General features: G+C 38.6%; 2 protein-coding genes across 2 annotated transcripts; both read left to right on the top strand.

The window, feature by feature from the left end:
• The first annotated feature begins 5,834 nt into the window (after nucleotides 1-5,834).
• serpin-16 (serine protease inhibitor 16) lies at nucleotides 5,835-12,267 on the top strand. Its single transcript, NM_001146236.1, has 8 exons — nucleotides 5,835-5,983; nucleotides 8,587-8,730; nucleotides 8,888-9,088; nucleotides 9,300-9,398; nucleotides 10,248-10,397; nucleotides 10,502-10,714; nucleotides 11,220-11,349; nucleotides 12,057-12,267. Exons 1-8 carry the CDS (start codon nucleotides 5,852-5,854, stop codon nucleotides 12,164-12,166), a joined length of 1,179 nt encoding a protein of 392 aa, NP_001139708.1. The 5' UTR covers nucleotides 5,835-5,851; the 3' UTR covers nucleotides 12,167-12,267.
• Nucleotides 12,268-12,909: 642 nt separating this feature from the next.
• On the top strand, nucleotides 12,910-18,978 carry LOC119629588 (uncharacterized). Its single transcript, XM_038015885.2, has 2 exons — nucleotides 12,910-17,050; nucleotides 18,689-18,978. Exons 1-2 carry the CDS (start codon nucleotides 13,571-13,573, stop codon nucleotides 18,923-18,925), a joined length of 3,717 nt encoding a protein of 1,238 aa, XP_037871813.2. The 5' UTR covers nucleotides 12,910-13,570; the 3' UTR covers nucleotides 18,926-18,978.
• Nucleotides 18,979-72,089: the final 53,111 nt, after the last annotated feature.

The following is a 72,089-nucleotide window of genomic DNA, read 5'->3' on the forward strand; positions in this document are numbered from 1 at the left end:
AGTGTTAGAGCTGAAGGCGTCTAATGCAAAGGGTATTGGATCTGATGGATCCGTAAGGACGTATCTAGGGCGTCGAGGGTGACTGGCTCCTGCGTGATCAGGATTTGGGGAGAAGTCAGCGGTGGCAACGATAAAATGATTATCATGACGCATAGCCTTATCGAAGTACCGTTCCGACGCTGACAATGTATTTCCGGATCGACTTAAAGCCCAGGTGATCGTGTAGGTCAACGTTCCTCACGAACCATGGAGCTCAGACGGCTAACCTGCAAAAGCGGGATTGTAGGGTTTAGAGGGTGTCTATGTGTGTTCGGGCCGCGTGAGCGAGCACCACACCCGCGTAAGTCATATCGGGCCTTATAAAGTTTTGTAAAGTGTCACCTTCTTCCGAACGGACATTTTACTCCGCTCACAGATCATAGGATAAAGTCGGCCGAGAATAAATGCGGCGCGGTCACTGATTTAATGTGCGGTGGGAATGTCATCGATGCATCCAGGGTAACACCTAGGTACTTGACCTTCCTGGCCCAGGGAATGAGTTGGCCGAAGAGGGTGATCGGGGTTTGAGATTCCTCCTTTTAATCCGCGAAGAAATCCGTATGGAGTTTCCCCTTTGAAATAGCACCGCAGTACTTTTCGCTGGTGCAAAATAATCTTATCATAAATCTAAAATCCTATTGTTGTTTTAGTTTGCTGTTAGAACTGATGTACTTATTATTACGATTTCAGATAAAACGATTGGATAGTCAATTTTGTTTTATTTTCTCCCCTTTTCACCTCAGAATACTTACAAATGCCGTCTTTAATTACTTCTGGATTTTTCTGTCGTGCATTAGGCGTGCGATTTTTCTCGGACAAGTCCGTAGCTATCACGAAAAAAGCTTAAAAAAAAAGCTATAATAAAATCAATGAATAGATGATAGAACGATGCAATTGATACATTCTCCATGATCGTGTTAGCGTGGGCTTTAACTTAATAAAATAAACAGGCAAAACAATTAAAAAAAACGTGTGGCACCCGGGAACTGCCGCGGTAAAGCTATTGCATAGCATTTTTTATCAACTTATGCAATTATAATTAGACAATGATAATTTAATATTAAAACAATAATAAAACAAGATCACGCTATATTAAACATTAATAAAAGCAAAACCTTAACTGTCCCCTTCACACTCATAAGCTAGATCGCGCGAGTGAGAGATGGGCAGACTTTTCATGATGCGCATGCAGTGTGACGTCACGCAACGCGCTTATTCACAAACACTACACAAGCGCAACGTGTGAACGTGTTGAGCGCGTGCTACATGGTAGGCGGAGTGAGGGGTGTAAGGATTTTTTCGTGACGGAATTTCATGATTCCGCTCTCAAGCCGCACTCAAGGCCCGCGATAAAAGCTATGCAATAGCTTAAAAATTAAATGGTACATAATCATATAAGACTCTAAATTTTTTTTAGAAGTTGTTTACTCCACTCAAATAGCCGAAGAGGTTTTGTTATATTTTTTCCAAATTTTAAACTTTAAATGGTTCTCTTGTACCTAGTCCACATAAATTCTGTTACAAATTAAAATGCATTTTTAATGAAGTAATGTAATATTATTATTAATTATTAAAATTTATACCTACATATCTACTAAAGTCTAAGCAAAAAATTAAAAATATTCTATTCAAAATGGCCACTTTTGGATTTTATACAAGCCTTTAATCTGTTTGGGCACGAATCTAAGGATGTACGCACTGTTTCCAAGGGAAAATTCGTCACTGCTTTTTTCAGAGACTCAATGTCGCCGTGTCGCTTAGAGCAGACCTGTCTTCTAAAACTGACCATAATTTGAAGTCTGAAGGGTTGAGGTCTGGGCTAGATGAGGACCAGACTTCAGCTTTTTTAAAGTCCGGAAAATTGATTCCAAGCCAGGCTTGGGTAGTTACAGAGTTATGCTGGAAAGTCCACAGTATATTTTAAAAAAGTGTATTGTTGAGATGCTTAACAACATGATCCATAATTGTATCTTGATACACTTTGGCTGAAGTTTTCACTCATTTTTCATAAAAATGTAGTTTTGTGACTCCTTGATAAGACACGCCCCACCAAACCATCACTGACGCAGGCTGATGACCACGTTGTAACTTTCCGACCACTTGAGCAGCTTCTTTAGAGCTGTGAGTGTACATTTTATCAATTTGCTTATTGTTGTGTTCTTCAATCGCGAAAATGTTTTCATCGGTAAATATGATATTTCTGTGCCTTTCACCTGCGTATCGTGACAGAAGGCGTTTTGATCGATCCACTCTCTTTAATTGTAAAGACTGATTTAGGGCATGTCCTGTATATCGACGATAACCACCAAGTTTTAGGTCTTGTTTTATAATAAGCGACAGAGTCCTAGCAGAAATCTTCATGTCTCGCGATAAGATTTTTTTCTCCCTAATGGGGTTTCGTTGAATTTGCTTTAACAGCCTTAGCAGCCTTTGTAGTTCAAACATCACGCGGCCGCCCCGATCTTTTCTGGTCTTCGATAGACGAAGTGTTGTTGTATCTGTTGATAGTACGATATACGAACATACGGCTGATACCAAGCTTTTGTAGTGTCTGGAATATGACTGACGGCTCCATACCCACTTTGTACAAGGCGATCACTGCAATACTATTTTCTTTAACACCCCATTTCATATTGTAATTTGATAATGAACACGTAAAAATATGTGAAATAGCGCAAAATCGAAAGATTTTTTTAAAATAATATACGTGTAAACCAAATTGTCTTTCATCTCTCGCAATATAAAATCAACAAGAACTATAAATTGTAACGTTTGTTACAAACATTTTATTAGGCAAATTGAACAGACCTAAAATATCGAGGACTCGAAAACTAGTGAAGATGACCCATCCTTCAAAAAAGATAGTAGGAAATATTTGGAAAGTATTCGTATTTTCAGTATTGCCACTCCGTACCATGATAAAGCATTAAGTGTGTCGAATGAAGCAGTCTCAGAAATACAATGAATCGGGCGACATTCAATAAGAACAGCAGCTAATGTGACACAGCTTGTTTGCTTAATTTGTCTGGCCAATGTAGTTAAATTCTTTTTGTGTTTTTAATTGATTACTTCCGCCTAGCTTTTCCTATTTTAACAGGTGTCAATAATTGATCTAGGTTTTTCCTCGTATGGTCAGAATGTATAGACAGACAGTTAATATATTTTTAAGTTCCAGATTAGTCGTTAGCACTTTACTTCTGCCTTTCGTTTTGGTCATTGGAGTAAATTTGTTCGATTCCACTTTATGCACCGACAATTGCGATGAAGTTTTTCATAAATTTTATAATGCAAGCACTATCCTCTGTTGAATCACCTCAAAATCAAGTATACTTTTATAACGTTTGAAAGAAAAAAAATCGAAAGCCTAGTTTCACAGTCAAACGGAATCCAAATTATGTTTAAGTTATAAGAAAAAACTGTCTAACTATTTCAGTTTCAACCAATTCGTATCCCGTTTTAAGCATAATTTATAAAAACAATAATAATAGAAATTCATAATAAGTCATAATTCTAATGCAAGTTGCAAGGCTTAATACAATTATTATACCTTTTTTTGGACAAAATCTTCAAGTATTTAAATCGCATTTAATTGTGTAATACTATTTTTTTAGTACTTTAGTAATTTGGAAACCAACTTCGTGTATGGTGTGTAAGGATGTTCATTTTATGGGTCGAATTATTATATAGGTACTATTCAAAGGCAGTTGAATCTTGTTTTTTTTATGATTGAAGGATTACTGGTGGCCCAGAGGCCATTCCAGTTTTACCAGGACAGGTGGGCGAGCAAAGGCTCAGCCAGGAGTGGTGGGATTTGCTAACAGCTACCCGAGCGCCTCCGAAGGAGACCTAACAACTCAAGAGCAGCTGCTTCGCGAATGAATCTACTACCGGATCGGAATTGCGACCCGCTGAGAAGATCCGGCGAGAAACTCAGCGATTTGATTCATGGGTTAGGTTGCACGGCAAACTCTTTATCGAGTTCGACGAGTACGGTTACCGGGGTCCCTAAGCCTGCTCCTAGTGTTAGAGCTGAAGGCGTCTAATGCCTTAACTTTGCTTTAACTACCTGGGTTTCAACATCAGTGACAATGGCTCGTGCGAGAAAAAAGTGCACCGGAGAATTGGCATGGCCAAGAGTCCCATGACTCAGCTCGAAAAAATCTGGAGAGATCGCAACATTTCCGTAATACCAAATACCAAAAGCAAACTAGTACGGACTCTGGTCTTCTCGATTTTTTCATATGGCATTGAGACTTGGTCACTGAAATCTGCAGACCACAAACGCATTGACGCCTTTGAGATGCGGTGCTGAAGAAAGATGCTCCGTATCCCGTGGACAGCATTTTAGACTAACGTATCAATTTTGCAAGAACTCAAAATCATCGGAGTGTCTTCGCAGAGTTCTTGAATATTTCGGCCACATTGCACGGAAGGATGGTAGGAATCTCGAGAGGCTCATCGTGACTGGTAAGGTGGATGGGAAAAGCCTTCGGACGCGCAGCCCAATAAGTTGGTCCACCAGATCCACACCGCTCTTGATTCGACATTTCACAACGCCCTCCACACCACCAGAGATAAGAATAAATGGAGAAAGGTCTTGTGTGCGAAGGCTATACATAAGAGTGGTCACGACCTTCAGCAGTGAGGAATACGATGCAAGAAGGGACTCGAGAGATGTTTCTCGCTTACCACTTTGTTTCGTGAGGAAATTCGATGCGCTGTGTAAACTATTTGTTACTTTATCTTGTTTGACATCTTGTTTATGTTTTCGATATTCGTTTTATTGATCTTTTTGTCATTTGTAATTAAATCATGTGGTGAGCGATACTCATCTCTCAAGTGCAAAGGGTTAATAATTGTTCATGCATTCCTCTCACTTTGACAAAACTTGCCTGCTCCTGGATTGCTGGATTACTGTGGATATTTACTGTAAGCTATTGAGGACATAATGATGAAGAATCTCGATAATTTCTGGCCAGCCTTGGTTTAAGCGCTTGTCACCGCTGCTCCTGCACGACAACACTCGATTTCATATGGCACAACAGATGGTCTCTAAGCTACAAGTGCTAGAGTTTGAAGTTTTGCGTCATCTGTCGTAATCACAAGACCTTGCGGCGATAGACTTCTATTTTTTCGAAAGCTTAGACCACTTGACAAGGCTTCAATACTTGAGGGCCAGCACAAAATGCTCTTGAAGAGTTTATTGTCTCTCGTACATCTGACTTCATCAAGAAGATCATTGAAAAATTGCCACTGCGCTGGAAAGGTGCATCGATACCATTCATGGGTATAATATGTTTTCACACATTCATGAATTCATAGAAAAAAATGACATTCACTTTCTGCCTACTAAAGGGCAATTTAGTAGGAAAAATCTAATATGGCGTAACTTAGGTCATTTATATTTTATTTCATCTCAGAGAAGTATCTATAGAACAGACTTTGAATGATATAATAATGATAAAATAATGGTACTGAAATGAAAATGCAATAACATTGAGCTATACTTATATAATTAAATGGTTACTGATTTTGGTAGAATAATAAAAAAAAAAAAAGATGAATTATAATAAGAATAAATTTGTACTGAAAATTATGAAAAAATAAAAATTAATTGATCATTTTCAAATTAAAAAAATAAAATTGATATTTACATAAGCAGTATGCAGTTGCAGTATGTACTTTAAAAAAAATGTACTTATTCTCTATTTTATCAGGTGATAAATTCAACTTGGCCTGTATTATTGGATCGTATATAAAAGCTCTGAATCGGTTAGCCAACATTAATTGTTGCAGCAGATTGTTCGTGATCATGTGGGCTCTAAGCTTGGCCGTGGCTGTCGCAGCCAACTTGTTCGCTTCCACTCTATGCACCCAGAACTACACTGAAGCTCGGCTTAGATTTTGTGAAGCCAACACTCGCCTGTGTGGAATAGGAATCGACGTAAGTGTAGCTTTGTTTTTTTAAATTTAGATATTGGTTGTTGAATGTGATTTCTGTACCACGATCTCCGTGCTAAATCCCGAATTGGTGATTTTGTTCTTGTCTCGTTGTATGCTAGTACATAGCATACAACTATGCTATGTAGATTATTTTTAATAACTTAGGTGGGTGGACGAGTTCATGGCTCACCTGGTGTTAAGTGGCTACCGGAGCCCATAGACATCTACAACGTAAATGCCGAAATAGGTAGGGTGGTGGTAGCTACACGTGCCTAAGATGTCCTACCACCAGTAACTTGTAGAATAATTATTATTAACAATCAAAGAGAAAAACCTCCTGTCACTCAACAACCCACGTCCGATCCTCGCATAAGACAGACAAAACTCATAAAAAGGCAAAGGGGGAGAGTGAAGCGCTTAGTGTGGAGCACATCTCTCTAATCACCCTCCCTCTCGGGATGCTGGTCCGGCGGTCGTCCGCGCCAGACCCTCGGTCGGCAGGCCGCCTAGATGGCACCGGTTAGAGTGAGTTATCCTACGGAATACCCCGCTGGGTCAGAACCAGCGTGGGTCGAAGATAGCCGGCTTTTCATCAAACGGATGCTCTTGCGTAAAAGGCGTGCAGAGCAGCTTGCAAGTCGTCTTCTCAGGCCCCTTCGCCGGTCCCCATATCGACGTGTGAGGGAGACCCGAAATACTCAGAGAGCTAGGGCTTGAGCGACATCTGCCTCCCTGGCTCCCGCTCGACGCCAGCGGGCTTGTGCGTCTCTCACGCGCTCTGCCGCCTCCGCCATCTGCGAGATGGTGCACTCGCAGAAGTTGAGCACTGCCTTCCACGACTCACGATGTCACAACACTCGGCAATGACAAGTCGTCCCCTATTTTTGCGACAAGGTCACGTCGCCGCAACCACAATGGTGGACTCTGCTGTTGGCTAGGCTCAAATCCGGTGCAGGAGCTCAACGAAACAACCATGCACAGTGAGCACCTGCGTGAGCCGGAAAGTGAGGCGTCTTCTGTCACGATTTACCCAATCCAATGCGATAGCCACGGATAGCCCTGAGCGCGATGTTTCATTGCGGCCTTTGCAGCAGCTTCGCTACCTCCACGGCCAAAGACTGGACCCACACAGGCGCTCCGTATAAGACCATTGATTGCACTACCCTTGTATTGAAACGGCGCGTCACTTGGTAAGGCTCCCCGACGTTGGGAAGAAGCCGGCTTAACGCGCCGGCCACCCCCAACAAACGAGGGACCAGGTTCTGAAAGTGAGCACGGAAGGTCCAACGACTGTCCAGAATTAGGCCGGCCGAGGTACTTCAACTCCACCCCAATCTCGATACGAACGCCTCCAACCACGATATGGGCATCGACAGGTGGCACTCTCCGGGGTCTGTGGAACCACATGGCCTCGGATTTACTGAATGCCACGTCGAGGTCCAATCTCCTGATTTTGCCAACGACATGCGCCATCCCAGCTATGGCAAGACGAGCAGGCTCAGCAATGCCCCCCGGTACAAGACCCCACCGTGTTCGGTACACGTGACTGATCTGTCCTCCAAGTAGGAACCCACCAGCCCGCGAAGGTAAGGGGGCACTCTGTGTCTTTCCAGCGCCCCCCCCCCCCAATCGCGGATCAGGGCAAGGTGTTAAGCGCATTGGCGATATCGAGTGGCACCGCCAAGGTCACCCCACCCCCGGAGATGGCCCGAACGCGAAGGATCGCGTCTACCGTTGACCACACTCTCGGAAGCCATACTGCTCCGCCGACAGATTGGGTCTCACCCCGACCAGACGCTGAATGATGCGGGCCGCCAGAATGAGTTCCAGCAGCTTGCCCACTTCATCCAGCAACACGATGGGACGGTACCGGCGCCCGGTGGATACCGCCGCCGGGCGCCTCTCCTTTCTCAACAGCACGAGTCTGCCCGTCCTCCACGATGAAGGAAACCGTCCCGATTCGAGGCAGGAGTTATAAAGAGTCGGTCCGCTAGGGCACCAAGAGCCAAGGCCCAAACACGTGCACGGATGCCGTCCGGGCCGGGCGCAGTGTCCTTAGCGCACATTTTGCGCACGGCCACACAGAGCTCTACCCCCGTTATGTGGGGCACCTCAGCAGGGGCATCGCCGACGTATTCTGGCTGCGCGCCTATAGCGGGAGTGATAAATCCCTCCCACTCCTGCAGGAACGCTCCATGATCGGGGGGGGAACATGGGCGCATTTTATTGCGCACCGTATGATAGGGGCGCCCCCACGGATTCTCATCCAGCATCTCTAGGAGACCCTCCTTGCGCGTTCTGACGCCGCTTTATGGCCCGGCTGGCCCCAGCAGAAACACAGACCGCTGCGGTTAACCGAGCTGGTGCACCTAGCGAGGCCATGCCCGGTGCTAAGGCAACGGAGACACCGCCAGGCACGTGGTTCTTAGAGACGCACCTTCCACTATACAGCCCACGCGCAGTCTTCCCGGATCCCCCGTCGAGATTTATTCACATAACATATTTTAATTAATATCTTAATACCAATCCCAATCTATGCAAACTAATAACTATTTCTTCTATCGGTAATTGTGAACTGTTTCATCAAATTGAAATTTTTTGTAGCAATGGTTCCAATATGAACCCGAAAGGAATCAGGTCTCCAGAGCGCTTCCACTATTGTTCATGTTGAGTGAACTCTCCTTAAACAGCAAAGAGGATACTACAGCGGAACTGTACAAAAACCTTAATTTGCGATCGGAAGATGAGGTAAGTATTATCTTCAAATTTATGCTAACGACATGCGCTTTGTAATGAAATTCACTTTTCACGTAGTCTTTTGGATTTGATATACCTTTTTTCATGTTATACATTAATATGTATGTATGAAATAGTCTTTTATTTTGTCTTCGTTTAATCATTACAGGTTGTAGGCGTCAACCAGATTGCCTACGAAAAGACAAATAAAAAGAACGAGGTTTACCAATCGACTCTGATATTGAACGCCTACACTGACATCGATTCTCCGTTCTCTGAAACCTTCATACAAAATTTCGCTAAAGTTTTCAATGGAACCGTTAAAAATATTGACTATTGTAATGATGCCGTCGCAACTATCAGGGATTCGGTAAGCGTTTTTCACTGTTGCTTTGTGTCGTCATCAGAAATTGAGATAAATATCAATATATGTCACGTCGCGGCTTGTAATATTTTTAGTCTTAACTTATTGAACTTAAGTCAATTCACTTCGGCACAAACGTAAAGGCCATGGTTTTATGGAAGCCTTGACTTAATATCTTATTGATTTTCTAGTAAATTATGTGTTCGATAATTTGCAGCTACAAAGCGACAGTGGAAACGACATAGAAATTGCTCTGAAAGACGGCGACATCGATAAGGAAACCGGTATAATTCTCACAGCTTACACTAACATTTATGTGAGTATTTTCATAATTAATTTCGTTTATTTCGATTAAAAAATACATAAAATATTTTATTTAGTACATGTAAAATATATCAACGAATTTATTAACAGACAACACATTTCACTTTTCTTCCCTTCACCTCTCTATAAACAGAAGCGTACTGCAGGCACTATCATTACCGTAAACTATATTATCACATTGATAAAAAAAATAGTTTAAAAAAACTAACAAAATACGCTTTTATAGAAAATCCAACTAAAAAATAAAAAATAATTTTTAATAAATTTGAATTAAAAATAGTGTAAGAAAAAAATATTTTATTGTAAAAAAAAGCGTGGGGTGCATGGTACAAGTAGTTATAAGTTTTTTTATAAACAGATATGAGTAGAAGGGTTATTTTGATAATATCCTGAAAAGCACCCCACGCTTTTTTACAATAAAATCATTTTTTCTTACACTATTTTTAATTCAAATTTATTAAAAATTATTTTCTACTTTTTAATTGGATTTTCTATAAAGGCGTATTTTGTTAGTTTTTTTCAACTATTATTATTTTATTTTTTGAATTTCAATTTTTTTTTAAATATTGAATTGTCAGCGATCCTTAATAAGTATACCAAATTTCGAGTTAATCAGACGTTTTCAAAGGGGTCAAAATCATGTTCAAAGATTAAAAATATAGAATCCTAGTCTTTTAATCTTATTCACCATAGTATAGTAGTACCATTGACATATAGTACATATAATATATATCGATTAGTAGTACCTTATTAATCTTAGCTCACGCTGTGTTATAGAAAATAAACATTGAATAGATACTCAATGCCAATGCCACTTCGATAAAGTTCTGTTCCTTTATAGTTACCATGGGGTCAAGCTAGCGACTCATACCGCCCGTACAAGCAGATCGACATTTCATTCACAGCACTAGACGGAACACAAAGTAATAAACAAGCATGGTACTCGGAGGGTGCGGGAAAATACGCGGAAATCGAAAATCTTGGCATCAAGGTACACACTGATCTGTTTAAATTAAGTTCATGTTCAACTTATATTTCACAAATTGTATGTTTTCGTCGAATTGTACTCTGTTTTTCTCTCTTTTCATTTACCAGATCTTCCAGTTTTATTTGAGAGGTGGTATTTCGGTCGTCTTGGGGACTTCATTAAATGACAACGAGGATCTTAGCGTCGCTTTTAACAAACTCCGCGATCCCGCGACGCTGCCGTATATCTTGACTCAAACCGAGTCTAAATACTTGAAGCTCGCAGTTCCGATCGAATTGACATTGAGAGATTCACGTGATTATGTACCTGAAGTTAAAAGGGTCTGTAAAAGTTATTTACTTATATATAATTTTAACAAAAAAGATTTATTTACACAATATCACTAGGTTCTTTCAATTGTGAAACTGCGGCTATACTATACAAATTGAGACCTATACCATATTATGTCTGTCAGGTGGGTGGCGTTTTTCACATTGGGGTCTCAATAGATCACGGAAACTATTTAACTTCATGTCACATGTCTATGGAATAAATAAAAAATACCCATATGTACACGTCCGATGCATGCGGCGTCAACGCCCCTCTTTCCTTTGCCCCTCAAGGGGCAAATGAACTTCGGCAAATGCTCACACGCACTAATGACAGATACCTTGATATTGACAACTGCAGTAGAGCCACACAGTCGATATACTACTTTACCCCCATCTGTGAATTAGTGTCCATGGCTCACCGAATGTGGTTTATGTAATGCCACTGTTTTTTTTTAATCAAAAGCACAAACATTTCTACTTTAATTCCTAATTTGTGCTAACCGTAAATTTGCAGGCCGGACTCTTGACAGAGCTTTTTGAGAAAAACTTCGACGGCTTCGATACGGTCTATGACAATAAATCAGGATATATATCACATATGCTGAGCCATATGCGTATTGACTTCGAACAGCCCACAGAAGAGCGTAAGTGAATTTACAATGATACAGCCTCCCGAATGGTAATACAAAGTTTTCAGAGCATAAAGGAAGAACTTCGGTATACTCGGTATCAGGCAGAGATGGATAACAATCTATCTAGGTATTTACTTACTGGAAGGAATTTCGTGAAGGACTCTTACCATGTTGGGATGTTATCATTGTCTGTTTCTGCTGCAAGCCACTCATTTGTTCCGGTTAGTCCTTACACAATACGGTTGAGACATCGACCTCATGTCTCAAGGTGGATAACGGGATTCAGATAATATAATGTATGAGCTCTAGTAACTCTTCCAGCATCTACTATTTCAAATTACCCATTAAAGAATTAAATAAAAATTTCAGAAAAAAAGAATCGGTATAGCCCGCATATTTCAAACAGCATATATATATACATACATATATTCATATGTTTTAGAAACAGCACAAACAGTACTGCATAGTCGGTTAGCAATAACAATAAAAACATTTTTTTGCAACTTTAATTGAGTTTAAAATATTCGCCCATTTGCACTGAACTATCTAAGCGTCTTAGCATGATGCTTAAACGAATTAAATTTATTTTGAACACATACGCAATTATAGGGAATATCAGCCTGTGTGATACATATTATGTATGTATGTAACTTTTGGTTGGAAAGCTTGTAAGTTTAAAAAAATTATGATTTAAATACGATTTATTAATTTCATAACAGAAGCTGAAAGCGTGGTTGCCGAGCCAGACTTCATCTTCAACAAGCCCTATTTCTTCTTGATTCTCAACAAATACAATGCACCAGGTTTCGTTGGCCTTATCACGCACTGAGTTTTAAAAAAGTTATCAAGATTCAGGACGAAATTCAACGTTTACATTCCAAAATGTTTTGATTGTTGTTTAATAAAATAAATAAAAAAATCTGATCATTACTTACGATACATTTTAATTTAACACGTTCCCTTTGCTTAACCGTCGATTAAAAACTGGTAAACACATATAACCAACATACCTATTTTTTAAATCAGTTTAAGTATTGGTATTAGGATAAGGATTGGTGTCACTGATTTTGGCAATAATTAGGCGCCCAACAATACTAGACGATTGAACGCCAATTATTCATCATCAACATTTGCACGGCCTCTGTAAGATAGCTTATAAAAACATATGACATTAGCTTTGAATAATAAAGTTAATAAGGATTCATGTCTACGCAGAACGTGTATATGAATATTACTAAAAGTATTAGTATGGAGTTGAGCCTCGAATGAAATACATTTGAATCTTTATACCCAGAAACAGTCTGGATTACGATGAAACTAGTTTTTGCTTGTAAGCAATAATGGTCTCTGTATAACCAGTCATTTTATACAGCTTACTTTTTCCAAAAAACGAAATCATCAAAGGTCTTAAAACATTTAAAGGTTTATTTAATCTTTCTGCCTCGCGTTTGACGCATCTACAAGATAAGTTAACTATGACTCAACGACTCAATTCTAGACAATAAATGCACATGCAGCTCTGGATAATCATCATTTACATTGTGCCTTATGTTCGAGATCGTACTCGTATTACTGATGGACAAGTAGAGGACGATGATATGCAAATTTGCAGTAATGCGATTGGTCGTCCATATTGTTCCCCTTACCCCCCAATCCTCGATTCGTGTAACACACACCATTTTTATTCATGTAAAAGGTTTTGAACAATAAACACCTAACATTATAACAGTAGAAAAAATACGCCACAGACAAAACCGTTTTATTTCTCGAAAACCAAAAGTTCACCAAGCCTCTCAACCAGCAAATAAAATCGCAAGCCGCACCATTTTTTGGACCATCGAGCCAAATTCAAGATTCAGCGACCATTGGAATCATTGCAAGTGGCGGTAGTTATTTGCTGGAAGACGAAGACGCGCTGCTTTGGATGAATTTTGGACTACGGCCTACACAAAGGACAACTGGAGGCCAAGCGCACATCGGTATCGAAGTATTATTGGCTTTCATCGAATATCATACGCAATCCGGTGGGGTCAATCATTCCTTCATTCCATCACCTCCTGTTCTCTTTGTGCAATACTGTGTCTAAACTGATTTCAGTACGATTGCCGCATAGAAGTTTCGAGTTTTCGCAGTTTACCGTCAATCACGAAGCTGGTGACGTTGCTAGCACCAGTGTCGTGGTTTTAGACTGCCTGACTAACTGTAAGTACATCTCTTTTCATTTACCACCAATATGCCAAATGATTCCGTTAAATCTCGTGATAAATCCCCCAACCTGCTAAGTGCAGAAAGTAATGATCTAGTTCGCGCCCTTGTTAAAAAACGTGGCATAATTAAATGCAGACTGACTAAATTTACAAACCATGTAACATCGCTGGAGAATAGTGACGAACGTGTCTTTAATAATGAAATTCGTATAGATTTAAAGTTGAGAATTCAAGGTGCCGCTACTTTGTTTTCTGAATTTAACGACATTCAAACAAAGATTGAAGAAAATGTTTCTGAAAGTGAATTAGCGGGTCAGTGTGATCAACGAGAACTTTTTGAGAACAGCTACTATAGCACATTAGCTCACGCAGAATCTATACTAAATAATGATGAGGTCATGAGCTGTTCCAAGTCTTGTCACAATTCTAATCGCGAAGCACCAGTAAAACTACCCACTATTTCCATGCCTACTTTCGACGGTGCCTATGAGCACTGGCTTGAGTTCAGAGATACATTTACGTCGCTTGTTCATAATTGTAAAGATATTTCCAGCATACAAAAATTTCACTACTTAAAATCTTGTCTAAAGGGTAATGCAGAACTAGTGATTCATTCTATCGAATTTTCTTCTGATAATTATGAGGTTGCATGGGATTTGATATTAAATAGGTATAACAATTGTAGGCTGTTAGTGCACAACCACGTAAAGGCTTTGTTTACTCTTCCCACACTAGCCAAAGAATCTCCTATTTTAATTAGAAATTTAATCGACACTATTTCAAAGAATTTACGCGCACTAAAAATACTTGGTGAACCCACAGACAGTTGGGATACACTGATCAATTATATTATCGTGTCAAAATTAGATAGGATCACTGAACGCGAATGGGAGACCCACAAGTGCACTTTATTCTCGAACGAAAGTAATTCTAAAAATACGATAAAGTTGGATGAATTAATTCGGTTTCTCAAACATCGCGCGGACATGTTGGAAACATTGAAGCTTTCACATAGTAAAGATACGACAGCAACAATCATTGAAAACAGAAAACAACATAAATATAACTATACAACACACTGCAATGTTTCCAGCAGCCCGAATAAGTCGTACGATCGTCAATTACGCGGTAAAGCACTGTGTGTTAAATGCAACGCGAATCATCCACTTTATTCTTGCAATAAGTTTATAGAAAGCGATTTAGAATCAAAGTTAAAACTTATACGGGTACATAATTTATGTAAGAATTGTTTACGTTCGGGACACACATTAAATAACTGCAGATTTGGGCCGTGTAGAAAATGCGACAAAAAACATAACTCGCTAATTCATAATGATAACTCTGCTAGTGATATATCGTTCCATGCTACAACGAGTACTGAAGGAGATAAAATAACCGATGATGTGCGAGCGCCTCGTGTGCCCGCGCCCGCGACCCCCGCTGCCTGCACTGACTCGCTTCGTATCCAGGTAAACAAATCACACATGCAAACACAATGCAATGAATCTGTAAGTGTGCAGTCTATTTTGTTATCCACGGCTGTTGTCGAAGTAGCCGATGTACATGGTACCTATCATAAAGCGCGAGCACTACTCGACAGCGGAAGCCAACGGTGCTTTATTTCAAAATCATTATGCCAATTATTAAATACGCGATTAATACAGTCCACAAACGAAGTACGAGGCGTAGGTGATACGGTCATACATTCTACTCAAGCTTGTAACATCGTTGTTAAGTCTTGCATAGATAATACGTTCACTACGCGCATTCATTGTTACGTGCTATCGAAAATCACAGCCTCGGTGCCCATCGTATGTCAATTAGGCGCGCAGTTCTGTATTCCAGACAACATACGGTTGGCCGATCCTGATTTTTTAGGTTCTAAACCCATTGACATCTTAATAGGCGCAGACATGTTTTGGGATCTCTTAGGAGAAGGAAAGATTCGACTACCTAATGGTCCGTACTTACAAAATACTAGCTTAGGTTGGATTATTTCTGGTCCAATTAACAATAATTACACGCAAAAAAATACGCAAATACATTGCAATTTAACTAACGCCTTAGATACGCAACTTCGATTGTTCTGGGAGATCGAGGAATTACCTAAGATCAGAGACGCGCAGACTGAGGAAGAACGTGCATGCGAGGAACACTTCATTCGCACTACTACACGCAACAGCGAAGGGAGGTTTTGTGTACGTATTCCGCTCAATCAGTCACCTGAAGTCTTGGGTGATTCGTATACGCAAGCAGAGCGTCGGTTTTTAGCGTTAGAAAAACGACTGCAGCGCTCACCTGAGTATAAACGTTTATATTCCAATTTTATGCAGGAATATCAGAGTTTGGGTCACATGACGCAGGTAAATTCCTATGAATCCCCGTGTTATTTTATGCCACATCACGGTGTGTTCCGTGAGCTCAGCACCACCACCAAGCTGCGAGTGGTGTTTGATGCTAGCGCACCATCCAGCTCCGGTAAGTCACTTAATGACTTGCAGTTGGTCGGTCCTCCTATACAGGGCGATCTTGTTTCAATTCTTCTCCGTTTTAGACAGCACAAGTACGTTGCATGCGCCGACGTGGAGAAGATGTATAGGCAATGTTTAGTAGACGAGGACCAACGCAGTTTGCAAATGATTTTGTGGCGTGACGAACCGTCGAATGCATTAAGGACATTTAAATTAAATACGGTGACATACGGAACCTCCTCCGCGCCTTTCTTAAGCGTTAGATGTTTAAAGCAATTAGCGGTCGAATCCTCTGACCCTGACGTCACGCGAGTCATACAAGAAGATTTTTATGTCGATGATTATATAACCGGGCTGGACAATAAAGATAAATTAATACAATTATGTGATAGAACACAAAAGACACTTCAGGGTGGCTGTTTTCCACTGCGGAAGTGGATATTTAATTTTGCGCACGATGATAACAGCCAATCACCCAATCAGTCAAAACTATTAACCCCAGTTGAAAATAATACACCTTCTAAAATCTTGGGCTTAGAATGGCGTAATCTAAGTGACGAATTTTATTTTAATAATATGCAAATTAATGTTAGTATGGAACCCATCACAAAACGGTCTATTTTATCTAACGTTTCTCAAATTTTCGACCCTCTAGGCTTACTAAGTCCCGTTATAATTGTTGCGAAGGTGCTTTTACAACAATTGTGGCTACTTAAAATCGGCTGGGACGACACAGTTCCCGATCATATAGCGCGAGTATGGAACCGGTTTGTTAATTCACTACAAGCGCTCGACACAATCCGTATACCTCGCCACGTTATAGGTGTGCAACGTATGTATATTGAACTGCATGTTTTTAGTGACGCGTCTCAGACAGCGTATGGCGCGTGCATTTATATTCGCACAGTTAGTATTGACTCGACTGTATCGGTGAGATTATTAATTTCAAAAACAAAGGTCGCGCCGCTGAAAACATTAAGTATACCGCGTCTCGAACTTTGTGGAGCTTTATTGGGGGCTAGATTATATAACAAGGTGCGTAATTCATTGCATTGGAAGTTTAATAACGTTGTTTTCTGGACGGATTCGAGTATAGTGTTAGGCTGGTTACAGATGCCGCCTTATCGACTCAAGGCGTTTGTACAAAATAGGACTGCGGAAATTCATGAATTAACGCAAAACTTCCCTTGGCGTCACGTAAACGGCGAAAATAATCCTGCTGATCTTGCATCACGCGGTGTTAGCTTAGAAGATCTTTCTTCTTCTGTCTCATGGTGGGAGGGACCGGAATTTCTTAAAACTCATACCTTTTCTATAGAGAATCACAAAGATGCCGTTTCATTCAAACATAGTGAGCTACCTGAAGTCAAATCAGTCGTTACAACTGCTGAAGTTTGCAATTCCTGTGAATCATCAGTGTTCCCCTTTCACAGATTTTCACAATTCAAACGTATGCGCCGCACGATGGCATTTATATTACGGTTCATACATAATAGTCGGTTTAAATATAACAAGCGCACATGTCATCTCAGTGTGGATGAATTAGATTATGCTGAAAAAACATTAGTTCGATTATCTCAAATGGAATATTATCCGTCTGAATATGCACTGTTGTCTGGTAGCGGCCTGGTTAAGGGTAAAGGTTATTTGTCAAAATTAAATTTATTTTTAGACGATCAGAAAATAATGCGCGTAGGCGGTCGTTTAGTTAATTCTGATGAATTTACCTATGACAAAAAACATCCGATTTTGATTTCGAGCAAACACTATTTTGCTCTTCTACTATTTCGGCATGAGCATATTCAGCTTCTTCACGCGGCTCCGCAAGCGTTACTCTTCCATGTCCGCGAAACCTGGTGGCCTATAGGGGGTAGGAATTTAGCTCGCCAAGTAGTACACGGCTGTGTTACGTGTACGCGTATTAGAGGTACGACCCTTACCCCGATGATGGGCAACCTACCCAAAGAACGAATTACTCCTAGTTTACCGTTTGTTCGATGTGGAGTAGATTATGCTGGCCCAATACTCATACTGAACCGCAAAGGTAGGGGCGCAAAACCTGTAAAGGGTTATATTTGTTTATTTATTTGTTTCGTGACACGCGCAATTCACTTGGAGTTGGTAAGTGACCTCTCGAGTGAAGCTTACTTATTAACTTTAAAACGGTTTATCTCACGACGCGGTAAGCCTTCAGAAATATTTTCTGATAACGGTCGCAATTTTGTAGGTCTTATGAATGACTTTACCAACTTCTTACGCAGATGTAGTGGAGAGATTTTAGAATATGCCACTAGTCAAAGAATAAAATTTCGTTTTATTCCACCTTATTCCCCGCATTTTGGTGGTTTATGGGAAGCAGGTGTAAAATCATGCAAGTATCATCTTACTCGCATTGTAGGAAACGCGCACCTGACATTCGAAGAGTATAGCACAGTATTAGCGCAAATAGAAGCTGTTTTAAACTCTCGACCTTTGTCCCCTCTTTCCTCTGATCCACAGGATTTTTCACCGCTTACTCCAAGCCATTTCCTGATTGGTCGACCACTTACTGCTCCAGTCTGCGATGACGTACGCGATGTACCAATTAACCGTCTACAGCGATACCAGAGGTTGGAACTACTTCGTCAACAGTTTTGGAATCGATGGACTAAAGAATATATTTCTGAGCTGCAGGTGCGAGCGAAGTGGACCGTGAATAAAGATGAGTTGAAGCCCAATTCGTTAGTGGTGATAAAGGACAACAATCTTCCTCCGCTGAAGTGGCGCTTGGGACGTGTGGTTCGCACAATACCAGGTTCAGACGGCATTTCCCGAGTGGCTGACATACGGACGGCAGCGGGTGTGGTGAGACGCACCTTTTCGAAAATTTGTCCTCTCTTCCAAGATGTGGATGAAACGCAAGAACATTGAAAGCCACTGCTTCCAAGGCCGGGGGCATGTTCGAGATCGTACTCGTATTACTGATGGACAAGTAGAGGACGATGATATGCAATTGCATATCATCGTCCTCTACTTGTCCATCAGTAATACGAGTACGATCTCGAACACCTTATGTTTCGTATACCATCGCACACACAGGTTGAGATCACTAATTTCCGTTTCTTACCTGACAAATATACAAGTTGAGTCATCAGTTAAGTTCTTTTGTTATGAAATATAATATCATATTATTTTATTTTATACATTTTTTGTTATTGGGTGGCGCATTTACAAGGTGGGTGGCGCATTTACATTGTAGATGTCTATGGGCTCCAGTAACCACTTAACACCAGGTGGCCTGTGAGCTCGTCCACCGTTCTAGGCAAAAAAAAAAAATTATAAGATACATAAGATATGGAACATTCTAAAAGCTGTTAAGCAATAATAATAGACTTAATTGCGTTTTCTGTACAATATTAAGATATAAATAATTCAATTAGTACATTATATCATATTTATACAAATTTATTATATTAGATATTTTCAATCTTTTTATTTTCTATTTTTCTTTATAAAGCACTACTTTTTGGTTAAATAGAAAGCTTAACAACTACTTGAGGTTTTTTTATTTCATTTAAAAATACAATACTAACTATGATTTTCTACCAAATCAATTGTAATTTTATTATAGAACTAGGTTTATATCCGCAGTAATGCCTGTGTAAACTTAATAATCCATGGACGATGCCCCGTTTTCCTAAGTGGGAAATTCTTTCCCAGGCTTCAAACTATTTCCATACCGAATTATATCCGAATCGCTTCAATGATTTGAAAGTAAAAGCGTAACAGTGAAACGTACAGACGCGTCAAATTATATTATTTGTATTTGTAATGAAATGTAAATAAAGAATTAAAACAATCGTTGAATAAAAATTTTTTTTTTACAAATTCATGTAAAAAATAAATTCCACTCGCCTTAGAACTAAAAATTGTCATGGAATGCTAACAAGATGTAGCTTTGAAATTTATCTCAAAAAGTATTTATGTACGCACCTAGTTAAATTAACTTTTTTTTTTTTTGTTGCCTGGCTATGTGGACGAGCTCACAGCCCACCTAGTGTTAAGTGGTTACTGGAACCCATAGACATCTACAACGTAAATGCGCCACACACCTTGAGATATAAGTTCTAAGGTCTCAGTATAGTTACAACGGCTGCCCCACCCTTCAAACCAAAACGCATTACTGCTTCACGGCAGAAATAGGTGGGGTGGTGGTAACCACCCGTGCGGACTCACAAGAGGTCCTACCACCAGTAATAAATCTTTTAACAGAATGGTACATTATTTACATTGTTTGAAATCAAAGTGTGAATAATATAAGTAAAGCTGCAAGCTTAACTTAAGCCGCAATCTTAAGTCTAAGCAGAATTCACACTTAAAACATACAAAACAAGTTTTAACTGGGCCACAAACCGCAACCTAATCCAATTTCACAAATGAAATTAATGTATATAATGTAATAAATTAAAATATATCAGTCCGCGATTTACGAAAATCTTTACTAATTATGTTTTCCTTTCCCTATTTAAGTCATTAAAATGATTGTTTGTTCAACATAACATTTTTTTTATTGTTTAGATGGGTGGGCGAGCTCACAGCCCATCTGGTGTTAAGTGGTCACGACTGGAGCCCATAGACATCAACAATGTAAATGCGCCACCCACCTTGAGATATAAGTTCTAAGGTCTCAGTATAGTTACAACGGCTACGCCACCCTTCAAGCCGAAACGCATTACTGCTTCACGGCAGAAATAGGCGGGGTGGTGGTACCTTCCCGTGCGGATACACAAAACCTCTTACCACCAGTAATTACGCAAATTTTAATTTTGCTGGTTTGATTTTTATTACATGGTGTTATTCCTTCACCATGAAAAGCAATGCTATCTATTAGTAAATTTATGTGCATAATATTTTTTATTTAGTTACGATAAAACACGACGTCATTGTTCCTCTAAAATTCTTTATGCCTTTTATTTCTAAGTGTTGCTGCTAGAACATGAGTCTTTACGGTCAATGATACAAAATCTAATATTGAGTAGTTTAGCGTTCTAGTCAAATTGCAGCACCCTTAAATTAGAGTTTCACAATTGAAAGAGTGTGTGAAGAAGTGCTCTGAGGAATTGTTCGAGATGATACCGGCATCTTGTTTTTACCATCGCACCGCCCGCCACCGGAGTAGAGTTCATCCATACTACCTGGATCCACTACGGTCATCCACAGTGCGTTTCCAGAGCTTTTTTGCCACGTACCATCCGGCTATGGAATGAGCTCCCCTCCACGGTGTTTCCCGAGCGCTACGACATGTCCTTCTTCAAACGAGGCTTGTGGAGATTATTAAGCGGTAGGCAGCGGCTTGACTCTGCCCCTGGCACTGCTGAAGTCCATGGGCGACGGTAACCACTCACCATCAGGTGGGCCGTATGCTTGTCTGTCTACAAGGGCAATAAAAAATAAATAAAAAATAAATGCTTTTATGGTGTGTACGTTGTAAACGCAGGATCATAGTTTGCCAGGAGACAAATGATGAATCGATCTGATAGACATTACAAAATACGTCTACACCCTTCAAGTCGCAACGCACAACCGCTTCCTGAAAATAAATAAAGTCTCGAAATGTAACAGGTGATGTGAATTAAACGGAGATGTCTATTTACATTAATTAAGAGCATCCGGCTCATGCGGGCTTACGGTATTCACGGTAAGGACACGATATTTGCTACACAGTTTGTTGTTTAGCCTTTTTTTTTGTCAGGAGGAAATCACCGGACTTCCGCCCTCCACTGGGGATGGAGGCCGGGGCATGTCGGAGTTGAACCGACTAAAACTTCCTGTCGCTCAACAACCAGCATCCAAACCTTGCATGAGACAAATCTTATGAAAAAGAAAAAGGGGAAAAGTGAAGCGTTTAGTGCGGACCACATCTCTCCCATCACCCTCCCCCTCGGGACGCCGGACTGGCGGTCGTCGGCGCCACGGCCACCAGCCCTCTCGGTCGGCAGGCTAACCGAAGCCCGCCTAGATTCTTGTTTAGGCTAACGAGTTTTGCTCTTGTTAGTTCGAAAAGCTGGAGGAGGCCTATACTCGGAGTGGGGTTCCAATAACGGAACAAGTTTAATATTTGTAATTTTTAAGAAAAATCTTTTTGTGAGGTAGCTGGAAATAAAAAGGGTTTATTATTTATTTATCTATTTATTAGCTCGAAAAATAACGTGCTTGTGTTTACACAGCACAAGCTAACAAAACCGTTCTAACATTCGGATGTTAATGTGAAAGATAATTAGAATTCAATTCAATTCATTTCGGTTTGAAAGGTGGGGCAGCCGTTGTAACTATACTGAGACCTTAGACCTTATATCTCAAGGTGGGTGGCGCATTAACGTTGTAGATGTCTAAGGGCTCCGGTAACCACTTAACTTAAACGTAACCTTAATAAAATTAAAATAAAAATATATTTAAGAAAATCGTCGCTCATCTTACTTCCGCTGAGAATATAGTCATCTTGCAAAGTATTGATATCGATTTCCCACACGTTTTCAGACATAACTCAACGGGGCGAACACGATATTCAAGAGGTGTGTGAAGTAATCGAATATGACTTATTACGAATGAAAATGTTTATTCACGAATAAATATAAATGATAGTACCTTCCAAGAATAACAAGAATATATTTTATATATTTCACTATAGCAAACGATAGACGTTACATATGTTTATATTTTATTAGCTATGAAAGATTTTAGTGCCGAAAACGCTTGAGGGGGCGTTACACAAAATAAGCCGAATTCGATTATACATCACGTAGGTGCGTGTTGAATATTCGCTTTCACCGTTCAATACCGAATATGGATGCGATAACGCGAGATCCTCCCTCGTATTATAAATTCGGGTAAAGATGTAAGAAGTCCTCGTCACAAAGTTTTGCAAACATGTCTTACAATAACTATAGCGTTCTTGAACATATCTTATACCTTTAAACGAGCAATTCTTGTATATATATAATCTGAATCTCGGAAACGGCTCCAAAGATTTTCATAAAATTTATTATACAGGGGATTTCGGGGGCGATAAATCGATCTAGCTACGATTTATTTTCAGAAAATGTTGTTTTTTATTTATTTATTTATTTATTTATTTATTTGGGAAACAAACAGTACAATACAAAACATACAATATTTAAAAAAAAAATTAGCTAAAACAATAACCAAATATGTTTCCACAATCAAAATCACATATAAGTAGACAGTGAACAAGAAGAACAAGAAGAATTTATTCGTGTTTTCAATAATCAAATCTTCCCGACATTTATTGGCGAATAATAATACTATTTTACTTAACTGAGGGCAACTAACCGCTTTATAGAAACAACAAGATGGCGTTATCAAAAAAAAACCGAACAAAGCTCGGTCATCATCTAGTATCTATTATACATACAACTGTCTTCTATACTTACAACTAAATAACATGCTGTGTAATCATATTTATAAATTTTGTGGGCATAGTAAAGATTATATTTATACCTACTTTTAATTTAAATTGGTACCTGATCTATGCTTTGCGGACTTTTACTGGTCGTCATGACTGAAACTATATCAATAATGGTTCGATTTATTTTGTTTGGTTCTTAAAATGGTTGGCAGCGTTACTCAGAACTTAATGACTAGCTGCAGAAAAGTCTAGAAATATTTATAGACAAAAACAGACGGTAGTTTGCACGATATTCAAATGTCATCGCACACCAGTCGTACACGACCACAAAAGCTGTAAAGTATTTGAAACTTCGAAAATAATATAATACTAGTGGTCCCGCAGTAGTCGAAATTCGACTATAATTAATTGAAATTATACGTTTGGACATTATGATGGTTCTATTGTCAAAGACTACTATACTTCTATAGTCACAGATTTAGCCATGACTACACTAAAGGCGAATATTAATAAAGATAAACAATATCAACCAATTCTCAATTTGACCACAGACTTTAAGCAATAACAAAAGTTTGACAATAACAAAGAGTCTATGTGTGTGTGTCAAATACATGGTAGTGTGTGTAATGTTTTATTTATTGGAGTTTACTCCTTTAGAATCGATTTACATATATAGGCCCGGGGTATGAAAATTATGGGGACCAAAATCGTACTAGCATGTCACACGAAATGCGTTATGCGCCTGATTGGCTCCTGATTGCGTGATGCGTGCGCGCGCCAATCAGGAGCCAACGCGCGGCCGCGTTATCGCAGGTGACGCCGGGCTGCTGCGCCGGCAGTCCGCCACAAAGCCTCGTACTGATCGCGCGTTTCTCTCATTATTGTATTTTCATATATTTGTTAGTCGTTTGTTTTGTGTCTCGTTAATTTGTTAATAATCTGTAGTGTATCGTGTTGTCGTAATATAGAACTATTTCTCGTATTGTTTCGTTTAATTTTTTATATCCAGTAAACTCCAGTCGTGCGTCGGAGCGGACACACACACTTTTTTAGTTAAATGTGTTTTTAATGCAAAATTTAAAAAAAAAATTAGCATTCTGCACTTCTTCTGTATATTCTCTATAAGTGTAGGAAATTTCATACTAATCTAGTGGTAGGACCTTTACTGGTGGTAGGACCTCTTGGGAGTCCGCACGGGTAGGTACCACCACCCCCCGCCTATTTCCGCCGTGAAGCAGCAATGCGTTTCGGTTCGAAGGATGGAGTAGCCGTTGTAACTATACTCGAGACCTTAGAACTTGTATCTCGAGATGGGTGGCGCATTTACGTTATAGATGTCTATGGGCTCCAGTAATCACTTAACACCAGGTGGGCTGTGAGCTCGTCCATCCATTTAAGCAATAAAAAAAAATTAAAAAAAAAACCGTCCGCGCAATTTTCGTAAAAAGGGGTACAAAGTTTTTGCTTCACGTATTAATATATAGATAATGACAAGGCAATAACAAAAGCAAGATTAAACCGTAGTGAAAATAGTGATTGCGTGTACACACTTTGCCGTATCATCAAAATGCATATCGCAATCTCTAAGCATTGTACTACTTACTGCCTTCAAATAAATCACACTCATCCCGCACTTCACACACCAATCTACACAAATTGCCAATAAACATCATATTGAGAGGTGAAAAGCTATTTGGTTTAAGCTACATTTTTGCAACTGTACAGGAGCTCCATTTAAAAATTGGAAAAATATCGTAAAAGTAAAAAAAAAACTTGTTTAGCTATTCGAATGGAATAATCTTAATTGAAATTCAATTAAAAACATAGAACTGCTGATGCTGATACCAAATAAAGATCTCTTTTATCTTTATTAACAATCTTAATTCATATTTAGGTACATTCTATTAATTAAAAATTTCTAAGCATTAGACATCGGTAAAGATTGTTTGTCTTTCGCATAAGCCTCCTCCAAATCCTGCCATAAGTCTTGGTCGTGGCATTTCCTCTTCCACATAGAGCCTGCAAATGCCTTTATATCGTCCACCCACCTTTGGTACGGTCGTCCTTTCAATCTTTTCCCCTCTCGATGGTACCACTCAGTTTTTTTTAATTTTTTTTATTGCTTAGATGGGTGGACGAGCTCACAGCCCACCTGATGTTAAGTGGTTACTGGAGCCCATAGACATCTACAACGTAGATGCGCCACCCACCTTGAGATACAAGTTCTAAAGTCTCAGTATAGTTACAACGGCTACCCCACCCTTCAAACCGAAACGCATGAACATGAACATTTGTTGAGTACATATTTCATTAGAAAAATTGGTACCCGCCTGCGGGATTCGAACACCGGTGCATCGCTTCAACACGAATGTACCGGACGTCTTATCCTTTAGGCCACGACGACTTAAACTCAGTTACTAATTTAGCCCATACCTACCAAATAAAACGCACCTTTAATTACAAATAAAAATAAATGTCACGTGTTAAGCGGATTGTCTCGCCTTTCACCCCTCGATTTTTTTTATTGCCCTTGTAGGCAGACGAGCGTACGGCCCACCTAATGGTGAGTGGTTACCGTCGCCCATGGACTTCAGCAATCAAAATATGTATGTGTTTGATACAAATTCGTCACTTGCACTGCTATGTTTGTCATTCCGGTTAATAAGTTTCAAAAAGAAATACACGCCTATTGATTCGGTACCAACGTGACCCATAAATAATATTAGAACAACAATAGATGAACTATCCCGGCCGACAACACCTGTAATAAATTATTTAACTCGAAAGCCACTGGTAGAAACCACAGTTTAGTTTATGGAACGATTAGATTTGACCCTAGTGCGTGCAATACAAATATACAAAATTAATTCAAGCCAATTATTGATTGAATACCTTTTTTATGCTAACCCGCAAAATTATAATTTGCGTAATTACTGGTGGTAGGACCTCTTGTGAGTCCGCACGTGTAGGTACCACCACTCTGCCTATTTCTGTCTTCCGTGAAGCAGTAATGCGTTTCGGCTTGAAGGGTGGGGCAGCCGTTGTAACTATACTGAGACCTTAGAACTTATATCTCAAGGTGGGTAGCGCATTTGCGTTCTAAATGTCTATAGGCTCTAGTAACCACTTAACACCAGGTGGGCTGTGAGCTCGTCCACCCGTAAAAAGGCGACGTTGAATTTCGTTGATTTTGTTTCTCGCTTTACTTTAAAATTTACCATTCCTCAAAGTGCTTGTGCGTTTTTGTAAATTGCTAATAATTTTTGTTTTTAAATTACATAAAAGACTTCTTCTTAATTCGTATTACGATACCCCCCCCCAATTCTCCACAATCAAGGCCATTCCGCTGCACTTAAAGTCCCTTATATGAATTCCATTAAGATCTTGTTTTGATCTGTAAAATCTCAAAAGAATTATTTTTGCACTTATCATTATAATAATAAAAAAATACAGGGCATAACCCTCTAATACCAGCTTAGGTAGGAAAAAAAGTTCCAGGTTTATTTTTATTTTTTTCTATTGCTTAGATGTGTAGACGATCTCACAGTCCACCTGGTGTTAAGTGGTTACTAGAGTCCATAGACATCTACAACGTAAATGCGCCACACACCTTGAGATATAGTTCTCAGTCTCAGTATAGTCACAACGGCTGCCCCACCCTTCAAACCGAAACGCATTACTGCTTCACGGCAGAAATAGGCGGGGCGGTGGTACCCACCCGAGCGGACTCACAAGAGGTCCTACCACCAGGTAGCATTGTATTTTAACATTTCGAAAATGTTTGAGGTTTCAATTACATAATCGGCTTCCACAATATAATTCCGTCATTTTAGTCACTACCTCAGGCAAATAAGTGATTCCACTGTTTAAAATGCACTGTGTACAAACCCAAGGTTCAAACTATAATTCATACATAAGTACAAATCGCAACAACGGTAGGTTCGGATCGTCCCGAAAGGGCTGGACTAAGCCGTGTTTTAATGAAGCCCATAACCTTCAAAGATTCCAATTATATTCGTCATGACCGAGGATTTTGTATTAGCTTACCAACCTGTGTAAACTATACATTAGCTTTTCACAAATGGGCCCGATAAAAATGCTCTTTTAAATTACATACTTCATCACTTAAACTTCCTATAATAATTTTATTTTGAAATCACCCTGTGTCCAATAATAGGAATAGTCATGTACCCTCTTTATTACTTTTTAATGTGGGTGAATAAGCTTTTGAAACACTTCTTATAAAATCATTACTAGTTACTGGAGCCCATGGACATCTGAACGTGAATTTCACCACCTCTATAAAACACGAAATCTCCATTGATCAATTTAATTAGTGTTTTAATATGGATATAATATATTTCGGACAGCAGTGAATCCGTAATATTAATACACTGAAATAAAATAATATTACAATAATCGGTTAAAACTGTCCACAATGATCACGAATCGACTTGTTACCCTCTCAGATCGAAGACATCGCGCTCAGGGGTGTGGAAGTTCTTGAAATATTTCATGCATTTCAAATTTTAGATTTACTTCAGAAGTATTGGAATAAATGCGATTCTCTCCAGTTCGGATTGTATTCTAAGAATAAAATATACATTTTTCTGTATACAGTGTGGTTTAATATAACTTCAGCTGTTTTTAAGTTCTGACTGGTGTTAGCGCTCACTTATTATAAGTCGATAGGGGTTGGTATTACAATCGAGACTTCGAGCTTGCCTTTGTGGGCTCCGATAGCTAAATTGATAAAAAGTGGATCATTAACTTGTCCATAATTTTACATGAGCAAAAGCATTTAGAGAAATATTTTTAAAATCATAGTTCTCATATTATTGTCTATACAAGATCTCAGTTTACAGTACTAAGGTCTCAGCTTTTACAGTACAGCGACTGCTCCACCCTTCAAACCGAAACGCATTACTGCTTCACGGCAGATATGAGCAAGGAGGTGATACCTACCCGTGCGACTCGCAAGACGTCCTACCACCAGTAATTACGTAAATTATAATAATTTTTGCGGCTTTGATTTTCTATTACACGATGTTACTCCTTCACCGCGGAAGGCAATCGCGTCATGATAATCGCCTTATCGCTGCCGCCGCTGACTACTCCCCGAATCCTGATCATGCAGGATCCAGTCACTGTCGACTCCCTAGACACGTCCTTACGGATCCATCAGATCCAATACCCTTTGCATTAGACGTCTTCAGCTCTAACACTAGGAGGCTTAGAAACCCCGGTAACCGTACTCTTCGACTTCCACAAAGAGGTCGACGTGCAACCTAACCCATGCATGAGCCCGCTGAGTTTCTCACCGGATCTACTCAGTGGGTCGCGATTCCGATCCGGTAGTAGATTCATTCGCGAAGCAATTGCTCTTGAGTTGTTAGGTCTCCTTCGGAAGCGCTCGGACAGTTGTTAGCAAATCCCACCGCTCCTGACTGAGCCTTTGCTCGCCCACCTGTCCTGGTGAAACTGGAAAGGCCTCCGGGCTAACAGTAATATTTCAATCATAAAAAGAATCAAAAAACAAAACAAAAAAAAGTAAGGCAATTGTGATAATTTGTTAAGTACGTATTTCATTACAAATAAATATTGGTATCCGCCAGCGAGCTTCGAACACCGTTGCATCGCTTGATACGAATGCTCGGAGCGCCTTATCCATAAGGCCACTACGTTCATTCGTTCTTATGAAAATACAGGAATTGTAACATTCATTTCTCAACAAACTTTTGAAGTCTTAAAGAAAACAAAAGCCAGTTTTCATTATTCGCGTTCAAGTTTTCGGTTTTAGTCCCCCAAAACGCATCAGGGTGTTCAATCTAGGCACAACGACGCCTGCAGTACACAAAGCTAGTTTAAGCTAGTTTAGCTAGTTTAGAAATTCGATTACCTATTCGGGTCGTACGTGCCGTGCACCGCAACACAGTGCAGGGGCCATTATTATCCGATCAACATGTTACCGGGACCTATTTTGGGTGTATCGTGTTTGCGGTGAACCTATTATACGGGCCGGTAGTTTGGTTTAATTTTGTGTGAATGTATTTTTTTTATTTCTATGTAAACAATCTCGAAATTTCAGTCAATAATAATAATAAGTGAAAACAAATCGCGTAAGGTCTTTCGGCTCCAATTTAGGGTTCCCTGTGTTATGGTTAGCAGAGACGGCTAAACATATTTATGTGTTTAAATATATACGTATACAGATAATAAGAACTCAGACAAAAAGCAAACAAATCTGTTCATCACACAATGTTTGTCTGATGTAGGAATCGATCCCAACTTGCATAAGGCCCGTCATGAGGTGTTCGCTCACGCGGCCCGCACACAGATAGACACCCTCCAAATCCCGCTTTTGCAAATTATCCGTCGGAACTACATGGTTCGTGAGGAACGTTGACCTAAACGATCACCTGGGCCTTGAATCGATCCGAAAATATATGAAGTCAGCGTCGGAACGGTACTTCAATAAGGCTATGCGTCATAAAAACCGCCTTATCGTTGCCGCCGCTGACTACTTCCCGAATCCTGATTACGTAGGAGCCAGTCACCGTCGATGCCCTAGACACGTCCTTAAGGATCCATCAGGTTCAATAACTTTTGCATTAGACGCCTTCAGCTCTAACACTAGGAGCAGGCTTAGGGACCCCGGTAGCCGTGCCACCTAACCCATACATCAGTCCGCTAAGTTTCTCAGCGGATCTTCTCAGCGTGTCGTGATTCCGATCTAGTAGTAGATGCATTCGCGAAGCAACTGCTCTTGAGTTGTTAGGTCTCCTTCGAAGGAGCTTGGGCAGCTGTTAGCAAATCCCATCCCTCCTGGCTGAGCCTTTGTTCGCCCACCTGTCCTGGTGAAACTGGAAAGGCCTCAGGGCCACAATTAATACTTCAAACATAAAAAAACTCTCTCTTTATCAATCTCATAACTCAGTCCCTTCAGTGTTCGTATCACCTGTACGCTGACGACCTACAGCTGTACTCGCAGGCTACTGTGCACTGTGTGTCTGAAGCGGTTCGCAGAGTGAATGGGGATCTGGAGGCTATATGCGATTGGTCTGGTAGGTTTGGTTTGACGGTCAATCCAACCAAATGTCAGGCGATTATTATTGGTAGTCCCCGTTTGTTGGGACGATTAGATTTTAGCTCACTCCCACCCGTAACTTATAATGGAGCAATTATACCTCTGAGCCCATCAGTCAAAAACCTTGGACTGTATATGGATTCTAGACTTGACTGGGCGGTACAGGTGTTGAATGTTAGTCGAAAGGTTACTGGATCTCTGCGTGCCCTTTATCGGTTCAAGAACTTTCTCCCTTTCAAGATAAAGTTGATGCTTGTTCAAGCTTTAATCCTGCCCATAATTGACTATGGCGATGTATGCTATCTTGACCTGAATGCAGACCTTTTGAACAAACTCGACCGCCTTCTCAACAACTGCATTCGTTTCATTTTTAATCTTCGCAAGTATGACCACGTGTCTACTTACCGCTCCGAAATAAATTTTCTTCCTATACGCGAGCGCCGCAATCTACATGCTCTTACTGCGCTTCATTCTATACTAACATGCCCAACTCCTCCCTCCTATCTGACTCAGTACTTTAAATATTTACATTCTTCGCACGATAAGGACTTGCGTTCCTCTAATAATTTACTCCTTCACTGTCCCACGCACAACTCTAGTTTGGTCCGTTCGTCTTTCGTAGTTCAATCTGTTCAACTTTGGAATTCACTTCCTCTTAATGTTAGGATGATCACTGATCGCCTAACTTTCAAAATAAAGGTACGCCAACTTTTTCTGGAGAAACTTAAAAACTTAACAATTTGACCTGCAATTTGTGTTCTGTGCAATATACTATTTTCTTGTACTATATATGTATGTATGTGTGGTTCTATTTCTTTGTTATATTTTTGTTTAAGTGTGTATATGAATATGTATGTGAATATATGAGTATATGATAGAGATTATATATAGATATATGTGTAAATTTTATATTATTATCATGATATAAAATTGTGTACGTTGTTTGTGTGATTATATATAAATATATATATATACCGTGTATGTGTTTGTATATTGTATAATGTAGTTTGGTTGTTTCACATTAAGTTATGCACCTACCACAGGATTCTCTACACCACCCTTGGTTGACTGGTAGAGAATGCCTCAGGCATTAAGTCCGCCATTGTACTTATGTGCATTAAGTTGAATAAATAAATAAATAAAAAAAACCCACGACCCTCGGCGCAACAATCACAGCCGCTAACTACTGCGTCAACGAGTCAGTCAATGCTTTAATGTTTTTTTAATGAAAACATTAGGATCCGGTGTGTCTGTATATTAAAAAAATTAAAATAAAAATAGTACTAAAGAAGAGTGATAGAAAATAAACAAGTGATTTTTAAGGTTATTTTATGTTTGTTTGTTCGCGCATGTGTAAGCAATATTGAATCGATTTTAATGTAGTTTACACAAGTAGACAGAGTTTAGTTTATATAGAACAGAATATTTGGCTTTGTATCATTGAAATGTTTAATCATCATTGTATCATAGAGAATCGCTTAATTCAAAAATAAAAAGTAAAGTAACTATATCCGCCTGTTCAATTTTATGCCCAAACCACCGGTTTTGATGAAATTCAATAACAAAATAAGTATTTTGAAGCCTGGAAAATAATACAGACCTTATACCTTTCATCCCACTACGTACAAAACTAAGCTCCAAATCCAATCGATAGTCACTATTGTTACCGGAAATACCACAAAACACTACTTTTTTAGTGCGAAAGCAACTACATGCCTAATTAACGTGCACTGGTCTTATTTATGTCACAAAATAATCATGCATATCGATTTGAATAAGGCAGTCATTATTTTCATGATTTTGTAATTTTAATTCGACCTCATAAATACGTCAAAGTCAAAGAGTATATTCATCTTGTTTGTATGGGCTTTTACGCTGAACACGGATCTCTCACAACGCTATTTCAAATGTATGTAGTGTAACTCCACGCAAATTAAGCTTCAGGCAGAAAGCTAATCTTTATACATAAAAATCGATGTGTGTATGCTCTTTATAGGCTGGACCGATTTCAGGAAATGAACTCAGCTTAGAGTGTCATCTTGTGAAGTTTATTAATGATGGGCCTCAATGTCAAATCGAAATCGAAGAATTAAGCCCCGTTTTTACTATTTTAGAAGTATAGAAAGTGAGGAATTACCGGTAATTAACTTAATCTATTGGTTACCTTTGTATTTTTTAACCAATGATGTAGACCAATGAATTCCAAAGTAAACATACTTTCAAATAGCATTTATCGTAATTTATATACAACTAGCGACCCGCCCTCGCTTCGCTTCGCTTCGGAAACTGTAATTTATAATTGATTTCTCCACTATTTAATGGATGTTATTATACAATTGAATATATGTCAGAATGGGATAGAGAGAAGTGTTTTGGGGGTAAGAAGAAAGGATAAAATAGAACTAAAAAAGATCAAAGGAGAGACTAAATTTGGAAAAGTTCAATCAATATGCAGAAAATTAAAATGGCGCTGGACGGGACATATTATTATGATGAGAGAAAAGAAAGAGAAATGGACCAGAATAATAACGGAATGGTTCCCTAGAGAAAACAGAAGAACTAGAGGAAGACAGCCAAAGCGATGGGAAGAGGACTTGAAGCAAGTAGCTGGGCCAGAATGGTTATGTACAGCAAAGGACAGAAGCAAATGGAAATCCTTAGAGGAGGCCTTTGTCGAAAGACAACCTGTTTAGAGGAGAGATAAGCCGAATGCCGAGATATGTTTTAGTATAAGTTAATTTTATTTATAGTTTTCTTACCTCTATTTTTAACATTTTATATTTAGTTAAATAAGTTAAACTCTAACAGCAATAAAGGCTTATTTATTTATTATTTATTTATTATACATATAAACCTTCCTCTTCAATCACTCTATTTATTAAAAAAAACCGCATCAAAATCCATTACGTAGCTTTAAAGATTTAAGCATCTCGCCCACCTGTCCTGGTGAAACTGGAAAGGCCTCCGGGCCACCAGTAATCCTTCAATCATAAAAAAAAAAAAAAAATAAGCATACATAGGGACAGACAGATATAGGGACAGAGAAAGTGGCTTTGTTTGATACTATGTAATGATGAAACTCTTAAATGTCTGATATATTTCCATTATATTTATTACTATCGTTTCCCATTCAAAGGCAAAACAAGTTCGCTCTATAAAGATTTACACACCACGCGTGAATCGCAACTAAATGTAAACGAATGGTCAAATAAACAGGAGTCGTTTCGACGAGAATAAAAATATTTTTATTTGGACATCGGCCTCAATAAGTACTTCTAATGGTCTATTACTGTCTTCGGGTGGGACAAGGGTCTTCGATGGAGACGCGGTTCCATTGCCGGCGTAATTCTAAACAACAAAAAAATAAACTCTGAAATAGGGCATTTATTCAAATTTTATTGCACCTCCAGGAAAAATGTGCCTACATAAATTTTGTTGGAGAAATACGAGGGTAATGCATGACGTGAAGTTCTTGATAAGAAAATTAAGAAATGACTTGTACTTTTGTTGAATTACATAGACGTGAAGGGATCATGATGTCGCAATCTATCTGGTGTATTAATGGATAACATATCCATCACTATGTCTGCTTTCCCGTTATGGGAAATAGTCGTGAATATATTGTTTTATGATAGTTATTATGTAAACCATTACTATGAACACGATCGATATTTTCTGTCAGGGGGCAACGAAGTGCTGTAATTATCATTTCGTGGAAAATTGTTAATTATCGGAAAACTTTAGCTTTTGTTTTAAATTAATTATGCCTTTTTAAATTTATATTTACACATCGCCTGCTCTAAGATAAACTGCCTGCTCTAAGATAAATCATAATTTTGTAATAAGTACTTTTAAGATTTTTTTATAATGTTCTCACGGGTCGTAGACTCAAGTGGTGTATGACGTCTTGTGAGTCTGCACGGGTAGATACCACCACCCTGCCTATTTCTGCCGTGAAGCAGTAATACGTCTCGGTTTGAAGGACGGGGCAGCCGTTGTAACTATACTGAGACCTTAGAACTTATATCTCAAGGTGGTTGGCGCATTTACGTTGTAGATGTGTATGGGCTCCAGTAACCACTTAACATCAGCTAGGCTGTGAGCTCGTCTACCCATCTAAGCAAAAAAAAAAGAACTTTAACTGACATTATACTAAAACTCCCCCAATTCAAACTCGAAGGCACGAGTGCTTCACTGCAGAATGTTGATATCTAACCATGCGAACTAACAACGCTTCTTAGCACTATTAATTACGACTTGCCTAATTCTGTTTCGGTAACCCTCCTGTGAATTACCCGCTCACCGCCTCCAACTAGACCGGAGTCCGCAAGTTTCGCAGACATTTTCGAGTGGACAAGTCAAGTGATAAGTTGGTAAATTGTAATCTTCTTTGAGAGCTGGAGCTCGGAGTGGCTCGCCCAGTTTCGACTTATCGGATGGCTGCTCGTTCGAGGTCCGCTTAATGGAAGAGAGGCTTCGAACTCGGCTGTTTCTAAAACTGTAGATTAAGTTAACGATCCAAGTTTGCGCGATTCGTAATTCAAACGTACATGTCGTGGATAACTACTTTTAGTAATATTAAGACGTTGTTTTGATTATTTTAAATGATCAAGTGTTGTTTTGATAAATATCACAAAAATGTAGGGTAGACTCCGTAACGACAGAGTATAAAATGGCGGTACGTGGACAGAGTCGTTTCTGTCGCCCAAAGCACGTCATCACGGATCCTCCAGATCTATTAACGGTGCTTTTAGGCACTACAAGCACCGGTCACCGTCCTCGTCGAACCCGTCGCTTGCGACGAAGGGCTCGACGAGTAAATTAACCCTCAGACACAGCCCACTGGGTTTCTCGCCGGATCTTCTCAGTGGGTCGCGTATCCGATCCGGTGGTAGATTCTGCGAAGCACGACTCTTGCTAGGGTTGGTGTTAGCAACGTCGTCAGGTTTGAGCCACGTGAGCTCACCTACTTGTTAAGGTTATGCTGGAATAACCTCTCAAGGCTACCAGCATAGGTAGGAAAAAAAAAGTCGTTTCATTCCGTGTCAGACAGTCATTCAGTCCGTGTCGGACGGTCGGTCCGTCTCAGTCAGTGAGTCTCAGGCAGTCAGTCAGTCGGTCTGTCGGTATGTTGGAACGAAACTGTCGGTTTACCCTGTCATTGTGACAGCTGTGTGTGTAGAGTTTCAATAATTATTATTCAATAAGTTTTATTGACTAAACTGAGTTCAATCGAATTCGAGTGATGACTGAAAATACCGCTCAGCCATATCTGTCGGCGCGCCGGCATATATACACAAGACGGATGTGTTTCCTTAAATAAGATGTAAAATTAAAACCGTCGATCTGACGACGATCGAAACGACTGGTCTTGCGAGGAATGTTCTGGATGATTGTAGAGATGTCAAATCGGCTATAAAAGCATTGCAGAAATGACACGAAGGCAGTTAGTAATCGGATCTACTCGAAGCGAAACGAAAGAAGTAAATTACGAATTGTAAGGTGTTCTAAATGCTTAATACAGTTTGATTTGTGCTCCGGTAAAAGTTTTAATTTTCCCGAGCCCCAGCGCGTAACAATAATAAGGCTATGCTCTGGCACAATCTGCTTGTCACTTTCATTTTATTGTGCCCCATGTAGACTATGTATGTATGTCTAATTGTATACATTTACAAGTTTATATATTGTTGAATTATTTTACTAATGACTCGAATTCCACATATATTATGTATGTGTATTAATTTGTACCTGCAACTGCTGTTTGGGGCCAGCGTCTAATAGGAATTTCTTTTACTGAGCGAGGGAAATTACTCTGTAGACCGACGGTCCAAGTTTTTTTTTCCCCAAACCAACTTCTAGTAACCTCAGGAGCTTCACCAAATGCTTAGGAGAGTTCATTAGGATCAGCCTGAAAGTCTTTGCTAAGTTCTGTCCGAGCAAGAGCAGTGCTTTGCTGAATCTACCATTGAATCAGAATCGCGACTCATTGAGAAGATCCAGCGAGAAACTCAGTGGGCTGTGTCTGCGGGCTAGATTGCGACCCCTCGCACCATCGAACGAAAACTGTGACCGGTGCTTGGAATATCTAAAAGCCGAGAGTGACTCGGGAGGATTCGAAGTGATGTGAGCCAAATCTTATTCTTCGAAACTTGCATATTGACAAACGTATCTTGAGAATATCTTTAGCTAGATTCAAGCATCTGTCAAATATCTTATGTTCCATGATTATCTTACGTTCAATGTTACCCTTTGTTATGCTTTTTTTTTCTCAGATGGGTGGACGAGCTCACAGCCCACCTGGTGTTAAGTGGTTAACGGAGCCCATAGACATCTACAACATAAATGCGCCACCCACCTTGGGATATAAGTTTTATTTTTATTTTTATTGCTTAGATGGGTGGACGAGCTCACAGTCCACCTGGTGTTAAGTGGTTACTGGAGCCCATAGACATCCACAACGTAAATGCGCCACCCCCCTTGAGATATAAGTTCCAAGGTCTCAAGTATAGTTACAAAGGCTACTCCACCCTCCAGACCGAAACGCATTACTGCTTCACGACAGAAACAGGCGGAGTGGTGGTACTTACCCGTGCGGACTCACAAGAGGTCCTACCACCAGTAAATAGCTGTATTTTCCATACTAATATATTGATATAAATGCGAAATAAGAGCTTGTTTGTCGCGCGTTTGCGTTTTAACTACTCGACCGTTGAGATTTTGCATACACGTTATTAGGGATACAGAAAATGACAAATTGCGTGAATGCGAATTGTTTGTACATTAAATCAAGCGAAGCGGTGTGTTAAATCTTGTTTTTAACTATACTGTTACGCCGGTTAGAGTAACGCCATCTATCGCCGAATAGTCGAAAGAATATCGAAGGACCTAGAAGCATCTAGTAAGCTCAAGAAGTACAACGTCATCTATTGACAGCTAGCGGAAACGGGTTCTAGAAAGGTGTGGAATATTCTCGATAATTCTAGGGATGATGTATCGGCTATAATAGAGTTGTAGGGATGGCTCGCAGTCAGTCAGTAATCGGAACTACTCGAAGCGAAACAACGAACGGATCACCTGAAGCGAAGCGGAATAAGCGAATTGAGAGTTTTAAAGTGTTTGTTGAGTGTTTTAAAGTAAGTGTTTTAAGTGTTGAATACAGTTTTTAAGTTGTGCTTTGGTGAAATTTTATTTATCCCGAACCCCAGCGCGTAACAATACAATTTGTAATTTCATTTCGACCTTATATTTCAACCTCAACTAATGTCAATACAGTGTCATACATCATTTACTTTAATTCAATTTTAGTAGAAATATTTATGTAGACAAAAACTTTCAACAATGTTCACCGAAGTGGATATTCGTAATAAATTAATCCCGCTTGGCCAAGATACCGATTAACTTTCCCTAACTATCCTATCAAGACCTAATTGAGTAACCAAGTAACAAGTTTGACTTGCTACCAAAGTATTTACGGATAGTTCTAGCACCGTTGAACTATTCACAATAAATTCGCTAGAGATAAATTTAACTATATGTATTTTATTACTAATTTTTTATTGATTTCTATTGGAAGTATTGATTTTACTTAGTAATATCAAGTAATTTTTTTATCACTAAAAATCGATAACCTAATGAAGTCAGATTGAAGAATTTTTGGGGAGTCTATATGGGTACGGGCCGCGTGCAAGAAAAACAAAGGTATAAATCATGGTCGGACGTATGCGAGTTTTGTAAAAAGTCACCTTATTATAAAAACATAGTGTACTCCGCATTCAGATTATGGGGATAATGAGGATATGAGCTGCCGAGAATGAACGCGGCAGTTTCAGTGCCTAGCTTAGTACTATATAGACGACAGCTCTTGGATTCATCCAAGATGGATTCCAGATACATGACCTACCCAGGTCGGCCTGGGTCAGCCCAGGGGTAACTATAATCGTTTAGGGCTGACAATAATTCCACTAACTAAAAAAAAGTCGAATAAACTGAAAGCAAAAATTACAATATATATTTTTTTTTTTTTTTTTATTGCTTAGATGGATGGACGAGCTCACAGCCCACCTGGTGTTAAGTGGTTACTGGAGCCCATAGACATCTACAACGTAAATGCGCCACCCACCTCGAGATATAAGTTCTAAGATCTCAGTATAGTTACAACGGCTACCCCACCCTTCGAACCGAAACGCATTACTGCTTCACGGCGGAAATAGGCGGGGTAGTGGTACCTACCCGTGCGGACTCCCAATTATTGGTTTCTAAACCAATTTATTAACGTACATTTTTATAGAAATCCAATGAGTTTGTTTTTTAAATTCGAATTCCGGTAAAACCACATCAAACGTGTAGCGTCAAATCCCTCGGGCTAACTCAACCAAAAGATTTTCCGATTTCACTTCAGAAATGCAGTTACCGTAAAACCTCTGAAAACTGAAAATCATAGTTTATACAACTAAATCCGCTCGAAGCCGTTACAGTAAAAGGCTAAGAGCCTCTCCGTCCACCGGTGAAATCGATTGTTCGACCCAACCACCGCTTGACACGAAAGGTGTGGGTCTAGTATTGGCATTACGGAAAATAAATTAGAGTTTTTTTTGCCATCCTAATCGCCATTAGCCTAGAAGGACTATTCTCATAATGAGTGCTGGGTGAGCTCACCGGACTCAGCCTGAGACACGCTGCCTAAAATCTGCTAACATTTTCCTTACCAAGAGCAATGCTTCGTTGAATCTTCATATCTTACCCAGGCGACGGGGCAACGCAAAGTCGCCGTCGTCCTAAACATGTCTTGTCAGATCCCTCGGACCCTCATTGGCTTGTGACACATTGTTCTCGCGTGACGACAGAGCTAGCAGTTCGAATAGTTCTGCTATTGACATTATCTCGTAAAACTGTCGTCCGTAAACCGACTTTTCACAACAATCCATTACTTTTTTCTTGACCAAATGTGTAGAAGAGCTCGCGGCGCGTAGCGTTAAGTAGTTACCAGAGTCAATAGGTACCAACAACGTCGTCACTTAGGATGAGGTAAGGGAGTTACCGCGGTTAACACTACAACCAGACGGCGCACCTCACCCCAAGGACGCCCGGCCGACAAAGCCTTCGAGGCGAATCAAAGGTTCTGAAATGTCGGCCGTCTCTGTACGGCAGCCCGTCGGGCCAGCGAAACAGTGCCGCTGGTGACCCGGAATACCCCGCTGGACCAGAACCAGTCTACCAAGTCGGGAGCTTGAGGCACTACGACATTTTTTTAAGCCATTCCATAACTTTTGCCGCGGGCTTTGAGCGCGACGACCGAATCAAGAAATTCTGTAACGAAAATAAAACCTAACAACCCCACTCCGCCGACCATGTAGCTCGCGTTCAACACATTCACACGTTGCGCTTGTCTAGTATTTGTGAATAAGCGCGCGGCGTTACGTCGCACTGCATGCGCATCATGAAAAGTCTGCCCATCTCTCTCTCGCGCGGTCTAGTGTGAAGGGAACAGTTAATGTTTTGCTTTTGTTAATATTTATAAATTATAGCGTAGTTTTATTTTATTATTGTTTTAATATTAAATTATTATTGTCTAATTTTAATTGCATAAGTTGAAAAAAAATGCTATGCAATAACTTTGCCGCGGCAGTCCCCGAACGCCATACGATTTTTTTGTTTTTTTTCTCATCATAGAAGGTAATCTGAGCGTACGTTGTACCATACAATGCAAACTCTTGTAATGTTTCATCCAGTTTTGTAAGCATCAGTCGGAATCTTATAACACTCCACAAGCGTGTTTTTAATTTCTGTTAGGAATTATCTTTTGTGTTGTGTTATTAGTCTGACCTACAATCTGTAGATGTAAAAAGCTGATACCTTTTTTTTTAAAACGCTATAACTCGGACAATACGAAAACGAACTAGCCAAAGCCGGAACAAGGATTTAATAAGCAATATTGACAGAATCTTAGACCATGAAACTAGTTTTGCTTGTAAAATTCCTGCATCTTTAGCTATATGAGTATAGTTTTGTGTCATTAATGTGGATAATGCTATAAATACATTCAAACGAAAAGCGACTCTATGAACACGACGTTTAAATTTTTATTAGTACTAACCATGTTTTAATTAAGCAACAATTGGTTTCATGTAAATAGTTCGCTAAGTCTTCACAGTGTTTTTACTTTACTTTTACTGGTGATAGGACCTTTTGTGAGTCCGTGCGGATAGATACCTTCACCCTGCCTATTTCTGCCTTGAAGCAGTAATGCGTTTCGGTTTGAATCATGGGGCAACCGCTGTAACTATACTTGAGACCTTAGATCTTATATCTCAAGGTGGGTGGCGCATTTACGTTGTAGTTGTCCACCCATCTAAGCAAAAAAAAAGTGTGAAGTTTGAGGGGTGGGACAGCCATGGTAATATAGGTATACAATTGAAACTTACACATCATGTATCAAGCCGCGCTGTGTTGTATATATGCTCCGGTGACCACTTAACACGAGGTGGGTCGTGAGCTCGTTCGCCCATCTGCGAAACAATTATAAAGAATAAAAATTTACCCACCATTTACTTTTCCGCGGGTAGCCTAAAAGGCTATTCCAGCAACGCCCCGACCGACGGATCAACTCACGGTCTCAACTTGAGAGAATTAGCTAACACTAGCCCTAGTAAGGGCAGTGATACGCATAATCTACCTCAAGATCGGAATCGCGACCCACTGAGAAAATCCGGCGAGAAACTTGGTGGGCTGTACGCATTATTATTATTACACATACTCTACAGTTAACATACATACTTGCACCTTAGCGTCTTGTCTATTCTTCAGCATAGTTCAGGTCTTTTCAATGCATATATAGGTGAAAAACTTTACGTATTTCCAGGAGTTAAGTGGTCACTGTGGCCCATGAACTTCACGACGTAAATGTCGCTACCGACCCTGGCATATGAAACGGAAAACTTCAAAGTATCTAAATTAGTTTGGAATGCACGGATATTAAGCGCCAGAAACCATAACCATATATCAATGAAGTAAAATCAGATTAATTGTAATCTCGTCGCCACATCTATTCAAAATAGGATTCTATGTTTATTTGTAAGTATTTACGAATTACTTAAGACCGATACACGAGTCTGGAAGCTTTCAAACTAATGCATTTCGTACTCTGTCAGCGGGCACGTGGTTCGAATTCGCTTTGGAATTCCTTTGAATATAACCCTTCGTAATATCAGTCCAATGAAATGTTTGAATCATGTTTTCCTATTGCAATGTCTTGTCTCTCGGCTTAGTCGACTATCGGCTTATGTTTATTATAAGTTTAGTATTATCAGCTTAGGTTCATGGTGCTGCATCAAAATTATGACCAACCTATAATTTTAACTTATAAACTAAAATTATTAGATAACTAAAAAAATATTATAGTAAACTACATATTAAAGTTCCCTACCACCAGTAAAAGTTTCGGCGGATTTTCTGCACCGTAATACAGCTATCAGGGCCAAATAAACGAAAAAATAATTCTTAATAGGATATGTTATAAATTTAAAAAAATAAATGTCGAAAAAGTATTTAACTATGCAATACTTTTGTAGTTTATCGGACGAACAGTTACGGAGATATCATTATGAGTCAGTGGTAGATTTTGTGGCTCGAACTGTAGGGCCAGAGCTATGTGAATTGTTTTATTTTATTACTTTAGTGTTTATTTAGGCTTACATTGTAATAATGTTAGCCTACTAACATTTACTACTGCATTTAGTATCAGTAAAAGGGCACAAGTGTCCGAAAATTAATCAAAGTCGCAGGAATTGGTTTCTTGGGGTCTTCCAAAAAAATCCACTGAAATCTGCGTACATTTTTACCATTTTACTGCGCTTTGATTTCATTTCATCTTGTTGCATTGCTTTTCATTTAATTGCATCTCAATTGTTTAAAATTTAAAATAATCCAGTCAACTTCCATAGTACTTTAGTTAAATGATTTTCTGATGTCATAAATTTACCTACATAATATTTTAAATAAACACTAACAAATCGGGGTTAACATTATTTATGATAATAATAATTAGAATTAGTCTAGCTATTCAAAGGGGGAACGCTGCCAGTATCTTCGGAACTTTGCCTAAAGAGACTCCTTTTTATAATATATTTATTATTATTATTTTTTCGGTTTTTAGTTTTAGGTTCATTGTTAGATTTGATTGTCTCATATATAATTATAATAATGTCACTATATTCAACATTAATAAATACTTCTACATCCAATCTATTGTCAATCGTTGAAGCACATGAGTGTTTGGAAATCTAAATTGAAACTTTCCATTGGGAAATTCAAGACGATATTTTACAAAGTGATCCACAAAACCAACTGCATTGCAGCTACCGAACGTACCCTATTTCACTATTCCTCAACCAAATATTAGAGGCATCCGGACTGAGTGAAGTCACGTAATTTTACTTTTCCATGGAAATCCAAAACCTAATCCTGAGCTGTTAAGGTGTATAATTCTGTAGACAGAGCTAGTAATGAAACTTGGTAAATTTTATGCTAAGATTCGTAAGGCGCGGTTAAGTGATACCCTTACGACTGTATTGGGCACTTTCCTTGGCACTAATTAGGTACTAGAGTATTAATTAAATGAAAGATTACTGTCTTCGATGTTTCTGGTTCATTCAATTTACAAGTTTGGTTAGAATCGCGTACATGTGTTTTGTTTATCTTGGATAAGAAGAAAATGAAAGAAAGAGAAAATACATCTGCATCGGTACAGTATATAGAAGACAATAGCATAGTTCTTTCATATACTTATATGTTCATGCAGTATACTTTTATACCGAGGTACAGAATTTTTACCGCATCTTCGTGTAAGCTTGAAACTATAGCAACTATGCAATTCTTATTGCCCTTATCTCACGTTGTGTGGGGTCAGCGCAGCATGTTCTCGTGGGGTTGGCGCCGCGAGTCTGGTTGTAGTATTGACCGTGTGAGCCCCCCTACTCTGACCGGGTATAAGAGCGCAGGGAAGTCGTTTAGTGAGGTAGGGCCTTAAAAATATCCTTGGGTCCACGGTTTGCAGTCGCGGACAAGTCCCACATACCACGCGCGTCCCCTAGGCACGGAGACCATGTAAGAGGTTCGGCCCAGGACCGAAAAAAAACGTGTTCTCGTATGATGCTGCACAGAGTTTGGCATAAATTTTACGACTAACCGCCAGCCTTACACTAACTCTCCTTTGGTCCTCTCCTGCCTATTTCTGCCGTGAAGTAGTAATGCGTTTCGGTTTGAAGGGTTGAGCAGCCGTTGTAACTAAATTGAGATCTTAGAACTTATATCTCAAGGTGGGTGACACATTTGCGTTGTAGATGTCCATGGGCTCCAGTAACCACTTAATAGCAGGTGGGCTGTGAGCTCGTCCACCCATCTAAGCAATAAAATATTTATATATATACCTAGGTATATATATCCAGTAGTATATCCATTGCAAAGTGCTACAGTGAAAAACTTTTTCTCTTTCTACTTTAGATGTATAATTTACTCCACTCGTTTCTTTTTCTACAATTTTCAATTTACAATTATAAACATTCAATTTCAATACAATTAAATTTAAAAAAAATTTGATTTCTAAATACTTAAAAGATAAAATTATCACACTTTATTCGTAAATTGGAAACTAATGAAAACATACTCTATCCTATCTACCTTCTGTATCAGGAGAATATAGCTTGATAGCATAAATAAAGTAATAGATCAAGCTGATTCATCAAAATTCAAAGTCATTAATCAATTAGTAAAAGATGTCATAAATTGATATAAAAAACTAGTGTTTATGGTGGCAAGTGAAAATCAATATGGACTTCGCTATTGTTGCTACGCAGATCGCATTGAAATCATTTAATTAACCAATCCTCTTTGACACTATTTCGTAACCTAGTCTAGTCTTTGTCGATTAGTACCGTGTGGCAATTCACTTATAAAGTTCAACACGTGTATGCCAAAGTTCCAGTATTCTAGATACTTACACGTCATCATTATTGAAAACTTCAAGTTGATTTAGAAAGTTTCTAAAATGAATGTCCTAGCTTTTGAATTTTAATGATCTAATTTCGGTACCCGTAAACAGGTATTGTGTCATTTATTTAGAAAGTGTTTGTATATAATATGAGTGCGATTTAGCTACATTTTTCTAAATTAAAAATTTTGATGTAGATATTATAGAAGAGTCATAATGTGTTCCTTTTGTCATCTAGACCGCTCATCAGATGTTGAGAGAATATTTGAAAATCCACCACAAACAAACCAAACAACATACGATATACATACGATAATACCCAAAATTTGCTCTTACAGCAGCATTTTTGGCTATCGATGATGGTGATGGTAGTTATAGAACAGCTGAGTACTGGAAATGATTAATCTCTGCGTGTCAAATATTTATATGACTCAAACAATAAATATAATGTTATTGACTTTGAAACTGTAGTAGCAATCAATCGATGCGATCATGACAGTACTCTAATTCCACAAGCAAATACCACTATTTTCAAGGAAACACGTAAGAAGGACCCAAAGCCAGTCAATGTTCGATTAAAACATTCTATGATGAAATCATATCAGCTCTACTTCCGAGACCCATAGTTTTTCAAGCTAATATATAATGATTTATTGCATAGACAACGTCATTACCAGCCCTTAAAGATTAATGGTCCGGGCCGACGTCGACTTGTGACGAAGGCAGCTGATTTGTCAAACCATAAGGTCACGCGGACCATTAGAAATTTCACGGTATTTATTATATGTCTAGATGACCAATATCGAACACTAGGGAGTTAATGCAAGGCCAGGTGGAGAACTTTAGTGTGCATTAAAATTATTATCCAATTAAATCTTCTACCTTTTTTCTTATTGTAGGTGGCGTTTTTAAGTTTTGAATTATGATGCCTGTGGAACCAGATAAACACTTAATAGAGATGAATCATGATCTCGTTTGCAAATTTTTAGAGAAACATAAAAAATCTTCTTCTGTCGATTTATTTTTATAATTTGACTGGTACGACTGGTTTTATAATTTGGTAGTACGACCAACTTTTTATAGTATAGATGGATCCAATATAATAGATTGGGATAAAATCATACTTTTTATTGAAGCCGAAGCCAGTGTCTAAGAAAATTAACGTTGCCTGTTAGTGAAGGCTCACAAAATACTCCGCCGCGAATACTGTGCACAGTATACTTATATATTGAAAATTGTTCTTTGTGAAACAATTGAGCTTCGTACGCTATTTTAATGAAATCATTGGGTTTATCTAAAACTAGCGACCCGCCCTCGCTTCGCTTCGGAAACATTAAAACACACAAAAAACAAAAAAAACAAAAAAAAAAGTAGCCTATGTTCATCAGGGACAATGTCGGCTTCTAATGGAAAAAGAATTTTTCAAATCGGTCCAGTAGTTTCGGAGCCTATTCGAAACAAACAAACAAACAAATCTTTGCTCTTTATAATATTAGTATAGATATTGAAAAGACAGACATAATTGGAGCAATTCATTTAAAAGTCACGATTCAGTCCCCAGAGAAATTTATATAAGAAATCGAGAATCTACTCCCTCTTCATTAGGAGTATTTGCGAATTGTTCTTTTGGCATTATTAAGCTCAATTATACTGTTCGAATTTTTTTGTGCTATGAATATCTTGTTTGTGTTACTGAAAGCCCAGTACATTGAATTCATAAACATTTTCACTTAGAAAACTGTGTCATCTAAGATTAGTTTCTCAAAGCTTTTCAAATAATAGGCAAGATGTAAAGTTTTCAGAATGAGCATTCGGCTTTCACAAATTCACTAAATACGTTAATTTTAATAAAAGTCTTAGATTTAACTATTACTTTTTTTATTGCCTAGGTGTGTAGACGAGCTCACAGCCCACCTGGTGTTAAGTGGTTACTGGAAGCCATAGACATCTACAATGTAAATGCGCCACACACCATGAGATATAAGTTCTAAGGTCTCAGTATAGTTACAACGGCTGCCCCACCCTTCAAACCGAAACGCATTACTGCTTCAAGGCAGAAATAGGCAGGGCGGTGGTACCTACCTGCGCGGACTCACAAGAGGTCCTACCACCAGTAAGAAATTAATTAGAAGAATTACTGTCATCTTCACACAATAAATAAGTTACTATTTTTAAAAGTCTTAGATTTAACTATTACTGTCATCTTCAATGGAACAGCTCACGATTTATTTGGAATTGATTTTATTAAATTTGTGCCAACAACCTAATTATTGCAAAAAAGAAGAATCTATTCATTCCTTAAATTCTCTCCCATTCACATTTTGCTTGTGTCTTAAATAATGCTGCAATTTGAAAATATCGCAAATATGAGAAAAACACTCCAAAAATATTGTTATTACCATAAAATATATTTCGAATCCAACAAAGCGTTTCAAAAGATACAATCCTGCAACCTAATCACAATACATTAGGCGTCCCATCTTGAAAGCATTTTCTTCATAACAAATAAATCGTTCTGAAACAGTACAACATAAATAATATAAATCGTTTTAAGCAGATAAGGTGTCATCTATTATTCTCTGTTACGAACGCCAGATTTGGAACTTCAGAAGTTTACAAGTAGGCTTGAGAGAGAGCTAGCGGAGTGTCTCACAAAAATAATACCCGCAATAAATTTTATATTAAAATGAATGTTGCTCTTAGTTCTTATTTAGCAAATCGATTATTAGAATTATTTTAATATTCGCATTTATGTAAAATACAACTAAAAATTACTTTTTTTTTGTAAAATACAACTAAAAATTACTTTTTTTTTGTAAAATACAACTAAACATTTATTTTTTTATTGCTTAGTTGAGTAGTCCATCTGGTGTTAAATGGTTACCGGAGCCCATAGACATCTACAAACGTAAATGTCGCCTCGAGACATGAGTTCTAAGGAGTCAATTTTTACAGTACAACGGCTGCTCCATCTTTCCAACCAAAATGCATTGCAACTTCACGGCAGAAATAGGCAGGGTGGTGGTACCTAACACAAGACGTCCTACCAGCAGACGTCATTACACAAATTATAATTTTGAAAATTCAAAAGTGTATTGATATTTCAAAGAAGGCACTCGTCTATGATGGACATACAACTATTTTATTATGCTTCTACTGTACGTAACAGATATTTTTTCTCCTTTTTTTAATGCCATTGTAGACAGACGACATCAATAGACTATATATTAAGCTGTAGGTATTATATTTTAAAGTTGTAGGTATATGCAAAACACAAAACAGCGCACGTTATGTGATTAGACACCCTCGTTCACGAATATCACCAATACGAGTAGCACATTCAAGTCTCTGCTTGCCGATTTATCCATGATCAATTTCAATACGCTTTTATTAGCTTCATACGTACTAGTATGTAACGGAATATTTGAACATGATTTTGACCCCCTTAAATACGTCGGATTAACTCAAAATTTTAACTCAAGTTATGAAGAACCGATGACAATTCAATATTTTAAGCAGTTTGATTCGTTATTCTTATTAGGATAATCAGGATTAGCGATTTTTTTGTTTTCCTGAGGCCCGGAGTGTCTGCGTCAAGACCAAGAATGGAAACTACCAGGCGCACCGATCACCTATTTCTCGGATAAGTTACCGATTGATTCAGATGAAATTTTTAAACAAATGAAAAAATTGTAATTCAACTAAAAAACGAAAAAAAATTTTTTTACAATAAATTAATTTTTTTCTTACACTATTCAATACTAATAGTATTCAATAATAATTTAATTCAAATTTATTAAAATTTATTTTCTATTTTTAGTTGGATTTTCTATAAAAGCGTATTTTTTTAGTTTCTTTAAACTATTATTTATTTAAAAATACTTTTGACGAGATTGGGTATACTTTATCTGTTATGTTTCATTGGGAGTGCTCTGAGGAATTGTTCGAGATGATACCGGCATCTCGTTTTTAACATCGCACCGCCCGCCACTGGAGTAGAGTTCATCCATACTACCTGGAGCCACTGCGGTCATCCACAGTGCGTTTCCAGAGTTCTTTTTTGCCACGTACCATCCGGCTATGGAATAAGCTCCCCTCCATGGTTTCCCGAACGCTATGACATGTCCTTCTTCAAACAAGGCTTGTGGAGAGTATTAAGCGCTAGGCAGCGGCTTGGCTCTGCCCCTGGCATTGCTGAAGTCCATGGGTGACGGTAACCACTCACCATCAGGTGGGCCGTATGCTCGTCTGCCTATATGGGCAATAAAAAAAACCTGATTGCGTATTGTGGCGCAGTCAGTACACTCATCAAACTACAACATAAACTTTTCTAAAAGAAATCGAAACGTTTGTTTCTGTCCACTTAATGACAGATTTGACGTACTTTGTGTATAAGAAGATTGACTACAAAACGAAACCCGTATACAAATATAAATATTTCGTTTGGCTAACATTGAAAACGGTCCGACGAATACAAGGGAAAGGTATGTATAAGAAAAAAATCTGAGAGTCGGATCAAGTGTGTCCTTTTCTTTATTCTCGTGTTCTGGTTTTGTGTTTTCAAGTTAATAGCTTAAAGCGTTTTTTTATTATTATTTTTTATTATAAATTCCCTATTTGATTTTCCCGAGTCGTAGACGCAATTAAAACTACATATACGATTTAATCCACGGAACCTTTTTAATCTATTCCGTGATTTAATCTAAAGTTTTTTATTCACATCGCAATAGTATTTTTTTTATTGCCTTCGTAGGCAGACGAGCTTACGGCCCACCTGATTGTGAGTGGTTACCGTCGCCCATGGACTTCAGCAATGCCAGGGGCAGAGCAAAGCCGCTGCCTACCGTTCATTTTTTACCGTTATTTCAGACGTTTCGTATAATTTACAACTTTAGAAACCTATAGATAGTCTAACCTAGATATAAGTTCTAAGGTCTAAGGTGTAACTAAGCTTGAGACCTTAGAACTTATATATCAAGGTGGGTGGCGCATTTGCGTTGTGGATGTCTATGGGCTCCAGTAACCACTTAACACCAGGTGGGCTGTGAGCTCGTCCAGCCATATAAGGAATAAATAAAAAGGTCTCAAGTATAGTTACAACGGCTGCCCCACCCTTCAAACTGAAACGCATTACTGCTTCACGGTAGAAATAGGCAGGGCGGTGGTACCTACCCGTGCGGGCTCACCAGAGCCCCTACCACCAGTATAAAATTTTCTCTGTTCTAAATTAAATTGTGCATTAAGATGAAATCGCGTAGCATTGCCGAAATCCGTAGCACAATCAACATTCATACATGACTAGAGTCACAATTAATATTGACAAAATGACTTTCCCACACATCAAATCACAGTAAGCTATAAACATTTTTATTACAGGACATTTATTATTCCTTCATGGCGGGAGTGGTTCGTGAACAAAACCTTTCGTGTTCGTTCGTAATCATAAAATCGAAATAATAAAACGCTAAAAGCTATGCTTTGCACCAAACGGAGCTCGCAAAATCTCGTCCCTTGAGAACGCGCGGGTACCTCTAAACAGAGACACGGATGGACAGGCTGCGAGATTTATTTTTACTCAAAAAAAAAAGAGATGTTTTGTCGCTTTTTTTACGTTGTCCAAAGACGAGGAAGCTTTCATTAAATCTCATCATACTTTTTATGAAACGATGCACATTTACGATTTGATTTAACTAAGGAATTCTCATGAGTCATGTTTTTAAAGTATATAATTCGTGATTTCAAATATAAATATGTGATTTTGCGGGTTCTTCAAATGTTTATCTCTATATTTAACACTAGCAGCTCGGGTCTTTAACAAAAATTTCAACGATATTTGACGTTGTTTTATTTTTAAAAATAAAAGTATACCTATTACGGCATAACTATAATAGTTAGACATAATATGCTTTCGCGACACTTTTTGTACTATCATCAACAGTTTTCGCAGGGCACGCGATGTAAAGAATATTCTAGGTTTTTTTTTACACCTTTGGTTACATTATTGGAGCTTTAGTAAGGATCCCTAATTTTTTTCAAAAAAGTTTATAGCCTATGTCACTCCGGAATAGTGTAGTTTCTAAAGAGTGAAAGAATTTTTCAAATCGGTTCAGTAGTTTGTGAGCTTATACAATACAAACAAAGAAACAAATCTTTCCTCTTTATAATATTATATACTAGCGACCCGCCCTTGCTTCGCTTCGGAAACATTAAACTTTATTACTGATAGGCGAAGCCCGCCATGTTGCGCTCGGTACGACAATAACTGCGGGTGACGCCGCGGGGCAAAGCTAGTCTAAAAAAGTAGCCTAAGCTACTCCTTATATCATCAGCTACCTGTCAGTGAAAGTCCCGGTCCAGCCGTTCCAGAGATTAGCCGGGACAGACAGACAGACAGACAAAAATTGTAAAAAATGTTATTTTGGTGTATGTACCGTATATCATATGCATGTAGTAAAAAGCGATTATTTCAATATTACAAACAGACACTCCAATTTTATTTATATGTATAGATGTATAGATATAGTATAGATACTTTACCCATTTGATTCTATTAAAGATGTACGAATAAAAATAAGTACTAGGAGCGTGCCAATAGCGTTTGATCTTTATCCGTATAGTAGTTGTTACAATACAATGGGAACTTCGACCTGATCTGTCAAGAGGATCAGCATTCTCTTTGTACAGTCAATCACTTAAAACCAACTTAACCGTGCAATGTGTGAGATAAGACTGGGTGTTCATAAAATAATATTTAAATAGTCTTCTAAATATATAAAAATGAATTGCTGTTCGTTAGTCTCGTTAAAACTCGAGAACGGCTGGACCAATTTGGCTAATGTTGGTCTTGAATTATTTGTAGAAGTCCAGAGAAGGTTTAAAAGGTAGACAAATATGAAAGTGCTCGGAATTAAATAAAAATAACAATTTCGTTTTCCCTTTGATGTGTCCCCCGTCGGACGCATTCCTTTTGTTGGTTTTAAGTTTATTTTCTACAAAAGTTTAGGTCTTATTGAGGCACTACGAAGTCTGCTGGGTCAGCTAGTGTTAAATAAAAATACACACTTCTTACAAATACATTTTTTTGGGTTATTGTTATGCAGTTTTATAAACAGAATAATAATAAAAAAAATAATTAAAAAAACACAGCAAATCACAATTAAACTGATTCCAAGCAATTCGTACTAAAATGCTTGCAAAGAAACGAACATTTTAAAATAAAACCACGATATAATTTACGTTATGGCTTAAATTAAGATTTTATAACCTAAGGTAGATTTTCAAAGACCTCACAATGTAAATGGCTCATTGTTGTGGCCTTTGAACTACAACTTACTATCCGGCAGAGGGGTAAAGACAGTATAACCCCCAACTAACAGTACTTAAGTTAAAAATTAAGGGCTTGGAAAAAACAGGGGGTAGGAAATTACTCGGGCATACATTACTACGGTTGGTAGCAGAAACTCACAAGTAAGCAAACTTCGAGTGATAACTTCATCTATCTAAATGTAAGAGCGAATTGTGAAAGTTCATACGATAGCGGAAAAATGATTGTTGTATTTGAAATTCTCGATGGAGAATAATCTACCGGGGCCTCAGTGAACGGGTTATTTGATTCGAGAACGGGGTTCTACTACAAGATTTCTAGATAACTATAATTGTAAATATTTTTACGCCGGTGAGAGTAACGCCATCTATCGCCGAATAGCTTGCAAGAGCATGCGCTTGATGGAAGGCCTCCTATCCTCAACCCGCGCTGGTTCTGGCCCAGCGGGGTATTCCGTAGGATAACTCACTCTAACCGGCGCCATCTAGGCGGGCTTCGGATAGCCTTCCGACCGAGAGGACTGGTGGTCGTGGCGCCGACGACCGCCAGACGGCGTCCCGAGGGGGAGGGTGATGGGAGAGATGTGCTCCGCACTAAGCGCTTCACTTTCCCCCCTTTTCATGAGTTCTGTCTCATGCGAGGTTTGGACGTTGGTTTGGTTGTTGAGCGATAGGAGGTTTTAGTCAGTTCGACTCTGACATGCCCCGCTCTCCATCCTCAGTGGGGGGCGGAAGTCCGGCGATTTGCTTCTGACAAAAAAAGTAAAAAATGATAATAAGTTGTCCCAAAACTTTCAATAAACTTGTTGGTTTAAAACAGAATTTATCATTTTACCCTGAATACTAGCTCGTAACAATCCTATTGAAAATCGTAGTTCCCCCGAATTCTCGTTTAGCTAATATTTATTTTTCCGGCAGTACTCCGACATCGTCGGAGTTACTCGTGAAGACGTTTTAGAATCTGTATTTGAAAAATTTTGTAATAGTACTACACAATTTCCATTTTCACTACACAATTTACATTTCTTTATAACATTTTAATGAATATAGAGTGGGTGTTGAAATAATTTTGATGTCAAAAATCATCAGCAACAAGAATCAAATGCATTTAAAAGTGAATAAGCCCACGACTAGCTCGCATAGATGCTGAATATATAAAGGTACCAATTTCTTTTGGAGTTTATTGTTCTAATAATCACTGTCGTTTAAATTTTCCATTTGTACCAGAGGCTTTTCATCTATATTTAATGGCTCTTTAAAAATAAGTATCAACAAAAATCTTTAGGTTTTATTTATTCATATCATTTTTATTTTCATATGAAATACTAGTCCTTATATTATTATACTTTAACATCAAATTATGTTATATTGTATCCAATTATCATGACGCGTCTAGTCTCGCCTTATTAAAATGTCTATCTGCGATATTTCTATTAGACTATATTTTACTATATATAGAGTTAATATCTCAAAATTTACAATATAGATAGCACTTAATACAGTGTACGAGTAATTAGCATAGTGGTAAGTTTGGCTGGTTGTCTAGGCTTTCAGGCACTTGAAGTTTACTGTTTTACATTATATTCAAAACAGATCTGACGTGAAGAAATACACAGAAGATGAAAAATCGCGAAGTTTTATTACTTGTATTGGTCAGGTCACTTTTAAAAAGAACGCAATAAAAATAATCTCAACGCGCAATTATATACAAAAACGAATTGACAATAATACTGGCCGGTACAAGCGTCAGCTAATATGACATAACGTCATATGATGTGGAGTTGCGATTAGTAGCGTGTGCGTATCTGCCTACTTGCTACAAGTTTATTTGGTTACGAATCAGTCATTCAGTCATTAAAGTCAGTTAATGTTGCCTAAGTAGATGTGGTCCCCAGTGTGGTCAGAGCGCGGAGGGCCCAATCTCGGCGGTCCGTGCTGGAGTCATGGTCCAGACGGCTGGCTGATCCTTCGGCTGGTCGTAGGACCGTCGAGGCGATTCGCCCGGTCCTTGTGGATTGGGTGAATCGTGACAGAGGACGCCTCGCTTTCCGGCTCACGCAGGTGCTCACTGGGCATGGTTGTTTCGGTGAGTTCCTGCACCGGATCACAGCCGAGCTGACGGCAGAGTGCCACCATTGTGGTTGCGACTTGGACACGGCAGAGCATACGCTCGTCGCCTGCCTCGCATGGGAGGGGTGGCGCCGTGTCCTCGTCGCAAAAATAGGAACCGACTTGTCGTTACCGAGTGTTGTGGCATCGATGCTCGACGACGACGAGTCGTGGAAGGCGATGCTCGACTTCTGCGAGTGCACCATCTCGCAGAAGGAGGCGGCGGGGCGCGTGAGAGACGCACAATCCCGCCGCTGTCGAGCGGGGGCCAGAGAGGCGGATCTCGCCCAAGCCCTGGCCCTCTAAGTGTTTCGGGTCCCCCTCACATGTTGGTCTGGGGACCGGCGAGGGGGCCTAAGAAGACGACGTGCAAGCTGCTTTGCACGCGTTTTACGCAAGAGCATCCGGGTGATGAAAGGCCGGCTATCCTCGACCCACGCTGGTTCTGGGCCAGCGGGGTATTCCGTAGGGTAACCCACTCTAACCGGTCCCATCTAGGCGGGCTTCGGTCAGTCTGCCGACCGAGAGGGCTGGTGGTCGTGGCGCCGACGACCGCCAGTCCGGCGTCCCGAGGGGGAGGGGGATGGGAGAGATGTGCTCCGCACTAAACGCTTCACTTTCCTCCCTTTGCTTTGTCATGAGTTTGAGTTCTGTCTCATGCGAGGTTTAGACGTTGGTTGTTGAGCGACAGGAGGTTTTAGTCAGTTCGACTCTGACATACCCCGCCCAGTATTCCCAGAAAAGGGCGGAAATCCGGCGATTTCCTCCTGACCAAACAAAAAAAAAGGAAATATGGTACTTTTAAAAGTAAACAATCTTAGTAACGTGTAAATGCTTTATATAAACATCACCTATTTATGTGTAAAATTCGATTTTGTATTTTTTTTTATTGCTTAGATGGGTGGACGAGCTCGCAGCCCCCCTGGTGTCAAGTGGTTACTGGAGTCCATAGACATCTACAACGTAGACGCGCCACCCACCTTAAGATACAAGTTCTAAGGTCTCAGTATAGTTACAACGGCTGCCCCACCCTTCAAACCGAAACGCATTACTCCTTCACGGCAGAAATAGGCAGGGCGGTGGTACCTACCCGCGCGGACTCACAAGTGGTCCTACCACCAGTAATTACGCAAATTATAATTTTGCGGGTTTGATTTTTATTACACGATGTTATTCCTTCATCGTGGAAGTCAATCGTGAACATTTTGTTGAGTACGTATTTCATTAGAAAAATTGGTACCCGCCTGAGATTCGAACACCGGTGCATCGCTTCAACACGAATGCACCGGACGTCTTATCCTTTTAGGCCATGACGACTTCGATATTATGTTATAATTCATATAATTTATTATTATTAAATAAAAATTGAGAATTAATTTTGACAAATACTCTCTCAGCAATATGAGAGGCGACTATAGAATATTGAATGACAGTCGCAATTTAGAAATAAACTCCAAGATCGCGCATCGGTACTGACAGGCACAACGAATTTATTAATTTACTTGAATAAAATTAATAACATTTATTCTTAAATAACTTCAACGGTCAAACAATTATATGTAATTAAAAAAAATATGTCAATTACGTAGCAACGGAACTGGTGCTTAGTTATCTTATGAACGAGGAGAGATAGGTACTGGCGATACAGCATTTATGTTTGGAGACAATAGTTTCAGTTTGAAAGGTAGAGCAGTCTTAATGTCGGTGGTGATATTTTCGTTGTCATCTCTATGGGCCCTAGTACGAAACTAACCCAAAGATGGACAGTGAGCTCATCCAATAGGCTAGTGCAAAAAAAATCAGCCAAAAGATATAATTTTAAAACGATATCGTAATAAATATTTTAAAAGTATGTAATAATTTTTTTCGTGTCAGCTTACACTGTTATCCTCTCTCTCTCTCTCTCTCTCTTCCCAGCTATTTATCCCACATGGTGGTGGGGTCAGCTTTCCTGACTTTACTCCTCCACTTCGCTCTGTCTTTGACATCCTCGTCAGCAATATTACATTCTCTCTTGTCCTTCAGCACTACGTCCCTCCACCTTGCCTTGGGTCTACCTCTAGGTCTCCGACCGGGGACTTACACTGTTATCCAATTCTGAATTATTGAAATCTAGCCAGTAATAAAATGCATAGACAAGTGAAATTCGTTCAAATAGGATTAGCATGAAATCGTTATCATCTAATGTTTTTTTTTTTTTATATTTTATAATATTCAAATTTATTCTAATATAAATTTTGCAATTAATCTCAGATATTAAAGTTGTTAAGTTATAATTGTAAAATTTCATTATAATCTTTGGAGCCTTGGAAAATTTCCCTCTCGCCTAGTACGTGTCTCGCTGCAGCTCTAAGGATTAATATCGCCGAAAATACGTGAGAACGTTTGAAACAAAGCAGGTGAATAAACTTTCTGTCGAGAATACGATATTAATCTTCATCTTAATCACAACTTTTATATGAATCTTGTTTTTTTTTTTTTTTTTTTACGTAAATGTCGCTGCCCTCTTTCGTACCTAATTTAAAAAAAAAGAAAAATTTTGAAGCGTTTATTGAAACTAGAGGTCCCGCAGTAGTCGAAATTCGACTATAGTTAATTGGAATTGTAAGTTTGTACACTATTATGATTGTATTTTATACTTCTATAATCACAAATTTTGCCAAGACTACGCTATAAAAAATATTAACAAAGACAAACAATATTTAATCTTAATTTGACAACAGACGTCAAGAACAAAAGTTTGACAATAAATAGTATGCATGCGTGTGTGCGTCAAATACATGGTATGTAGTGTGTGTAATGTTTTCTTTATTGATTTAATGTATCTTTTATGTATTATTTTAAAATGATATTAGCACTGTGCACTTCTTCTCTATATTATCTATAAGTGTGGAAAATTTCATACTCCTCGGTCCGCGCAATTTTCGTAAAAAGGGATACAAAGTTTTTGCTTCACGTATTAATATATAGATAAAAAATCATTAGGTCAATGATCATTCTTCTTCATCGTGACGGAATGAAGTAATGAAACACAAAAAAATATTTTTTACTGGTGGCAAGACGTGTTGTGAGTCCACACGGGTAGGTACCACCCCTACTTCTACCGTGAATTTGTAATGGGTTTAGGTTTGGCCAACGGTTGTACTGTAAAAACTGAGACCTTTGAACATACATATGTCCCAGGGTGGGTGATGGCATTTACGTTGTATATGGACACCGGTAACCACTTAACACCAGGTGGTCCTTCAGCTCATCTAACCATCTAATTAATTAGAAAAAAAAACAATTGCCCACTCGAGTATATTTATGTGGACGGTCATGAGCTTGTCTAGAGCAATACAAAAAAGATCTTCCGCCATCAAATATAATAAATTATGCCAAATACTTACAACAAACTCAGTTACTCTGTTTTTAAGATTAATTCTGCGGAGACACCTGGCCCGTAACGTATTGTTTGCTGATTGTGTTCAACAAATCCTTCGCTCTACATTCACAAAAACGTACATAACATAATTTGTTTTAATATTTTTGTTTGAACATACTTTGTGTTGTTTTAGTTAATTTTAGCCGACAGCCACAGTAATATATGTCTGAAATACTTGATAGCCTTCGTATTGCTGTGCAGTATCGTGTTGAGAGGTGTCATAGCTTATTTTTTTGTTAAAAAACTTATATCAATTCGAATATTATGTATTATAAAAGATTTTGAATACATAATTTTAAAGGATATGTTAAAACTTCGATATAAAATAACATTTTATAGATTATGCCTTTTTAAGCTATTATCGCGGGCTTTGAGCGTGGCGACCGAATCAAGAAATTCCGTAACGAAAATAAAACTTAACACCCCCACTCCGCCTACCATGTAGCTCGCGTTCAACACATTCACACGTTGCGCTTGTGTAGTGTTTGTAAATAAGCGCGCGGCGTGATGTCGCACTGCATGCGCATCATGAAAATTCTGCCCATTTCTCTCACACGCGGTCTAGCTTATGAGTGTGAAGGGGACAGTTACTGTTTTTCTTTTGTTAATGTTTATAAATATAGCGTGATCTTATTTTAGTATCGTTTTAATATTAAATTATTATTGTCTAATTATATTTGCTTAAGTTGATTAAAAATGCTATGTAATAGCTTTAACGCGGCAGTCTCCGACTGCCACACATGTTTTTTTTTAAGGAAATTTTACAATTCCTTAAGAAACAAGTGGTTGCGAAGATTTAAAAGCTTGTCGTCAGTCTTAGTATGCCACGGACGCTTCTGAAGCTCTTTTCCAAGCGCCGTGTGACCGTTGGTTCTGGTAAGCAAATAACACTAGATGAGTCGTAGTCTCAGCCTCCTATCTAATATATAAAAGTCGATCTAGGTTTACTGGTCCATATTTTATGCGCTGCTATATTGTGGATCTGTATATGATTAAATTTTGTTAATTTATTTCTGGCACTTTAGCGAAATTCACAAGCATTTAGCTTAGAGTTAGTGTTTTTGATAGTCATAGCGGAACATGGCCGGGTTTCGCTGGGTTAGACTAAAATAAATTCAAATCAGAGAAGAGCACAATTTCTCATTTACGTCTTTTCTTCTTTGGGTCGACACGCGTAGTCTCAACTCAGTCGGGCCGAAAGCTTTGTCTTCGCATCACAGAGGTATTGTTGTTTTGTTCATGTTGCTCATTTACTTATATTTTTAGCATCCTAACATTTTTTCTTTATTTTTTTTCATATTAGATGTTAGATGGCCACTCGCTTTGGAAATTGAGGTTGATGTTTCATTAGTCTTGAATAATAACTGTCACGCTTCAAATCGGAACCCATGACTGGTTGACAGCTGGAATAGGTTTACCAATACCGCAAATGAAAAAAAAAATACGAAATCATTTTGTGTAACAAGCTATTATTCCTTCTTCGTGAAATTCGTTCAACATATTATTATTGTGTTCTTTATTACCGAGCCGTAGAATTTAGAAACTTGTGCTATTGTTGAAGCTTTAAGGAGTAAGTAACATGTGACTCCCAATGGCCCACAAATACGGAAAATGGCTTACGAAGCTGCGGTATAAGCATCAGTTTCCTCGCTGAAAGGTCAGAAAGTTTCGAAAGCAAACAAAACAAATCGTACACAGGACTAGTTCCATACGTTACTTTCAACTTTCAAAACGTGAGCAAACTCGATCTCGATTGAAAATATTCCGTAACTCCTTGGAAATATACGACTTAAGTTTCTACTTTATTACTCCAACTTGACTCTCGGTTCTGTTTTATGACATAGTTTTTCTGGAACTTCTCTGTGCCATTTGAACAATAATATGTTTTGCTGTAATGGGCAGACAAGCTATCTGACATATCATCGTAATGCTTACCGGCGATACAAAGCTTTATGTGGCCCGCACGGGTAGGTCCCACAATCCTGCCCATTTCGGCCACAAGCCACGTTGCGTGTTCCAGCTTGGAAGGAGGACAGTCATTCGTCGTCGTCCAACAGTTCAAATACCGCCACCCAAGTTAAGGCATGAAGTCGAACACTCAATTATATGGATTATCTAATCATTGTTTTAATCTTCAACCAGGGTTGCTGGACAGCAATAGATAGAGTGGTACTAGCACGATTTCTACCACTCTAAAGCCGAAGATAATTATTTAACTAAAATGAGTCTTTTGATCGTCTGCTTTCAGAGAAGGTCATTTGAAGAAGTTAGCAGTTTAACCAAAATTGACGTGGCCAAACTTCACACTAAGGCTTTCAATAATCTGCCAAATATAAAATACAGCCAAATTTTTTTTCCGCAACCTTCATAAAAAATGACTTCGCCACATATGAAAGCGGCAAGTAAGCCCCCATATACTGAGGACATTTTTCGTACCCGGTATTAACGTCAGAGCAGAATGAAAAATAGCATCGATTTGTTCAAACGTATTGGAACTGCCATTAGAGAAGGCTTTTAAGCCAACATCGAAGAGTTATGTTTAATATAACGATATTTTCTAATTTTAGTCCCACAAGTTTGTCACTGGCTCTCAAAAGCACAAAAATAGAAACTGCTCATATACCAAACTATAGGTAGTTAAATATAAGTGATATTAACTATGTACAATCCCGGATGCGATAATTTTTTCATTAGATCTAATTCTTCCAAAGGCTATCGACATTCTTCCAAACCCTTTCTGTGCCTTTCGAATGTTTTTTTTTTTTTGTTATGAAATAGCTGCGGTAAATCATTTTGAAGTTATTATTCCATTTGACGCGTTTGGGTAAATAGATGAGTGTGTATTTTTCGTGTGTTACGAAGATGTACCATTGTAACAATTTATTTCATGGTTTAGATTGTCTACCAAGATTTGAGGGTATATTTAAATAAGTGTTATCAGTGAGATAAAATTATCTATCAACCAATAAATTAAATACATTCTTAATAGTTAATATGAACTCAACATTAAAAACTTTCTTACCTACTACTTCTTTTAACTCTTTCGGTAAAAGGTATTGAAAAAACCTTACAAACATAACTACTTACATAGAGGTATATAAATAAAGTATTTCTTTAGGAATTTAAGGATTTTCTTTTTAACAAGAATAGCAACTCTTAAGTTAAATTTTAAGTTGTTTCTTAAATGCTCGAATCACTATATCTACTATTTTGAATTTGTTGTATCTGTCTGTCGACCGATATAAAGGTATCAGTAAAGAGAAGTATGTAAAGAGAAGTCTCTTTATCTTTATATAATTTTGCTTCATCACAATATTTCAAATATTCTTTGGTTGTTGTGAAGAATATTTTCAATTCAAACTCACCCCTAAGACCACCAGAAAACAATTCTTAGACGATGAAAAAATGTTGGGGATCTCAAAAACATTTTGTACCATATTAGATTAAATGAACTACGGGCTTTCGCCTCCCCTTGTTAAATTGAAAATGTGTATTTTGCAAATCATGTTGTGTATTACACGGGAGTTTGCCGACGAGTCAACACATTACTGTAATGCCGTGAATGTTATTAGAATTTCTCGTAATAATATGTTGATATACTTTTACTAAGGGGTTCACCATGACTCACACACGCACCATTAGGAACATAGCTAGGCAGAGCTTTTATGCGATCATTATTATATCTCTTGATTGATATGTCATATGCGTAGTTAAAATCTATGAAGATAATATTTTCGCCTTTAGTGAGGAATGTCAGAGTGGAGAAAATCTGCCAAATTCTAAGACTGGATCTGTTAGCCTTGTTAGAGGGGAAGGGTTTGCCATAATCGCCATACTTGGCATGCGGCTTGGCGATCATAGTATGCTATTATAATACTCAGAGAGCGCTGCTGCTCATTCTCTGGAGGAGGATCCCTTAGTCACCTTTTACGACACCCACAGGAGGAGATGGGGAGGTGCAATTGCTTTTCAAGGCCTATGTCCAGCAGAGGCCGTGGGTCGCCTAAAAAAAACCATTAGATTGAGCACGACAGAAACAAGTTTAATACATCAGACTTTAAAATTTAACTATTTGAAAAAGTGACCTACCCAGACAGCGACTTATGAAGACAATAGTTTTTTAGGCCACAAACATTGCGTGTCCCGTATCTACGATCAAAAGCTCCGGACCTGGTGAGCTTGAACAGAAAAAGCGCTACGACAAAACGTTTATGTCGTTATTATTATTACACGATTTTACTGGCCGTTCCACACGCAGTTCAAAATGTGGCTCATCGCGTTCTTTTTGAAGTTTAGTGTGATGGGTAATTTTATAGCGGCCGCTAAAATCAAGTTGTCTATTTCTACTGATAAGCGAGCACGCATTTGCTTGAAGGGTGGGGCAGCCGTTATATAATACAATTAAGATTTTAAAAGTTTTCTTCCATTAACGGTGCTTTTAGGCACCACAAGCACCGGTCACCGTCCTGTATTAACCCACAGACACAGCCCACTGAGTTTCTCGCCGGATCTTCTCAGTGGGTCGCGTTTCCGATCCGTTGGTAGATTCTGCGAAGCACTGCTCTTGCTAGGGTCAGTGTTAGCAACTTTCCGGTTGAGCCCCGTGAGCTCACCTACAAACGTTAGCGTGAAGCTGAAATAGCCTCTCAAGGCTATCAGCACAGGTAGGGAAAAAAAAAAAAGTTTTCCATTGTATTTCAATTAACTGGTGGTAGGACGTCTTATGAGTCCGCACCACCACTCTGAATCCTAACCTAAACATCAGCCCGCTGAGTTTCTCGCCGGATCTTCTCAGCAGGTCGCAATTCCGATCCAGTAGTAGATCTATTCATTCGCAAAGCAGCTACTTTTGAGTTATTAGGTCTCCTTTGGCTGAGCCCTTACTCGCTCACCTGCCCTGGTGAAATTAAAAAGGCCTCCGGGTCACTAGTAATCTTTCAATCATAAAAAAACCACCACTCTGCCTATTTCTACCGTGAAGCGGTAATGGGTTTCGATTAGAAAGGTAGGGTAGCCGTTGTACTGTTAAAACTGAGACATTAGAAATCATATCTCAGGGGGGTGGCACACGTCTTAGCAATAAAAAAATTGTAACTGCTTTCCTTAAATAGGCCGTAAGCTTATCTGACCAATTAAGATAATCAAATTTAAATATACATATTAGTTTTACATTAAACAATTTCAAATTGTAACATAAAATATGAACTTTAATGTAGAAAAATTAACAAAATTATTCTAAATAACTTTCGATTTTAACTAGTTATTGAAATTCATGACGCTTTTTCAGCCTAATAATCAGATTATGTGATCAACGGTTCTAAAGCCCTGTTCTATTACATTATAATACGCCAAGTCTGAATAATTTGGTCGTTATTATGAATAATTATACATAGCAATTAATGAAAAAACTCGTAAAAAAGATTAGTTACTTAAACTGTGGAAAACTTATAATTAATTTCCTTTTTTTTATTCGTAATGTAAAAAATAGAAGACACGCATTTAGTAAATGTAACGCATAAGTTTTTTTTATTGCTTAGATGGGTGGACGAGCTCACAGCCCACCTGGTGTTAAATAGTTAATTGAGCCCATAGACATCTACAACGTAAATGCGCCACCCACCTTGAGATAAAAGTTCTAAGGTCTCAAATATAGTTACAACGGCTGCCCCACCCTTCAAACCGAAACGCATTACTGCTTCACGGCAGAAATAGGCAGGGTGTTGGTACCTACCCGCACGGACTCACAAGAGGTCCTACCACCAGTAATAATCGAACGAGTCATGAGTGTCAATCTACGCAATAATGCACGTAAGCAATCAGTATACGGCTTAGAAATCGTCGCTCACTTTAGCCTTGGGCACGTAACTCGAAAATATGAAAAGTAGCACTACAAACAAAGCAGATAGCGCAGGAAAAAAAACAGTCTAAGGAAGAAAAACCCATCGTACAAATCGTCGAGATAAGCGGACGTTAACGTACAAAAAGGAAGCCATTGTCACGTGATGTGACAGGAAATGAATCGGCTCGTCCCTTAATTGGAAATGTCGAGGCGTTGTATTGAGTTTGTGATTTCGCGGAGTATTTTTCAATCGGCACAAATTTTAAGAGTCACGGCAGGTGTAGAATAAACTTCGCATGACTGATTAATAACGATACTATATTTTGGATGTATGGAAATGGTAGTGCAAGGTAGAGGGGGAAGAGGTCGACCAAAGAAGACATGGATGGAGTGTGTGAATGACGATATGAGAGAGAGAGGAGTGAGTGTTGAGATGACGGCTGACAGAAGAGAATGGAAGAGAAAAATTAGCTGTGCCGACCCCACCTAGTGGGATAAGGTGGAGAAAAAGAAGAGATTTTAATTTACTAACTGACTCCAATCGGGATTTAGGCTCGGGTGACCATAGTCAGTCATTGGGCATCGTAAGCGGCTATTGGCAGTTATATAAACTAATATTATAAAGAGGAAAGATTTGTTTATTTGTATTGAATAGGCTCCGAAACTACTGAACCGATTTGAAAAATTCTTTCACTGTTCGGAAGCTACACTATTCCCGAGTGACATAGGCTATAATATTTTTTGAAAAAGATTAGGGATCTTTACTAAAACTCCAATAATGTAATCCAAGGTGTAAAAAAATTGCCTAAAATATTCTTTACATCGAGTGCCCTGCGAAAACTATTGATGATAGAATAAAATAATGTACTACCACTTTGTAGAACACATTATTATTTACAAAAAGTGTCGCGACAGCATCGGCTAATTATAGTTATGCCGCAATAAGTGTTATTTTATTTTAAAAAATAAAACAACGTCAAATATCGTTGAAATTTTTGTTAAAGACCCGAGCGAAGCCAGAGCGGGCCGCTAATAGGCAATAATTGTGTCCTCTAACCACTAGATCAAAAAAATTATTATTTCCATTATAGAACAGAAACATAACATTTATTTCACGAGTATGTATGTATTATTGTACATCGAACAAGTTGCAGGAGTTTGAGGAATGAAATAAGAAAAAGCACTAAACCTAACACAATAGCTCACCCCACCTGTCCTGGTGAAACTGGAAAGGCCTTCGGGCCACCAGTAAACTTTCAATCATAAAAAAAAAAAAAATAGCTCACAAAGCGGGTATTCTCCGGCTCGTACAGGCTTTGTATGACTACAATACATCTATGCAGCTAACAAATGAAACATAACCAGACCGTGCCTCGAAATGGCTATTCAAATGAGAAGAATTGTTTTTAAATTTTATTGAAATGATGAAAATTGAATTTTAAAAAAACGTGTGGCACTCGGGAACTGCCGCGGTAAAGCTATTGCATAGCATTTTTTATCAACTTATGCAATTATGATTAGAAAATGATAATTTAATATTAAAACAATAATAAAAAAAAAGTGTGTGTGTCCGCTCCGACGCACGACTGGAGTTTACTGGATATAAAAAATTAAACGAAACAATACGAGAAATAGTTCTATATTACGACAACACGATACACTACAGATTATTAACAAATTAACGAGACACAAAACAAACGACTAACAAATATATGAAAATACAATAATGAGAGAAACGCGCGATCAGTACGAGGCTTTGTGGCGGACTGCCGGCGCAGGCGCATAACGCATTTCGTGTGACATGCTAGTACGATTTTGGTCCCCATAATTTTCATACCCCGGGCCTATATATGTAAATCGATTCTAAAGGAGTAAACTCCAACAAGACCACGCTATATTAAACATTAATAAAAGCAAAACCTTAACTGTCCCCTTCACATTCATAAGCTAGACCGCGCGAGAGAGAGATGGGCAGACTTTTCATGATGCGCATGCAGTGTGACGTCACGCCACGCGCTTATTCACAAATACTACACAAGCGCAACGTGTGAATGTGTTGAACGCGAGCTACATGGTAGGCGGAGTGAGGGGTGTAAAGATTTTTTTCCTTACGGAATTTCATGATTCCGCTCTCAAGCCGCACTCAAGACCCGCGATAAAATCTATGCAATAGCTTAAAATTTCCATCGTCTTTTCTACAACTGCGCTTGTAGTCATTCGTGATCTCCTCTGAGATATTTGGTGTAAGGTTGCGTGCTACTGTGTAGTGCGTTCACGTACGTTGTATTTGCATCATAAAACTGCTCAATAATGATCTTTCGTGATTTGACTATAACACACAGTTTCGTATTTAAAGGTACAAAGACTTAGTACATAAAAAGTCGGAGACCATTTTATTACGATTTAAGAAATGACCTTGGATTAGTGCTCGAGGAATATTAGAAGTACCAAAACTGAGCTCAGTTCTAGTTTTATGTATTTAAAAATGGCAAGCCATGATTACTTACATTTTATTTTCTATATAAAAGAGATTAAATTGACAATGCAACTACAAAGGTGACAGGGATAGCATAGCGATAGAATAAAATAAATAAATAAATGTTTACTAACAATCACGCCACGTTAATTGGTCCCGTGATAAGTTCGTAAAGAACTTGTGTTACAGGTACCAGATAACGGATATAAATGTAAGACTTTTATTATACACATACATATATTTAATAGACATCCATAACCCTGGAAAAGACATTTATATTTATCATACAAATATCTTCCCTTGGCGGGATTCGAACCCGCGACCCCCTTGTGTAGTGACCATGTCACTTACCACTACACTACAGTCGTTTTAACAGTCAGATGTGGATGAATTACAGGTTAATACTAGCGAACTCTATGAGAAAAAGAAAAATGACATTAATATGGTTCTAATATTCGACTCCACCAAACTTGTTTTGGCAAGAGTTACTTCAAATCCAATATTACGACAATAAAGTATTTTTTTTAATTTTCCATACCTTTTAAACTTCTATCTAAATTTAAATTAGTGAAACAATTTGAACAGTGTCTCCAATTCTTACACAAAGCATTCCAATTAATATCAAATTCAGGTCCTATCTTTAAAAATCTAATTTCAAAGATGAACGTTGTTGCTTTTCGAAGAAAAATCAGAAAGCATTTTCGGAATCTATTATATTATTATAACACAATTCTCTTCTGATTTTTGCAATTTGATATTAAAAACTCTCTGTACTAGGTAGGTATTCTTCATTTTTGTTTAAATTTTTTTACAAAATGCAGATTAATTGCTTTTTGCTTTTTGGGGCTTGATTTTATTTGTATTGAGTATGACTAAATTTGGGCAAAATGTACAATACAGATCTTACGTGGTGACGGTCTGATCACTCTGAGCATACGATAAATGAACCTGTATTTTTAGGTACTCGGATACCAAACTTCTACGACCGATTATTTTTAATTGAATGAGAGATTGCTCCTACCCGAGTGAAATTACAAAATCAGCATCCAACTCGACCAGAACCCCTTCAGCACAAGGTTGAAGTCTCAATTATGGCTCTCTTTAAACTGGAATAAATTACCGTTTCACGACCGGAATAGAGAGGTACCATTCATTACGTTGCAATTATCTTGCAACACGCTCTACTATTAGCCGCTAAGCTAACTATAAATTTGGCTATTTCGATTTTTGCTACAAATTTTATCGTCCAAGCCATTCATGTAGACATTCGTCAGCATGTATTACAAGCCATTCTATTTAGAGCCTCGCTTCACTCTTGAAACTTTGGGGCACATAGTTCTAATTCAAGGTTCCGTTTTGAATAGTGACAAATGACTAATGACATAGGATGTGGAACACATCTGCGCCTGATCAATCATCTGTAAGATTTGATTTATCAGTGTGGTTGATGACATTGGCGTCGAATTTGTGAACTAAAACCAGATTCATATAGCACTTATTTCACTTCCCATTGTCCAATAGCTAATTCATCGATAATTTGATTTAAGCGTAAAAGTTATGTTTATTATACTGCTTTACGATGCTGTTTTGTGATGATTTAAGTATAGACGATCTTTTAAACCGGTGGGTGGATACCAGATCACAATATCAGTGGTCTTAAGACCCGGCTATTGGAATATCAAATTTTATTCCATTAATGACTGTTTCGCTTTCAAACCGGAATATAAAACTTCTTTACGGCAATATAATACACAAGATGTACCCATTTTTACAAAATATACTATACTACCAGTAAACGAGCAAGTTGGTGAATTTGGATTTTTCATGTTTATTTGACGTTGTTATTTTTTTAACATAAAAATCGTTTCTGATGTGATTTTTAAGCTATTGCATAGATTTTATCCCAGGCTTTGAGCGCGGAGACTGAATCAAGAAATTCCGTAACGAAAATAAAACCTAACACCACCCACTCCGCCTACCATGTAGCTCGCGTTCAACACATTCACACGTTGCGCTTGTATAGTATTTGTGAATAAGCGTGCGGTGTGACGTCGCACTGCATGCGCATCATGAAAAGTTTGCCCATCTCTCTCTCGCGCGGTCTAGCTTATGAGTGTGAAGGGGACAGTTAATGTTTTGCTTTTGTTAATTTTTATAAATGTAGTGTGGTCTTATTTTATTATTGTTTTAATATTAAATTATTAGTGTCTAATTATAATTGCATAAGTTGATAAAGAATGCTATGGAATAGCTTTACCGCGACAGTCCCCGAGTGCCACACGTTTTTTTATATTGTCATTTTATGCAGACGAGCTTACGGCCCACGTGCTGGTGAGTGGTAACAGTCGCTAATGGACGACTTTTTTCTTACTGGTGGTAGGACCTCTTGTGAGTCCGCGCGGGTAGGTACCACCGCCCTGCCTATTTCTGCCGTGAAGCAGTAATGCGTTTCGGTTTGAAGGGTGGGGCAGCCGTTGTAACTATACTGAGATTATATCTCAAGGTGGGTGGCGCATTTACGTTGTAGATGTCCATGGGCTCCAGTAACCACTTAACACCAAGTGGGCTGTGAGCTCGTCTACCCATCTAAGCAATAAAAAAAAAACGTCAGCAATACCAAGGTTATAGCCAAGCCGCTGCATACCGGTACGTAGAATAGTACATAGGGTAATCATAGTAAAAATAGTTGTCAGAAGGATTTGACAGCCATAGATCTTTAAGCAGTTAAATAATCCATGCAATTGAAGGGAAATAAAATAGCATCTTGGAACCTCAACCGAAAGTAAAAAAAACGATTTCGTCACAAACTAAAATTACTTTCTTCTTCAACTGAAACACTCGCAAGCTACGGTCCAAAATTATCTCGTTCGAGACCCGTAAAAAATAATAAAGTTTCCCTTTTTCCATACCTTATCGAGGTGTAACCTGAAAATTTATGATCACATTCTTACCTATTCAGCTCCCCTTGGACATGTGGCTTTGTGTACATTTTCACTCGTAATGTAATGACTACTGTGCTGTCTGCACTGTCCATTTAGTTGATTAACGATCGGTATATACCAACTGTGTCAAACTGGAGCTCGCATGCGGCCTACGACGGATATGTTTGCTGTCCAACAAGGAAAAGGTATAAAATAATTTGATAACCCAGCTATACAGTAGTTTGGTATGTCATATATTATGTCGTACAACTTTAGCTCTGTAACTTCATTAGTCTTTGGTTAATAAATAAGAATAGATAGTACTGAAAGTATAAAATAATGTATTTATATCCTGAAGTAAATGTCGATTTAGATTTTATGGCCAAGATGATTTCAAACTTTTTTATCTTTATCAGAGCTGGAGATGGAATGGATAGTGGATGGAAGAACAGGGTTTTTAAATTCTGTAGGAGGCGACTTTCCTCCGGTGAAGGTTATGGGGTGACCTGAGGGGGAGAGACTGCGCGACGTGTTACTTGAGTTCTAGCACGCTACATGGCAGCTCCACGCAACTGTTGTGTAAGAGCAACCGGTTGGTGGTGTGACGCGGTCCGACTTAGCAGGCTGATTCAGCGGGAGTGCAAGGGGAGTAATTTGGACTAGTTAGGAGGGTAGGTCTCTAAAGCATCCTTTGGCCCCCGGTCTCCTATCTACATCTGCAGACCATCAGTTTCCACATACCCCGGGCACCCCCCATCGCGGAAGCCTTGTGAGGCTCGGCCCCCTTCAGGAAAAAAGGGATTTTTACATGGATTTCCAGACCTGGTATGGTTGGGAAAGATGTTATGATTTCCCATGACATATTTCTAGAAGGATGTTGTAAGCAACATTTTTAATATAATTCGTACCTACGTGAAATATAATTATTTAAAAATATGAACTGGTGTTATTAGTGGCTTTAATAAGTTTTCTGATCTAAAATATATATGATGTTTTTTTTTTTTAAATTGAATTTCATTTCCATGTTTAAACAAATTTTAAATTTTAAAATTTTAAAATTTGTATTAATAAAAATATTTACGTACTGTATTGTGAAATGTTAAAAGAATTTATATCAAAATACCCTTTAATGGTAAAACTTATTTAAATAATAATAATTAGTTCAAAAGTGACGTGAATTTTAATAATAGGTCTTTCTTTACCCATCAATTTACCATTTTACAATACTGGCCATTTGAAACGTAATTTGATGAATGTTTGGGAACAATTTCTAAATTACTCACTCCCTCTTACGCATATCGTCTTTCACGCAATCCATCCATTTTTTGTTAGGTTTTCCTCTTCCTCTAATGCCTTTCACATTCATAGTAAAAACTCTATTAACAACCTTTTCATCAATATGAACACTATAAAACTACCACTAATTATGGAACATAAATACAGTCGCGGTGGTGATGCCGCATCAATGGCTCAAAATAATGACGTATAGAGAGTGAATACTACAAACGAACGCATGACTTATTATTGTTTGAAACGCTTCTGACATGAAAGTTTTGATCTAAACATGTAACCCGTGGTCGCTCGAAAATTAAAGTCAAAAACAATGAATTAAAGGCGATAGTGGAAGATATTGAATATAAACATATATATATTAGATAGCAGTAGCTTTTAACGGTAGCATCAAAACAATATTGGTCGATTTGTATCATAATGGCCAAGTCAAATAGTTCATAAGTGGGCACCGCATGAATTGAACGATTGCCGGCGCTACGCAAGCATTATGCAAGGTATTTCTTGCGTTGCTTAACAGACACAGAAATTAAGGATATTGAAGCGCATTATCATTTACGATGAAAAACTGATTTCTTTATGATAATCGGAAACGGTCATCATGTTGGTCAGACCCTTGTTTAGCACCTAGGCAATGCCCAAAAAGAAAATTGGCCCCTAAATATGTCACAATAACTGTTTGGTGGTCTAGTGCCGATATAATTCATCACGGCTTCTTACCAAATGGCACCAGCATTACTTCGAATATATACTATGTGAAACCAGACCTGTGTGTTGGGAATCACTACAGACGTTTACATATCTGGGGAGTTCCATATCAAATCAGGGTAGTTCGGACGAAGACCAGGGGTGCGTTCGCGCAGTTGAAACCAGCTTGGGAGTCAAGTGTCATGACTCGTCGGATCAAGTTGACGCTGTTCGACTCCATTGCCAAAAGTGTTCTCCTGTCTGGATGTGAGACTTGGAGAGTGACCAAGACACTCACGAATCAACTGCAGGTGTTTGTAAATAAGTGCTTGAGGTCGATACTCGGCATATTCTGGCTGGCCACTACATCAAATAAAGACCTCTGGACTAAATGTGACCAAACCCCCATCGCGCAAGACATTGCCTTTCGAAAATGGCGTTGAATAGGGCACACTCTACGGCGCAGCGGAGTCAACGCAGCATCAATGGCGTTTGAGTGGCAACCGCTTGGCAGGAGAAGACCTGGTCGCACTGTACATACTTGGCGACGCAACGTGGAGAGCGAGATGAGGACTGCCAGCACGACCTGGAGTGATATCAAGGAGCAAGCGCAATACAGGATCAAGTGGAGACAACTTGTGAGGGCCCTATGCACCAGCGGTGTGCCCTAGAACAACAACAACATTCTAAACGGCAGCTTCATACCTAAAATTTATTGATTAGCTTTGTTGAATTTCGGGTTTCACGAATTCATAGCAGCTGAATCCTTGTAACCCTTAGTTTCCCCAATCGCATTCGAGCCAAGTTTATTTAGCTAGAAAATCGTGGGTTGTACGGCTGTCCGGAACACTGACAAATCACTAGGATGCTCCGTTGTTACGTTCTCTTGATAAACACATAGAACTTAATCTTAAGGGATTATCACAAAAACCTTCTTATAAAGACTTAAATAGTAATGTTTATATTTTTACGATTTTCCTGTTCGGATTTCCGCTATCGCACGATATGCCAATGTTGCATGACTTAAAAGGAAAATTGAACAAAATCAACAATTTATAAGTTCAATTTAACTTGAACAGAATCACCGATAACTTCCTCACTTCACATTCTAAGCACGAAAAAATGATTCGAACAAAAAATAAAATCAGTGAATAAGTTATTCAATTATTCAAAATGATATTGAATTGTGGGAGAAAAATTTGAATTTGTTCGAACTGAACATTCCGAACTCAATGGATAAATTAAAAATATTTTTTTAACTTGGTTTCCAAAGTTTCTTTGAATTTTCTAAGTACAGAACATTATTAAATTAGTTAGTCGCTCAATCCATCACACCCACATCTTGTCAAATATAATTTCAAAAATAATTCTAATTTCACATTTCAAATATAATTCCATTAACATTGATTTTTTTATTGCGTTTATGAATAAACAAACTTACTGATGTGCACACTAGTGTTATGTAGTAACTACTCTACAACCTGAGCTCAAATTCTGAATTGTACCGCAGATTCTGATAAAGACTTTTA

The sequence above is a fragment of the Bombyx mori genome, chromosome 15 (assembly GCF_030269925.1).
Source record: "Bombyx mori chromosome 15, ASM3026992v2".
NCBI classification, from domain to species: domain Eukaryota; kingdom Metazoa; phylum Arthropoda; class Insecta; order Lepidoptera; family Bombycidae; genus Bombyx; species Bombyx mori.

Bases quoted from the DNA above. Each gene is read 5' to 3' on its own strand.
- serpin-16 (NM_001146236.1), top strand. From the start codon at position 5,852: ATGTGGGCTCTAAGCTTGGCCGTGGCTGTCGCAGCCAACTTGTTCGCT. The intron at 5,984-8,586 runs GTAAGTGTAGCT...AATTTTTTGTAG, and splicing joins TGTGTGGAATAGGAATCGAC to CAATGGTTCCAATATGAACC. The intron at 10,398-10,501 runs GTACACACTGAT...TTCATTTACCAG, and splicing joins TCGAAAATCTTGGCATCAAG to ATCTTCCAGTTTTATTTGAG.
- LOC119629588 (XM_038015885.2), top strand. From the start codon at position 13,571: ATGCCAAATGATTCCGTTAAATCTCGTGATAAATCCCCCAACCTGCTA. The intron at 17,051-18,688 runs GTGCGTAATTCA...TCTGAGCTGCAG, and splicing joins GGGCTAGATTATATAACAAG to GTGCGAGCGAAGTGGACCGT.